Source organism: Vombatus ursinus, unplaced genomic scaffold, assembly GCF_900497805.2.
Source record: "Vombatus ursinus unplaced genomic scaffold, bare-nosed wombat genome assembly UNPS02014832.1, whole genome shotgun sequence".
Lineage (NCBI taxonomy): Eukaryota > Metazoa > Chordata > Mammalia > Diprotodontia > Vombatidae > Vombatus > Vombatus ursinus.
The window spans coordinates 66,272,385-66,331,579 of NW_020954610.1; the positions used below are offsets into that span (position 1 = coordinate 66,272,385).

At 37.0% G+C, this 59,195-nt stretch overlaps 2 protein-coding genes across 12 annotated transcripts; one reads left to right on the forward strand and one right to left on the reverse strand.

The window, feature by feature from the left end:
* Positions 1 to 25,470: 25,470 nt before the first annotated feature.
* Positions 25,471 to 42,024, reverse strand: LOC114025559 (recQ-mediated genome instability protein 1-like). 3 transcript variants are annotated; one of them, XM_027839023.1, is made up of 4 exons: positions 41,693 to 42,024; positions 33,359 to 33,443; positions 28,045 to 28,193; positions 25,471 to 27,900 (listed from the first exon to the last, which is right to left on the reverse strand). In XM_027839023.1, exons 3-4 carry the CDS (start codon positions 28,162 to 28,164, stop codon positions 26,284 to 26,286), a joined length of 1,737 nt encoding a protein of 578 aa, XP_027694824.1. In that variant the 5' UTR covers positions 28,165 to 28,193; positions 33,359 to 33,443; positions 41,693 to 42,024; the 3' UTR covers positions 25,471 to 26,283. The 3 variants fall into 3 exon arrangements, with proteins under 3 accessions (XP_027694824.1, XP_027694822.1, XP_027694823.1); XM_027839021.1 differs by having other exon boundaries at positions 25,475 to 28,193; XM_027839022.1 differs by lacking the exon at positions 41,693 to 42,024 and adding an exon at positions 41,460 to 41,608 and having other exon boundaries at positions 25,475 to 28,193.
* Positions 42,025 to 42,151: 127 nt separating this feature from the next.
* Positions 42,152 to 56,153, forward strand: LOC114025560 (heterogeneous nuclear ribonucleoprotein K). Of its 9 annotated transcripts, XM_027839027.1 has the most exons (17): positions 42,158 to 42,258; positions 44,741 to 44,819; positions 44,926 to 45,009; positions 45,535 to 45,632; positions 46,211 to 46,267; positions 47,749 to 47,792; positions 48,680 to 48,752; positions 49,297 to 49,368; positions 49,875 to 49,988; positions 50,393 to 50,521; positions 51,509 to 51,816; positions 51,940 to 51,994; positions 52,364 to 52,468; positions 52,874 to 52,889; positions 52,969 to 53,051; positions 53,941 to 54,110; positions 54,867 to 56,149. In XM_027839027.1, the coding sequence occupies exons 3-17, from the start codon at positions 44,952 to 44,954 to the stop codon at positions 54,898 to 54,900; spliced, it is 1,416 nt and encodes a 471-aa protein (XP_027694828.1). In that variant the 5' UTR covers positions 42,158 to 42,258; positions 44,741 to 44,819; positions 44,926 to 44,951; the 3' UTR covers positions 54,901 to 56,149. The 9 variants fall into 9 exon arrangements, with proteins under 9 accessions (XP_027694831.1, XP_027694832.1, XP_027694834.1 ...); XM_027839030.1 differs by lacking the exon at positions 44,741 to 44,819 and having other exon boundaries at positions 42,152 to 42,258; positions 52,364 to 52,447; positions 54,927 to 56,149; XM_027839024.1 differs by lacking the exon at positions 44,741 to 44,819 and having other exon boundaries at positions 42,153 to 42,258.
* The last annotated feature ends 3,042 nt before the right edge of the window (positions 56,154 to 59,195 follow it).

The following is a 59,195-nucleotide window of genomic DNA, read 5'->3' on the forward strand; positions in this document are numbered from 1 at the left end:
TTCTCATCTATAAAATAAGGAGGGGGAGGGGTGGACAACATAAACTCTAAGATCTGTCCAGTTCTTAATCTATGTTCCTATAATACCCTTCCCTCAATGGTTCAGCTCCCCAGGATGTACAAATCAAATAACTAAGGCAGATTTTTCCAAACCATGAAGTACACTCCACTGGGGGGACAAAGTCATGGCCGAAATTATTGGGAGTTACAATACTTGGAATGACAACTCCTGTATGCATATATTTGCTTTTTTTCCAGTGAAAACAAAGTTCAAATCACATTCAACAAAAGCAAGAATGAAACAGTAAATTCACTCCAACTGAGTGAATGAAGTATGAATTTAACACAGTATATATAAAAAAGGTCAAATTTGAGTTGTTTGACCCAATCTGTCACCAGCACTGTCAATTGCCAGGTGTAAGCCATGACACAAATGGGTTATATCATCATGCTACTTGTTGCATTTGAAAGTTACATGTAAATTCGGTTAAGCTTCTTTGGGGTAAAACAAAATTAAAAGAATGATAATGTTATATTTCTCAACATAATTTGTTTTGATAAGCACAACAAACTGGTTTCCAAAAATATGCAACTTTTAAAAAAACTAAAGTATAAATAAGTTATAGATTGACTGAAATGTTCAACAATCAAAATTTAAATTTGTGTTTAATTTTTATTGACTAACAAAATTATGTCATTTGGAGTTGGTTAAATGCATAACAGGTTTAAGAGGAAACAAATCCCCTGAAGCAGTTCAAACTAGCAAAAGCAAAAGCAGCAGAAGCAGTTGATCAGAAATACAGAATTATAAAATAAAAAGCTAAAATGCAGAAAATATAGTCCACTCTATTTGTCTTTGTAATTTGCAGTTATTAACAAACTACTCTAGGAATGTTATCACTTCATATGGTATAATAGTTCATAAATTGAAACATCTTAAAAGTGTACATGAAGAATAGTTTGGCACGACAGGAGGATTTTTTCCAGAGAAAATTAGATGATTTTTAATAAGCAAAAGCAAAGTTTTTCAAAAACTACATCTATAGTATTAAAAAAAATTGCTTATATCACATAAGAAAGCTTACCGAATTGAGAGGCATAAAAAAGCCTTCTTTTGATAGAAGCTGGTCCATGATGTAAACCACAGGTGTCAAAACACACAGACTAAAAAGCCATGTTCTACAACACTCCCAAGTACCACCTGAACTAAATTAAAATGTAAGTGAGAAATATTTAACAAAATAAATAAAAACACAATAAAACTTAGATAAGATTACATTTTAAAACTAAGTCTGAGACAGCCCAGATGGAACACTGGGCCTGGAGTCAAGAAAACTTGAGTGCAGATCTGAATTCAGACACTACCAACTGTGTAACCCTGAGACTACTCTACTGCCTCTCTAACCTCATAATAGAATCCTGGTACCTAACATAATATCTGACCCAAGCTAGGCGCTTGATAAATGTTGAATTTAATCTACAAAGGTAGCAGGTAAAGTGCTTTTAGGGAAGCAGTTTGGGGCAGGGGAGAAGGGTTAGGGTTAGGGTTAGGGTTAGGGTTAGAGACAATTAGGGTTAGGGTTAGGGTTAGGGTTAGGGACAACTCTAACCCTAACCCTAACCCTAACCCTAATTGCGCTCTATTATTTATTACCTGTATTACCTTGGTCAAGTCACTTAACCTCTGAAAGTCTCAGTTTTCTCATCTATAAAATAAGGAGGGGGAGGGGTGGACAACATAAACTCATTTAACCTTTGTTGGACTCAGTTTTCTCATCTATAAAATGGAGATAATAATAGCACCTACTTCCCAGGATTCTTGTGAGGATCAAATGATAATTTTTAAGGGCCTCAGCACAGTGCCTAGCACATAATAAGCACTACTTAGTTGAGTAAGTCAAAAGGGACCCACAGGCATTCCAGTTTGAGACTACTGCTCTAAGCGATACTTGGTAAATCATACACAAAACAACTTCAAATGATTTGACTTGCCCCCCCTAAGATACGAAGAGGTGCTCATATCCAAAGACTTTTGTAATCAACTGAGAAACTAAAATCTGACCTTGCATTGCAAGTGAATAAAGCAATACATTATAGATGCTCATTTGATTTCATATGTATGATGGATTGCCAAAATTGATGTTAGCAAAGATTTATTTTGCAAACCTATTGATGTCAATGTTATGCTAGAAAAATTTCAACATAACTGACAGATATTTTTAATAAAAATGACATAACAAGAGAACTGCACAGGACTATATTTTAGAGATCAATCATGTCAAGATGAAATACAGGTCTAAATTCAATTTTAAAATGTGGAATCTCATGCAATTTCGACACCTTGCATATTTCATAGATAATCACTTATACCAAGAACTAGTTCTTACATGAGTAATCACTTTGTAAAAAATGATCCATTATCAGTAAGGCTCTTTGCCAAATTGTATGATGATATGGGGGCAGTGCATAAGACACTTCTCTGTCGTTGCAAAATAAATCGGCTCTCTCATGTCAAAGTACATCAAAGGGTATTTTGAGCTAAAAGAAGAAATTGACATTTTTCTTAGTGATAATAATAAAGATGAACATTTTATTTAAAAAATTTCCTTTTAAAATGCATATTTGGTGAATATTTTTTAAAAAACTGAGTACTCTATCAATGCACGGTCCTCTAAGTCATACTTTGATCCAGAAAATAAGACAGCATTTGTGAAAAGGTAGAGCTATGGATAATAAATTTATAAAATCACATTGTATATATTTCCCAATTTTAAAAATACCTGCCTTGTAAATAAAATAGAAGCATGGACATACTTATTAATCCCTTGACCACTCTATAGAATCAATCCTCATTTTATTTTCAAGACCAAAATATTTCTAGATGTGTCTGGACAATTATGATATGTTTGGTCTTATTCCATTTGAACAAGAACAGTTAACAGATCTGTCTTGTGATAATACATTGAACCTGAAGATCTTATTATGTTTCGGCTGAGCAAATAAAGAGTTCTCTGGTTTATTAAACAAAGCAATACAAATTTTACTATTAGTATTATCTTATTTGTATAAAACAGAGTTTTTAGCTATACCTATCGCAAAGAAAAATATTCATCTCACTTAGTGGTTAAAACATAACTATGAAGAATAGTATCAACGGATGTCACATTTTTAGAAATTCTGCACCAAAAATAGTCCCACTCATCACATTAACACTGTTGTAAATATGAAAATTTAAAGGATTTCATCAATATTTGATATTTTATTTATGTAATATTTGTGTTAAAAACTGTAATTACTTCTTAATTTTATTTTAATATAATATGAGCTAAGATAATTATTTGCATAGATTGTTTCAAGGGCAAAGGGAATAAGCATTTATACAACACCTACTATATACCGGGCACTGTGCTAAGAGCCTTACAAATATCTCATTTGATCCTCATAATAAACTTTGGAGAGAGGTGCTGTTATTATCCCCATTTTACAGTTGAGGAAACAAAGACAAAGAGGTTAAATGACACCCAGAATCACACAACTAGTAACTGTCTGATGCTGAATTTGAACTCAGGTCTTCCTGCTTTAGGCCCAGAACTCTATCTGCTGTAGTTGCCTAAAAAGTATGAGAAAACATAACAGTTTGTTGTTGTTGTTGTTTTAAGGTTTAGACAGTGTTGATGAAGTTTAGAAATTACTGGATTAAAGTGTGAAAGAATAGGAATATCATTATGCCAAGGAGTATCTGCATTTTAACTGAATCTCTGATTGGTAAAATGTGTGTTGTGTGGGTTGAGAAACAACAGATTTTTTTTTTTTTTAAAGAAGAAAGGGAAGTACTTCTCTAGTAATTCTTATTCCTGCTTCCCATTCATCCCTACCAGAACCGAGGTAAAGAGGAGTCACCAACTTGGCAACCGCCTTTTCTGAAAATTTGCTGACCTCAGGGCTAGAATCTGAACTAGTGGTAATTAGACATTTTTTTCCTACCCACTAGCTCCCCACCCTCATCCAAAGTTGGAATTTTAAGAAGTTCCTGGATAAATGTGTTAAGAACACTTAATAATACTTATAATCAAAAGGCAGCATGACATAGTGGATATGGTTAAGTCTTATTTTTAATACATATTGACTATAGGACTGGGTAAGTCTTAATGAAGTACTTAGTGTATTATTATTAATAACAAATATTAATATTAGGGTACAAATATGTTGGGCAAATAGTAATGAAGAGCTAGCTACATTCAGTTTTTCAAGTTCTCACATGAGTAATCAACTTTGTAAGAAATGGCCCACTATGAACAAGGCTCTTTGCCAAACTGTGTGATGATATGGGTGCACAGCACAGGACACTTTTCTATCATTACAAAATAAATTGGCTCTCTCATGTCAAAGTACATCAAAGAGTATTTGAGCTAAAAGAAGAAATTGCCATTTTTTTTACTGATAATAATAAAAATGAACATTTTCTTTTTTAAAAATTCCTCCTAAAACTTGCATATTTGATGTTTTGGGTTGAAGTTTAGAAACAACTTCCCTTTTTCTCCTTGTTTTTTTAGGAACTGGGTATTCTATCAATGAAAGGTTCTCAAATTCATATTTTGATCCAGAAAAATTTTAAAAACTGCATTTGTGAAAAGGTAGAGCTATGGATGATAACTTTATAAAATCACATGTTTCCCAATTTAAAAAATACCTGCCCTGCAAATGATATTAGTAATGTTAGTACTTAGAGAAGTACTTAAGGTACCTCTTAGTACCCCACTCTCATCTCTTAAGATTATAAATTGCAGAGAAAGTACTGACAGTATTGGCAGACCTTCTCATCTGAGAAATCTATTAAATCTCGCTTTCTAGAAATAGACTTACAGCAACCTCAATACCCCTTTAAAAATGTGTGTAAAAACAAAAAACAAAACAAAACAAAAAATGATTAATCTTGGATCTGTACCTGTAGTTCTGCTTAATTTAATTATTATTAGGATATCATCAAATTGACATAAACATTCAGGCCTTAGAATCTTAGTGAACCTCTCAGAGCAAGTTTGCTTAGTAGAAGTCTACTAAGTAGAAGTCCTAGTCTACCAAAGTTGTAAACTCAATATATGATGGATGTCCTCAGGGAACCTTAAATTCAACATGTCTAAAACTAAACTCACATTCTTTCCCACCCCCATATCCCCTCAAGACCTGTCTCCACTGCAACTTTGTATTTGCGTTGATGGCACCTCCCAGTCATCCAAACTTGAAACCTCTACTTTGATTCTTCCCTCTCATTCACCCCTCTCATCCATTCAATTTATGGGACTGAAGGAAGGAAGGGATCTTAGGAAACATCTAATTCAAGCATATTTTACAAATGAAGAAATGCCCAGAGGGGTGATTTGCCTAAGATGATATAGGAAAGAATGTCAGTCAATAAACATCTACTAAGTGTCTACTATGTGCCAAGCACTGTATTAAGAACTAGGGATGTTGTTGCTGTTTGTCCTTCATTCTTGAAGAGGACCATGACATCAGGAAGGTGATGCCATGACTTGCAAGTAAATTGGATTTCTTTTCTTTTCTTTTCTTTTCTTTTTTTTTTTTGGCAATTGGGGTTAAGTGACTTGCCCAGGGTCACACAGCTAGTAAGTGTCAAGTGTTTGGTCTGAGGTTGGATTTGAACTCAGGTCCTCCTGAATCCAGGGCCAGTGCTCTATCCACTGCACCACCTAGCTGCCCCTCAAGTGAATTGGATTTAAGTGAGGCAGGGCTATGCTAGCTATCACCAGCTTCACTCTCTCCTCCGAAGCCATTTGAGTCCAGTGGCAAGATATAGATCAGAAGGATTAGAGATAGCCCCAAGGACTGGGGATACAAATTTTAAAAAGACAGTCCCTGCCCTCAAGGAGCTTACGATCAAATGGGGGAAAAAACAACATACAAAAGGAAACTGAAAAGTGGGTAGAGTTGGAGGGGGATGGGTAGTTTGAGAAGGTACCCAGTACAGGGGCATGATAGAGAAGTCCAAAGAAGTGTGGCCAGGTGAGAAATAAAAAGATGCTTGACCTAGGAAAGGTGCTAGGATTTTAACCTAAGTGCTTTTACTTCAGGTCCAGCATCCTTGCCCACTATACCACATTGTTAGTCCTATCTGTTGGTACTGCCTCCCTTATCTCTCACCATCTAGCCCTTCCTCTTCACCAGAATGAGGGTAATAGTCTCCTAACTGGTATCCCTGCCTCCAGTCTTATCCTTCCCATCAATGCCAAAGTAAAGCATTCCTGTAGAGGTCATGGGTTATGGAGGAGAGAAATAGAAAAACATTCACACTCCTCTACTACACTGGAAGCAAAGGACTAATTAGGGAATTAGAGTGGGAAGGGAAAAGGGAAATGACTTGAGCAAGAAAGTGGAAGGGTATCTGGGCAGAGCAGGGTCCTGAGAGTCATGGCACCTGATTTAGGATGTCGCAATGTCAACTTTCCTTCCTATTGTTCTTTCCCATGGTTATATCCTTTCCCTAATAATCATATTTGACTAAAGCACAGTAAAATTCCAGGCAGCTAGGTGGTAAAATGGATACAGTGCTGGGCCTACAGTCAGAAAGACACATCTTCCTGACTTCAAATCTGGCTTCAGACACTTACTAGCTGTGTGACCCTGGGCAAGTCACTTAACCCTGTTTGCTTCAGTTTCCTCATCTGTCAAATGAGATTGGGAAGGAAACAACAAACCACTCCAGTAACTTTGCTAAGAAAACCCCAAATGGGGTCATGAACAATCAGGTACAACTGAACAACAACAACAGTAAAATTCCAGAGTATGATGCAATCGCTACAATGTTATCTGCAAAAAAAGACTGCCTAGAATCTGCCAGGATTTTATAAGGACTCTTTCATAAGAGCACAGTGTTAGAGCCAGAAGAGACCTTGGAGGTCATCTAATACAACCTCTTCATTTTACAGATGAGGAAAGGCCACCCAGATAGGATGAGTGACTCGCCCAAGGTCACACAGGCAATAAGCATCTGAGACAGGATTCAAACCCTAGCACTTGACTCCAAATCTAGAGCTTTTTCCACACCATATTTACTATCCTATTACATTTGGATACTATAGAGAATAGTATTCTATTGACAATGGTGAGTATGTATTTTCCTGTATGAAGGATCACTTCACGTTAATAATTAGGTCTTTGAAAAGACAGATCTCAGTGGTTACATTCATAGGATCATAAGATCATAAATTTAGAGCTGACAGGGACATCAGAAATCATCTAGTCCAATGCCCTTATTTTATAGATGAGGAAACTGAAGCCTAGAGAAGTGACTTATCCAAGGTCACAAAAACAGAAAGTGGCAGAGCTGAGACACTTATCTGACCATAACATACATATGGGAGACAACCTATTAAAGAAGAGCCTTTGGGGCAGCTAGGTGGCACAGTGGGTAGAGTACTGGCCTTGGAGTCAGGAGGACCTGAGTTCAAATCCAACCTCAGACACATAACACTTACTAGCTGTGTGACCCTGGGCAGGTAGCTTAACCCCAATTGCCTCACCAAAAAAAAAAAAAAAAAAGAGCCTTTAAGCCTACATTTTGTTATACCAAAATAAGAGTTTTTCATAATCAACCAATAATAAACACAGTGAGATTTTGTACTATACCCACTTTCACTCAATTGTGTAACTATAAAGATGTGGTCTATTATAGTCTATCATTTGTGAAAACCCTGGCTCCTCTCTTCTCATACCTTAATCAACAATGCTTTCAATACTTCAGTAGCATATTTTCATAGATTTTGTAAAGATGAGAAAGCAGGCATATGGATCAGTAGTTACTGTTGTTTTCTCAATTGTCTTTCTTTTTTTAATGTAATAATATCCATGATTGTTTTTCAATATTTCAGTATTTTTCATTTTTTCCCCAGATATCTTAAGAATTAATGCCCCACATTTTTAACATGGCAGAGAATTCTTTTATATTTGGTCCATTTCTACACCTTCTTACAACACATTGGGGACCATGATGTTAAGAGTTCACCCTCCCTTATTTTTAGGCTTATTAAAGCCAAAAAAAAATTAGCCACAGGAAAAACCCTGGAACATCTGAACCAGCAGAAAGATGGGGTGCAGCAGTCTTGTAGCCCAGGAAGCCTGGGGGACTAATGGGAAAGGCCCCTCTTGCTCTGGGGGAGGGGGAGCACTACAGAACAGGAGTCATCCCAACAAGCTAGCAGAAAGCCCCATCTCAGCATACCAAGGGGAGATCCTGAGCCCCAGGTTGGTGGAGCAGGCAAGTGCCTCAGTACTGGCAGGGGAACTGGTGGACATCAGCTCAGAAAACCACCACATGCCACAGCATTCTCCAGCAGCCAAGTCTCCTGGTGCCTCAGCAAAACTCTGGGAAGCACAACTCCAAGAGGTAAAGCTCCAGGCTGAGAGACATCCTCCAGCAGTGAAATATCCCTATGCAAGGCCTGGGTGAGCAGGAGCCAAAGAAAGAAGAGCAAAGCCCAGGTGAGCAGGCATCCTCCAGGGGCCAGACTCCCCACCTATGCCCCTAGAACTCCAGTGTTGTTGATTCCAGTCCAACACCAGGTAAGCTGCCAGAACCCTACAGCCTCCAACTGCCAGCACCTGAGGCCCCAGCACACAAAGCCAGTGACCAGGCCTCAGATTCCCAGCACAAGAAGCTTGGGTCAGTGCCCCCTGCTCTCCAGCAGGAGAGCTCAACTTTTTTAAAAACTCAGGAAATACGCAAATACCATGACCAAAAAGAAACGTACAATGACCACAGATTCTTTTTTTGAGGGGGGGGGGGGCGGTGAGGCAATCAGGGTTAAGTGACTTGCCCAGAGTCACACAGCTAGTAACTATCAAGCGTCTGAGGCCGCATTTAAACTCAGGTCCTCCTGACTCTAAAGCCAGTGCTCTACCTACTGCACCACCTACCTGCCCCAACCCATCTGAAACATCCCTCAAAAGGGAATATGAACTGGTCTGAAGCCCAAAAAACCTTCTTGGAAGAGCCCAAGAAGGATTTTAAAAGTCAAATAAGAGAGGTAGAAGAAAAATTAGGAAAAGAAATGATAGGTTTGCAAGACAGAGTCAATAGCCTGGAAAAAGAAGGACAACAATTAACTGTAAAAAACAAGTCCTTAAAAAAATACAATTGGGGGGCAGCTAGATGGTACAGTGGATAGAGCATCGGCCCTGGATTCAGGAAGACCTGAGTTCAAATCTGACCTCAGACACTTGACACTTACTAGTGTGTGACCCTGGGCAAGTCACTTCACCCCACAGCCACATTAAAAAAAGAAGATAAGAATCAAGTATAAATAAGTATAAATCAAGTATAAATAAAGTATAAATAAAACAATAATTTGAGGTAGCTAGGTGGCGCCGTGGATAGAGCACTGGCCCTGAAGTCAGGAGGACCTGAGTTCAAATCTGGCCTCAGACCAAACACTTGACACTTACTAGCTGTGTGACCCTGGGCAAGTCACTTAACCCCAACTGCCTAAAAAACAAACAAAAAAAAAAAACCTCACTTGGTGGGACAGCTAGGAGGTGCAGTGGATAGAGCTCTAGTCTTGGAGTCAGGAGGAACTGAGCTCAAATCCAGCCTCAGACATGTGACATTTACCAGCTGTGTGACCCTGGGCAAATCACTTAACCCTGATTGCCTAAGCCAAAAAAGAAAAAAAATACAATTGGCCAACTGGAAAAAAGTACAATGAACAAAACAACTCCTTAAAAAGCAGAATTGGACAAATGGAAAAGGAGGCACAAAAACTCACTGAGGAGAAGAACTCCTTAAAGAGTAAAAAGGGCCAAATGGAGGAGGTAAAAAATCTAATAGAAGAAAACAATTTGTTAAAATTTATTAGTTGGGCAAGTGGAAGTTAATAACTCTATGAGAGAATGAGAATCAGTCAGACAGAAACAAAAGAATGAAAAAATTGATGAAAATGTAAAATACCTCATTGGTAAAACAAGTGACCTGGAAAATAGATCCAGGAGAGACAATTTAAAAATTCTTGGTCTACCTGAAAACCATGATGAAAAAAAGAGCCTGGACAGCATCTTTCAGGAAATCATCAAGGAAAACTGCCCTGAGGTCCTAGACCAGAGGGTAAAATAGTCATCAAAAGAATCCACTGATCACCTCCTGAAAGAGATCCCAAATTGAAAATGCCAAGGAATATAGTAACCAAATTCCAAAATTACCAGGCCAAAGAGAAAATACTGCAAAGCAGCCAGAAAGAAACAATTTAAATATCATGGAACCACAGTCAGGATTACGCAAGATTGGAGAGTGTGGAATACAATATTCCCATAAACCAAAGGACCTTGGATTACAACCAAGGATCAACTACCTAGCAAAACTGAGCATAATCTTTCAGGGGAGGAGATGGTCATTCAACACAATAAGGCACTTCCAAACCTTCCTGATGAAAAGACCAGAGCTCAACAAAAAATTTGATCTTCAAATACAAGACTCAAAAGAGGCATAAAAAGGTAAACAGGACAAAATATAACAACATGTTATTAATAAGGGCAAACTGTTTACATACCTACAAGGGAAGATGACACTTGTAACTCTTTGAGAACTAAATTGTTATTACACCATTTAAAAGACATAGACAGAGAGGGTAGGTATAAGTTGACTTTGATGTAATGATAAAAAATCTAATTAAGTGAGTAAAGTGGATCTAAGTAAGTGGATTAAATGGATCTAATTAAGGGATTATACTGGGAGAAAAGGAAAGGAGGAGGTAGACAAGGGTAAATTACATTACATGAAAAAGAACAAAAATCTACTACAAGTAAAGGGAAAGAAAGGTGGGAGATGAGTATTGTTTGAATCTTACTCTCATCAGATTTGGTTCAAAGAGGGAATAACATAATCAGTTAGAAATCTAACTTGCCCAATAGGAAGTAGGAGGGGAAAGGGAAAAGAAAAGAGAGGGGATAAATAGAAGGGAGGGAAGAAGTAGTAAGGGTAAAAGGGAAGAAAAGGAAAGAGGCTAATAGAAGGGAGGGTTGACGGAGGGAGGCAGGACTGAGGGAGGAGGTAGTCAAAAGCAAAACACTAGTGAGGAGGGAAAGGGAGAAAGGAGAAAGAAAAGCATAAACAGGGGTGGGGAGAGAGAATAGGATGGAGAGAAAGACACAGATAGTAATCACAACTGTGAATGTGAATGGGATGAATTCTCCCACAATGGATAACAGAATGGATTTAAAACCATAATTCTACAATATGTTACTTACAAGAAACACATTTGAAAAAGAGGGATACACACAGAGTAAAGGTAAAAGGCTGGAGTAGAATATATTATGCTTCAGCTAAAGTAAAACAAAGCAGGGGTAGTAATCCTGATCTCAGACAAAGCAAAAGCAAAAATAGATCTTATTAAAAGAGATAAGGAAGGATACTACATCCTGTTAAAAGGCACCAGAGATAATGAAATAATATCATTACTAAACATATATGCACCAAGTGGTATAGCATCCAGATTCTTAGAGGAGAAGTTCAAGGAGTTACAAGAAGAAATAGAAAGCAAAACTATACTAGTGGGGGACCTCAACCTCCCCCTCTCTGAACTAGATAAATCTAACCACAAAATAAACAAGAAGGAAGTTAAGGAGATCAATAACTTAGAAAAGTTATATATGATTCACCTCGGGAGAAAACTGAATGAGGATAGAAAGGCATATACTTTTTTCTCAGCAGTATGTGGCACTTACACAAATATTGACCACGTACTAGGGCATAAAAACCTCACAATCCAATACAGAAAGGCAGAAATATTAAATGCATCCTTTTCAGATCATGATGCAATAAAAATTATATGTAATAAAGGGTCATAGAAAGAAAGACTAAAAATTAATTGGAAATTAAATAATCTAATCCTAAAGAATGAATGGGTCAAACAACAAATCATAGAAACAATTAATAACTTCATCCAAGAGACAATAATGAGACAACATACCAAAACTTAGGGGATGCAGCAAAAGTAGTTCTTAGGGGAAGTTTTATATCTCTAAATGCTTATATGAGTAAAACAGAGAAAGAGGAGATCAACAAACTGGGCATGCAACTAAAAAAACTAGAAAAAGAACAAATTAAAAATCCCCAATTAAAAAACAAATTAGAAATACTAAAAACCAGGGCAGCTAGGTGGCGCAGTGGATAGAGCACTGGCTCTTGATTCAGGAGGATCTGAGTTCAAATCCAGCCCCAGACATGTAACACTTACTAGCTGTGTGACCTTGGGCAAGTCACTTAACCCCACTGCCTAGCCAAAAAAAAAAAAAAAATTCTAAAAACCAAAGGAGAGATTAATAAAACTGAAATTAAGAAAACTATTGAACTAATAAATAAAACCAAGAGCTGGTTTTATGAAAAACCAATAAAATAGATAAACCTTTGGTTAATTTAATTTAAAAAAAGAAAGAAGAAAACCAAATTACCAGTATCAAAAATGAAAAGAGTGAATTTACCACCAATGAAAAGGAAATTAAAACAACAATTAGGAACTATTTTGCCCAACTGTATGCCAATAAATTTGACAGTCTTAGTGAAATGGATGAATATTTACAAAAATATAAATTGCCCAGATTAACAGAAGAGGAAGTAAAATATTTAAATAACCCCATCTCAGAAAAAGAAATTGAACAAGCCATTGATGAACTCCCCAGGAAAAAATTTCCAGGGCCAGATGAATTTACATGCGAATTCTATCAAACATTTAAAGAACAATTAATTTCAATACTACATAGACTATTTGGGAAAATAGGTGAAGAAGGAGTCTTACCAAATTCTTTTTATGATACAAATACAGTACTGATAACTAAATCGGGAAGAGTCAAAACAGAGAAAGAAAATTATTGACCAACTTCCCTAATGAATATAGAGGCAAAATTTTAAATAAAATATTAGCAAATAGATTATAGAAACTTATCACAATGAGAATAACATAATATGACCAGGTAGGATTTATACCAGGAATACAGGGTTGGTTCAATATTAGGAAAACTATCAGCATAATTGATCATATTAACGACAAAACTAACAGAAACCACATGATTATCTCAATAGATGCAGAAAAAGCTTTTGACAAAATACAACACCCATTCCTATTAAAAACACTAGAGCGCATAGGAATGGAGTCTTCCTTAAAATAATAAGTACCATCTACCTAAAACCTTCAGCAAGCATCATATGTAATGGGGATAAACTAGAAGCATTCCAATAATATCACGGGTGAAACAGAGATGTCCATTATCACCACTGTTGTTCAATATGATACTAGAAACATTAGCTTTAGCAATAAGAGAAGAAAAAGAAATTGAAGGTATTATAACAGGCAAAGAAGAAACAAAGCTATCACTCTTTGCAGATGGTATGATGATATACTTAGAGAATAAAGTAAAAAACTACTTGGAATAATAAACAACCTTAGGCAAGTTGCAGGTTATAAAACAAACCCACGTAAATCATCAGCATTTCTATATATTACCAACAAAGCCCAACAGCAAGAGACAGAAAGAGAAATTCCATTTAAAGTTCCTGTAGACATTATAAAATATTTAGGAGTCTACCTGCCGAAATAAACCCAGGAACTATATGAACACAATTATAAAACACTTCACACAAATAAAGTCAGATCTAAATAAGTGGAAAAACATCACTTGTTCACAGGTAGGCCAAGCTAATATAATAAACATGACAATTCTACCTAAACTAATTTACTTATTCAGTGCCATACCAATCAAACTACCAAAAAATTGTTGTATAGAGCTAGAAAAAATAACAAAGTTCACTTGGAAGAACAAAAGGTCCAGAATATCCAGGGAACTAAAGAAAAGAAATGCTAGGGAAGGTGGTCTAGCCATACCAGATCTTAAATTGTATTATAAAGCAGCAATCATCAAAACTACCTGGTACTGGCTAAGAAATAGAGTGGTGGATCAGTGGAATAGGTTAGGTACACAAGACACAATAGTCAATGACTATAGTAAACTACTGTTTCATAAACCCAAAGATTCCAGCTTCTGGGATAAGAACTCACTATTTGACCAAAATTGCTGGGAAAACTGGAAAAGAGTATGGCAGAAACTAGGCATAGACCAAAATCTCACACCATATACCAAAATAAAGTCAGAATGGGTACACAATTTAGATATAAAGGCTGACACTATAAGTAAACTGGGAGAGCAAGGAATAGTTTACTTGTCAGATTTATGGAGAACAGAAGAATTTATGACCAAACAAGAAATAGAGAACATTATGAAATGCAAAATGGATAATTTTGATTACATTAAATTGAAAAGTTTTTGCACAAAGTCAATGCAACCAAGATTAGGAGGGAAGCAGAATATTGGGAAAGAATTTTTACAACCAGTATCTCTGATAAGGGCCTCATTTCCAAAATATGTAGAGAACTAAGTCAAATTTATAAGCATACAAGTCATTCTCAATTGATAAATGGTCACAGGACATGAACGGGCAGTTTTTAGATGAAGAAATTAAAGTCATCTACAGTCATATGAAAAAATGCTGTAAATCACTATTGATTAGAGAAATGCAAATCAAAATAATTCTGAGGTACCACATCACACCTATCCGATTGGCTAATATGACAAAACAGGAAAATGATAAATGTTGGAGAAGATGTGGGAAAACTGGAACACCAATGCATTTTTGGTGGAGTTGTGAACTGATCCAACCATTTCAGAGAGCAATTTGAAACCATGCCCAAGGGCTATAAAAATGTGCATACCCTTTAGCCCAGCAATACCTCTTCTAGGGCTGTATCCCAAAGAGATCACACAAATAGGAAAAGGACCCACATGTAGAAAAATATATATATAGCAGCTCTTTCTGTGGTGGCAAAGAATTGGAAATTGAGGGGATGCCTATCAATTGGGGAATGGCTGAACAAGTTGTGGTATATGGATATAATGGAATACTAGTATGCTATAAGAAATGATGAGCAAACGGACTTCAGAAAAACCTGAAAAGACTTGTATGGACTGATGCTGAGTGAAGTGAGCAGAACCAGGAGAACATTGTACAAATAACAGCCACATTGTGAGATGACTAACTTTGATAGACTTAGCTTTTCTCAGCAATGCAAGGATCTAAGACATCTCTAAAAGTCTCATGATGGAAAATGCTATCCACATCCACAGAAAGAACTATGGAGTTGGAATGCAGATAGAAACATACTATTTGCTCCCTTTTTTTTCTGTTTTGTTTTGTTTCTTCTTTCCTGTGATTCCTCCTATTGGTTCTAATTCTTCTTTACAACATGACTAATGTGAAAATATATTTAATAGGAATGTATATGTAGAGCCTATAGCAGATTACAAGCCATCTTGGAGAGGGAAGTGGGGAAGGAGGGGGAGAAAATTTAAAACCCAAAAGCTTATGGAAAGGATTGTTGAAAACTAAAAATAAATTTATTAAAAAAAATAAAATAAGAAAAGAGTTCAAATGTAATGGCTCTACTGCCAGTGACAAGTTTGTCATAAAAATGTTGGTAGATCATTGTTTTTCTTCTTTTTGTTGACCCCTTTCTTGTTTAATTTTTAAATGATATTGGAATGATTTAACAACTGGTTCTCCTACCAAGCTTTCTGAAAACTTACTTTTCCCTCACTAATTTTTGAGGACCAATTCTACTTATAATCTTCTATCATACTCTTCTATAAAGTTTTGCATGGGACTTCATATTAAAAAAATTGGTTTTTCTCTTGGCTGCCATGTCTGTCAGTCTGCCTGTCAAAAAGATCAAGTTTGCCAGATGAGGCAGTTTTTACCTGTTTTGACCTCCTCATTGTAGCAACTGCTTTACAATAATATGTTAACTTGTTGGTCACTGGACAAGGATCTCACATTTATAAAGCTAATGGTGTAGAAACTGGGTCATTCAATATCTTCTGCCTTCTTTTCTTACATTTTACCAGACACTACAGAAGTCATAGGGGGCTGCATGGGAAAGTCATTTTGTTTTTATTTCATAAAGTTGTCATGGCCAAGCTACTAGTGATGAGCCTCTTTGTCCTTACCTAGGCTAGTCCCCAGATGGCAGGCTATTGATTGGGACTATTTTGTTTTTACTGGACTTGTCATTGGCTTAGGGAACTCCCTCCACCTATAAGCTCTGTACCTGCTCTGCAATGTATAGTCTTTTGAGTGTTGCCTGGGAAGCCAGTATTCATTAGAGGAAAGATTGAACCTAAATCTTCTTAACTCTGAGATAGGCTCTATATCAACTATTCCATGCTGCCTCCCACTGGAACCATACTCAAAGCTTTTCCAGGATGGTAGAATTTGCCATCACCTATACTCCATTGGAATGGCTTCGGATCATCTCCATACCTTGATGAGGCAACAGGGTAAGACTTTTGTAAAAGACATAAGGGATATCATCCTGGAAATGTATAATGGGAAAAGGAAGTAGGACAACAATGTAGAAAGAACAAAGGATCACATATGATCAGCCCTAATGTTACACTGGTACTCACGAACTATTGAAAGACCTAGTAGAAAGCTTCCAGCTTATCTGAATGCAGATGATCCATTTTAAATATTTTAAGTACAGAACTACTTTCTTTTCACTACCTAGGATACTTCCAAACTTGCTCAGAGATTTCAAAATAATTTTAATGTTGGCCTAAGGAAAACATGATCAGGAAGACACATGTTTCCAAAATCATTATATAATCCACCCAATCTTTATTACCCACATTGCAACTCAGTATTGGTGTTGATTTATTAAGAATTGACCACTGAACAACTCCAAAAGATAACCAAATTACTTTGTTATGTAGAAACCTTATTTAAAAATGTATACATTTTGGGGCAGCTAGGTGGCGCAGTGGACAGAGCATCTGCCCGAGTCAGGAGGACCTGAGTTCAAACACTGCCTCAGACACTTGACACTTAATAGCTGTGTGACCTTTGGCAAGTCACTTAACCCCAATTGCCTCACCAAAAAGCAAAACAAAACAAATATATACATTGCTAGAAATGCCATTTACACAGTGAGAGGCTACAACTCCATTGAAGTGAACAAATGAAAAGAAGTTCTTTGAAACTAAAGGAAAAGAGGAAACGTTATCCAGACACCCTGTCCATTCTCTTCCTTCATCTTGCCACTGACAAGGTTTTGTTTCAGTAAATAGTTGGTAGGATCACAGATGCAGAGCCAGAAAGGAATTTAGAAGACACTGAATTCAAACCACTCATTTTATAGATAAGGCATCTGAAACCCAGAGAGATCTAGTGATTAGCCTAAGGTCACACAGGTAGTGACTGGAAGAGTAGGAATTCAATCCAGCTCCAGCTCCAAATCCGGTATTCCTTCCACTCTAACATGATGCCTTTTTGGAATCATAGATTTAGATTTTGAAGGGAATTTAAAGGGCTGTCCCAATTGTTAAATTTCCAGCGTAAGAATCTACAACTCAGAAATGACAAAAGTACAATTTGTGGCTTGATTTCTTTTGTTGATTGTCCAAGTCCAGATTTAAGAAAATGATGGAGAAAATGTAGATTAAATGTAAAAGTATGTTGTGGGTACATTTTTGGAGAGCCAGTTGTTAAACATTTATCAGCACACCCTTGATTTAACCAAAACTCTCATTTTATGGATGAAGAAACTGAAGCCCAAAGAGATTTAATGCCCTGGTCATACTAATGGTAAATAGCAGAGGTAGGATCCAAACTCAGGTCTTCTATTGCCAGATCCAGAACACCACAAATTTTGGAGAATTTTTCTAGTGGTGATATTTGAGAACAACACATCAATCACAGATAACATAGAATAAAGTGAAGGAGAATTTAAGGGTAATTTCTACTTTTCATAAAGATAAAAGACTTGCAAATAATTCAAATCCACCTTAGTTCTCCATTAAAATACAAAAATTTATAAATATTATTTTTTAAAACCATTTAGGTATTCTTATCAGAGAAAGGAATTGTTATCTAGTCTAGATTGAGGTCAAAAAAAATTTTGCTAAAATACCAAAGCAGCAAAATGTAATGAATAAACTACTGTATCACATGCTTTAGGATACTACATGTGCATTTGACCTGAAATTAACTCCTGGCCCCTAAATTTTTCTACCTTTTTCTTTTTTTTAACAGTTTTTGCATATGCAATCTCTTGTTTAGTATTTATGAAAAAATGTTAGATAATACTAACAGAATGTGTAAAGTCAACCTGGATTCTTATATAAGAACAACAGCATAAACATTCCTAATATAACATTAATTTCATGTAAGCTTGTTCTACAAAACTAATCACTAGTTAACTTACGTTTTTCTATGCTAACAGATGGTAATGTTATGTGTAATCCAAAACTAATTTGGATTTGGCTCCAAAATAAGTACTTATACTTACATTTGACTAGAACACTTCAAATGTTCTGGAAATGCACAACTTCGAAAACAAATTGAGGAAGTTACACTGTGAATACTTAACTTAGGAATACCTGAAAAATTGTCTCCAAATTTCTGATTGGGTATAGAGAACAGTACTCTTGATATTAATGTAAGAAAACAATCCAATCCAGTCAAGGCTTTTGTCCTTCCCTTCATTCCTCTAACCAAACTTTATTTCTCCTTCTCCATAATCTAGCTCAGGGAAGCTAGGAGGTGCAGTGGATAGAATGCCAGGGCTGCAGTCATGAAAACTGATCTTCCCGAGTTCAAATTGGGCCTCAGACACTTACTAGCTGAGTGACCTTGGGCAAGTCACTCAATCCTATTTATGTCTTAGTTTCCTGATCCGTAAAATGAGCTGGAGAAGGAAACAGCAAATCACTCCAGTGTCTTTGCCAAGAAAACCCCAAATGGGGTCAGAAAGGACACACTGAAAAAGACTGAACTACAATAATCTAGTTCACACCTTCCCTAGGGACAAGGTAACTAGAGTTGGTCAACTGGGCTTTGCCCCAAGGTGTTGAATGTGGAGCTTGGGTGAATGAGTTATTTTCTTGTCCTGCTCCCATCCCACAAGTGCCTCATATCAGCGTCATGGAGTCTCTTTCCTTCACATCATAAGGGGAAGTACAGGGGTCTTCCTGTCACTTGCCTCAAGCATGATCTATGGAGTTTGTCACTGATGCAAACGCTCTTACGGATCTGAGGATATTATACATTGTATTGGAGGAGGAAATCTCCTCAATCCTCTGCTCTTTCAATTCCAGTTTGGTTGCAGAATAAATAAGAGGATGATAATTTTAAGTCAGGTTATCACAGATGATGTTGGAACATAATTCTTTGCTGCTCAAAATCATTACTGATTAGAGAAATGCAAATTAAAACAACTCTAATTAATGTACAATCTCATACCTATCAGACTGGCTATCATGACAGAAAAGGAAAATGCCAAATGTTGGAGATGTGGAAAAATAGGAGCACTATTGCTGGAGGTGTGAACTAGTCTAACCATTCTGGAAAGCAATTTGGAACTATGTCCAAAGTGCTATAAAACTTTGACCCAGTAATACTACTACTGGGTCAGTATACCAAAGAGATCAAAGAAAAGGGAAACAGACCTACATATAAAAAATATATATAGCAGCTTTTTGTGGTGGCAAAGAATTGGGAATTGAAGGGATGCCCATCAATTGAGGAATCGCTGAACAAGTTGTGGTATGTGATTGTGATGGAATATTATTGTGTTATAAGAAATGATGAGCAGGAACGTTTCAGAAAAACCAGGGAAGACTTAAATGATTGTAACAATGGTCTACTGTGAAAGACGTAACCACTCTGATCAACACAATGATCCAAGACAAATCCAAAGGATCCATGAAAATTATCTACCTCCAGAGAGAGAATTGATGGACTTTGAGTGCAGACTGAAGCATACTTTTTTCACTTAATTTTTCTTGCTTTTTTTTTCCAACATGGTTAATATGGAAATTATTTTGTTTTGTTTTGTTTTTGGTTTTTTGGGGTTTTTTGGTGAGGCAATGGGGTGAAGTGACTTGCCCAGGGTCACACAGCTAGTAAGAGTCAAGTGTTTACGGTCACATTTGAACTCAGGTCTTCCTGAATCCAGGGGCAGTGCTCAATCCACTGCGCCATCTAGCTGCCCCAATATGGAAATGTTTTGCATGACTTCACATGTATAAATGATATATTGCTTGCTTTGTCAATGAATGAGGGAGGAAGAGGAGGAGAATTTGAAACTCAAAATTTTTAAAAATTGATGTTAGGAATAAATTTTAAAACAGAAAATGATTCTTTGCTTATTGATATATCACAGTATGTATAATCAGAAATTTAGCAGAATTGTGGGGTTTCCCCATGAGGTCTACAAATCAGGCAGGTCCAACACTTTATTCTAAGTTTATTTTCTTAGGATCCAAGGAAGACTGAAAAATAGGCTATCTTTGTGGTTTATAACTTAGTAAGTTTTCCAAATTAACCCCATTCCTGTAATTTTCCATGGCAAGGAGGCAACCTGGGGTCTCCAAGGCTATGTGAACTTGGATATGAACTCTGAGGCCAACTCTCCAGCCACTTCCCCAAGCTACTTTTCATCAATTAATCATAGTTTAAAATACTTGTAAAGAGAGTGTGGTTGATACCTGCAGTTAAATGCTGCTTGTTTTGCTCATTAGGACAGTTCAACTCCATTAAATGTTGGTTCTCATTTAACAAATTCTTTATTATGGCTTCTCCTTCTGCAATAAACTATCAATTATCTTCAAAGATTATTCACTTTGGGAATTATCAAGACAGGTCCCAGAACTGTTTTCATTCCTGTTCCCTAGACCAAGAGTACTTGTAGGTCACTTGGGCCCTAGCTAATCCTCTAGGGCTAGTTTTCCCCTAATAGTTGGCCCATTTGTAGGTCTATTTTTCTGCCCACTTGCATTAATTAAGAGAATGATGTTCATTAGTGCAAATAATCCAGTTGACTCTAAAAAATAATTAAAATAAGTAACTTTCATATAAACAAAAAAATTAGGTATCTTTCATGTAAACAAAAGCTCTTTATGGGCATTATTAATTCAAGCTGAAGTATAAAAACTTTTATAGAAGGGGTAGAACATTTAAAATACTTACCCAAGACACACAAACTAAACAGGTATAGAATTCAAATATCCCAGTGACTTCTAAAAATTTTCCACGACTCATAAAAATGCTTTAGTTTCAAAGACCATCTTCTATGTCATATACTACAATCTTTTCCAGTCAGTGTAACCAGAGCACTCCTACTGTATTTCTGAAGTATTAGTGATGATATAGGTCCCTTTCTACCTTTCCAGTCTTCATACACTTTACTCCCTTCTACATATTCTTTTTTTTTTTAAGGCAATTGGGGTTAAGTGACTTGCCCAGGGTCACACAGCTAGTAAGTGCCAAGTGTTTAGTCTGAGGCCGGATTTGAACTCAAGTCCTCCTGACTTCAGGGCCAGTGCTCTATCCACTGTGCCCCCTAACTGCCCCTTCTTCTACACATTCTACTATCCAGTGACACAAACCTTGTTGATCTTCCCACAAGGTACTCCATCTCCCATATCCAGGATCTCTGTCCCCTACACCTGAAGCATTCCTTCCTCATCTCTAGCTCTTGGCTTCCCTAACTTCCTTCAAGTCTCAGAAAAAGTCCCATCTTCTGTAAGCCTTTCACAGTCCTCCTTAGTATTACCTGTCCTCTGAGATTATCTCCAATTTATCCTGTACATATCTCATTTGTAGATAGTTGTTTGCATGTTGTCTCTTCAGCTATACTTCAAGGCTATTGTCTGTCTTTGTATCCCCAGCACTTAGCATGGTGCCTGGAATACATCAGGAAATATCAGGTGCTTAATAAATGCTTGCTGACTTAGACATAGGATAAGGAATGGACCTATGACTTCAACAATACAGAAACTCCACAATGAGGAAACTCCTTTTACCAAAGCAATTCAGCACTTTCTCTGGGCAGCATATTTTCACACAGTTCCCAGGGTCTCACAGTCAGTATGAGTATGTGGGTGGGACTCCACTGTCTTTCTACAGAAATTGCTTAATACTTCAAGTATCATGTGAACTGAAGTAATATATTATGGTAAGAGAAAAAAAGTTAGAACGAATCAGAATTATACAATGACCAAATTACATTAGTCAACCTTCCACGGCCACTTCTTTTCCCTGACTTTTGCTCATTTCACTGCCCACTGCCCATATTCAAAGGGTGAACAGCTCATTAAAAAAAAAAAAAGACATGCCCTCCTATTTGGCTTTTTTTTAGGACCTTTGGTAAAAAGCCTGGTGAGGCAGAAAACATAGAACACAAAAAAACTATGCCAATGTGCTGAGTATAAATAATTAACATCTTTTGACACTATTATTCTTTTATCTCTGGTACTTGAACTTAATGTTGTACTAAAGAACTTATTTAAACACATATTTCAATCAGCATTCAAGTACCTATTATGTGCCAGGCACTGGACATATAAAGAGCAAAAGTAAACAGGTCCTCCCTCAAAAAGCTTGTATTATTAGGGAAGACAATCCTAAGATATGCAAGGGCAGCTAGGGATGGAACTGATAACGCACTGGTCTCTGAATCAGGAAAACTAGTTCAAACACTGCCTCAGATACTTACTAGCTGAGTGACCCGGGCAAGTCACTTAACTTTGGACTGCCTCGGTTTCTAATAGCATCTACTTTTCAGGGTTGTTGTGAGGATCAAATAACGTAAAATTTACAAGGCACACTGTACTAAACACTAAAGATACAAACATAAAATCAAGCTAGCCTGTTTTCAGTCTAATAGGCAAAGATTAGACATAAGGCCAAATGACACATATTATCCAAAGCAGGGGTGGGGAACCTGCGGTCTCGAGGCAGACGTGGCTTTCTAGCTCCTTGGGTGCAGCCTTTTGACTGAGTCCAAGTTTGACAGAACAAATCCTTTATGAAGAGGAGTTGTGTTGTGAAATTTGGATTCAGTCAAAGGGCCGCACTTGGAGACGTAGAGGGCCACATATGGCTTTGAGGCTGCAGGTTCCCCACCTCTCAAAAGAGATGGTCAAGGAAGAATGTTTTGGTCTAAGTAGTCAAAGGATGGTGAATGGAGTCAAAAGACAGTTGAATGATATGCCCTCTTCCAATGCCTGGTCCACAATAAGTGTTTACTACACAGTAACTGACTGACAGAAGCAACATGGCACTGATTTGATTATTGTTCCCAGAGCAAGAGACGGAAGTGGGTGGGAGAACACAGCATACAAGCCTATCTGGGACTGGCTCGATACATCAAGCCTTGTGGCCTTGCACTCACTTACCCATCAGAATTGCTAAACCCCACAAACAGGAGTTCTAAAACTGAGTAGATCAAATCCCTCAGGACCTGGTGTCAGCACCAAGAGAGTCAATAATAGAGTGGGTAGCAATAAGACGGACAAAATTGCTATCAGAATGGGATATGTATGGGTCTCAGGTAAGGTCTCATCTAAGAAGTGGCATTTGAGCTTTGCTTTGAAGGAAACTGAGGCACAGGTGAGCAGAGTACATTACAGACATGGGGAACAGCCTGTGCAAAAACTTACAGGGAAGATGAAATGTTCTATGGGGAATAAAATTGCCAGTTTGGCTGGGACACAGAGGTCTGAAAAGGGAATGATACATAAGGCTGGAAGGGCAGGGTGGCTCCAATTTGTAAAGAGTTTGGATACCAGAGGAGCTGTATTTGACCCAAGAGGCAGAAGGAAGCCAATGGAGTTATATATTGAGTAAAGAAATGACATCAACCAGTTTGGAAGCTATTTAGAGGACAGACAAGAGAGGGTAACAGCATGCAGAAGGGAGATCAAATAAGTGGCCACAGTAATAGTTCAGGAGAGATGTGGATTCCAAGAGAATTTAAATATATAGGATATGCTAAATAACTGACAATTTGAAGTGGAGGTACACACTAGTCATGGATCTTTTCACTGCAGATAAAATTTGCCTAACAACTATGCAGCTGTATTTCAGTTAAGTTTCATATTTTGTATTCTTCTATATACAAAAAGCATTTTCCAGACAGCAACAGTTGTATTTTTAAAAACTCATTATTCTCCTCTGTATCCTTTCCCTTAGTTATCTCCTCTGGCTTTTCTACTTCAAGATCTCCTTTAGAGATCTGAAAGGGAAGAGTACTGACATCTAGGACTAGAAATTATGGTGACAGATTAGGTCACATCAGTTAAAAAGCTGAAACTTAGTTTTTATAGGAGTATACTGTTCTTCAGGTCACTGGTCTATATTTTTTATATATCATACTGTATTGTACCTTAGTCACTTGAAGGCCAAGGCATTGCAAATAGAGAACAATGTATTCCTTTTTCCAGGTCTGTGAATATTAAAAGGCTCTAATGTTTAAGAATGGCACAAACATGAATATACCAGGTTATACAACCCCAATATATATAAATTCCAATTTACAAAACATCCACTGAGGGAGAAGAGAGGTGATGATCCATTTTATAATGGGCTTCTTTGCTTTATAAAATATTTGCCATCAGATTCCTTGAAGTAACAACCTCTCTTGATATATTTAATATTTTTTTTTTACTTATAAAAAGCTTTATATACAGGTTCCAGGAATACACTATACATAAACTGTGACACAGCTATTTTTTATTATGTATCTAGAATACTGTAAGGCAGGCAAAATTGAAAAGGGGTTCCCAAAACATACTTGAATGCAAAAACAATTGTTGGAATTTGTTAAAAGGCAGATTTTGAGGGCAGAAACCATTTTACTAAGTTTATTTGGTAAATTAACTATTGGTCACATGATAAATTGACAGACACTATGTATTTATCACCTCCACTTGGTTATAAACTCCTTTAAAGAGGTGAGATAGTGTGATCCAGAGTGGTCTGTATTCAAAGGACTTGAGTTTCCATCCCAGCTCTGTCACTTACTACCTACATGACCCTGGGCAATTCACCTAATTTCTCTGGGCCTCAGCTTCCTCAATCTGAAAATGAGAATGTAAGATTAGATAATCTCTGAGGTTCCAATCTCATTTTATCTTCCTCTCTCTTCTAACATCTAGCACAGTACACTACTCATAGGAGATACAATGTTTATTTAATTGGTCAGAGGTTATGTTAAATCATTGTATGCCCAAACTTAACTAACCTGGCACAAAATTCAGCACCAGAAAGTGGACTTTTCCTGAGGCACTCTCTTTTACTTTCAATGGCTGACTCCATAAGCCCCCACTAAAGTAACCACTACAAAGTTAGGAACCAACAGAATTCTATTGTATATCAACATTATTAATGATGATATATTAGTTAACACAAATCTAACCAAATCAGTAAGTAAAAATGACCTGTTTTAAGAGTTCATTGTTAAAATTTTACTCCCATTAAAAAAATAAAAAGAAATTAGGTTTATTTTTTATTTCTTATACATAGTCAATGTTTTAAAATTTAAGGCATATTTATAATTTTTGAAAAGATTATTTTCTCTTTTAAAAACAAAGGTTATGATAGCAAAACTGAAAAGATGAAAAAAACTCAGCAAAATCATGTATACCTTTATAATTTTTAGTTTAAATAGTCAGCACCACCTATAAACAAAGATGAAAAGCTTATTTTTATCCAACATGCTAGCAGTCCCTGAATTTGAATATTAACTTTTCAATACCATTTGAAAATAGAACATCTTTCAAAATAAGGTTTTTTTGTAATAATTTACTCTTTTTCATATATAACATTGCAAAGTTTACCTTTCATATCACAAAAACAAGAACCAGAAAACTAAAAATGAAGAGAGTAACTTCAATCTGAAGTTACAATCTGAAGTACCAACACTTGGTACCCTGGGATTACATCAATTTTTTGTAAGAAAAGACAAGTAATTTCTGTTTAAAACATTAAATACTTTAAGATGAACCTATTTTACTTATGATTTTCAATTTTTATTAATACAACCCAGCACTAACATTCATATAACACTAAAAATCATTTCGGTTGACAAAGCACAAATGCTTATCAGAAGTGATGGATAACAAAAATCAGCTTCTTGTTTAAACTTTTTCTTTCAGATAAGTGTCTTTTTTTTACCCTTAAAATTAAAACAGGTTGGGTTTTTTTTATTACACCAAAATTAGTTTTGGATCTTTACTCTTTTTATTCCCAAAAATGAAATAAAAGAGAACACTAAAGATGTCAACATTTGCCTTTTAGATAAAATCCTAGAAACTTGTGTTTTCAATTATTTTTTATTATTGTTCTGGTAGGTTATCTATTCAAAAGTTATGGATTTATTAAAAATTGATGTTACTTATTCAAGCGTCTCTTTAAGCTTTCTAAGTCTTCCATATTTACATCCTGCAGAACTGATACTATGCCTTTAGACAAGGAAGGATTAAATGTGATGGTCATCAGACAGCACAAGTCTATTAGAGCTCTCTGACATTTCTGTAAACCTTCCTGGAATTTTTTACGCTGAATAGCATCTTTTTTTAACTGTTTCATTTCTGATACTGAAAACCCAATCATATTTGTTAGTATTTCATCTGCAAAAGTCACATCTAGATAAGCAGTACCATCAGAAATTTTTGCAGTTATACTCCAAAAGCCACCATCACATGAGAGATTTCCAGTTAAGGTTACAATAAATGCTTTGACTTTCACAGTTGTTACTTCATTGAGATTTCTGGCTAATAGGACAGAAATGTAAGTAAAAGGTGGAGAATCCAAATCGACAGTAACAGAAATTCGATCCATGTTGTTCTCTAATGATATTAAAGAACAGGGATATCTATAACTGCTTTCATTATTGATTTCTGAAACTAGCTTTGGTACATTAACCAGTTCTGTTTTCAATGTTTTATCATTTACTATATAGTTTTCTAAATTGCTAATAGGGGGTTTAATTTTCTCATATATTCCTGAGTTCTTATGTTTAACTATGAAATCCTGAGGCAGGTGTGCATTATTTTCAAATGACAAAATACTGCTGGGATTTTGATCTCTACCAGATAGATAACTAAAAGATTTGTCTTTACTGATTATTTGTTCAAACAAAATCTTTTCATTCTGAACATTTTTTTCATTTGTATTAACCAAAGAAAAATCCTCTGTAATATTACGTTTCTGTGAATGTCTCTCTATATTTTTATCACTGCCTCTGTTCAATGTCAATGAATTCCTTTCTTCTGTTTCCTGAAGTTCCTTCTGGACAGTTTCCTCTAAAAACAAGACATCCTCTAGTGAAAAATCATCTAAATCTCCTTCAGCGAAATTTACAGATGGATTTGGTAGGTCTTCATCTCTTCCTGGTGAAATGATAGAAAGTCCTGAGCTAGTAGTTACACTGCTGATAGTGTTTGAAATACAGCTTCTGCTAAAATACCCACTTTCTGAAGGAGTGTCATTATTGACCACTACTGACTCATCATTTTCATCAAGGCTTGCTAGGAGTTCTGCATCTGAAGGTTCTAATGCTGGCTCTAGTCCATCTTCAAGTGCAGGAATGCATTGGCCGTGATTTGGTCTGGTTGGAGTTAAAGAATCAGGCTCTCCAATTAGTCTTGCAAGTACTCTTTCTTGGGCATGTTCTTCAACAAGAGCATCCACTTCACCTCCTAGAATCTTCACATTTTCCGGTTTTAGCAAAAGAACACCAAGACGGTAAGAAATATTTCCATGAATGAGGATTTTTGTACCTGGAGGAATAGTATGATGAAGAGCTGGAATGGGTTGATATTCCATGCCTTGTATTTGCCTAACTCCATCAGTTATCTGCAACATTAGCATTCGTGTAGGATTTGCTTCCCAAGGCTTTAAGGATATTTGTGTTTCAGCTGTTACTTGATCATTTGACCTGTTCAATCCTCTCAACTTTTGTAACTGGGAATACACAGGCTGACTAACATCAACCAATGAATTAATCTGTAAAGAATAAAAACCACTTAGCTCTCCTTTTGGAACTTCCAAAATCTTATCAGGTAAAATGGGATACTCCAAATCTCTTAGATCAGTAAGAAGCCATTGGTCAAACACTTGTTTATTAATTTGAGCCTGAGTCAAACTTACATCATTATTTTCTTCTTGAATCCAATTAATACAAGCTTCTAGCCATGTCATGGGTACTTTAATATGCCATGCAGAGGAAAGCCAAGTTTCCACTCTTATTGCAACACTAGATATATTCATTTTTAAAATTAGTGTCCTGCATCAATGTCCTGAAAAGAAGCAAAAAAAAACAAAAACATTTCAATCATAATAGTGAATAATATTCTTCCATTCTCTAGGTTGCACATTTCAATCAGATTCCAAAACCAAGTATTTTTAAGACATCCTTTTTTTTTAGCATATTAAATTTTCTTGATTTTCCACATATTTATAATTCAAAACAAAAAAGTAATCAGACTTCAATCATCGAAAATGTAAGTCTCCAATACCAGAGAACAGATGCTGAAATGCACTTTCCTCTTCTCATTAGAGCAAAGGGTTCTGCCAGTGTGGAATGCTGCAGACATTGTCAGATGCAGTCATTTTGTCAAATGATTTTTGTTATAAGAAAAGGTTTGATTTTGGGAAGAAGTTGGATATGGCAGGTATGAAGAAATTAGTGTGACATAAAAAGGTTATCAATAAAACAAATAAGAAAAATACATATAAAATAAAATGCAGCTCTCTTGAAACAATGCTAAAGCTAAAAACAGGATCACTAAATTTGTAATATTTAACACCAAAACAATGGCATAAAGATCTTCAAGATGAACTCTACTGAGCTCAAGAAGCGCCACTGATTTAAAAGGATTTTTCAAATTTACAACCATCCTACAGAATAGGGGTATCAGTCTCCCACTGTTGACAGAATATGGAGTCCTAGTCTTCTGCTATAAAAACTTACCTCCTTCCTCATGAGTAACAAGGCTTTCAGCTATGGTTTATATATTTTTAATATACCCATTGGGAATTTATTTATCCAAGTTATTTCTCATCCTTTGCTGTTCAGAAATGGCTATGGGGATAAGATATGCTGTTACAGAAATAGCTATTCACCTAAACTGCTGGGTGTGGTGGATGTTAGCAAATTGGCAGCAGGGTGGGGCAAAAAAGGAGGTCTATAAGGAGCCTACCCATAAGCGAAAGCCAGGGCTATCCTTCACGTAAAGAGATCCATACTTTATGCTAGCTCTAAGGCAAGAACAATATATATTTTTGCTGTTCTCGAACTGTTCAGCTTGAAATTAGTACGATTCTGCACAACAGTAGTATATCCTGATCTTGCTAGTGACATAAAAGCATCTACTTTAATATTTGTTGAATTGCTTTCCAAAAAGCAGCTGAGGAAAACACTATATACTTCAATGAGAATCCCCCTTGACCAGTCGTCAAGTTTTTGTTATTCTATATCTGTAACATCTCTTGAATTTGTCCTCTTCTCTCTACTCTCATAGTTGATGTTAGTTGTTTCAGTTGTGTCTGACTCTTAAAACTCTATTTGGGCTTTTCTTGGCAAAGGTACTAGAGTGGTTTGCCATTTCCTTCTCCAGTTCATTTTACAGATGAGGAACCTGAGGCAAACAAGGTTAAATGACTTGCCCAGGGTCACACAACCAATAAGTGTATAAGGCCAGATTTGAAATCAGGAAAATAAGTCTTCCTGACTTTCAGGTCCAGTACCCTATACTGTGCCACCTAGCATCCCCTACTCTTATAGACACCACCCTAATTATAACAGCCTCCTAATTAGTCTCCCTGCCTTAAAAAATGTCTATGGAAATCAGTTTTATTCAATTAAACATTTATTGGGGCTCACTATGAAAAAGGCACAAAGCTAGGAGCTAAGATACAACCACAGGCTTGATCCAGGACCTCCAAATACAGCTTTCATCATAGCTCACAAGCCAACCAAGGTACTTCCCACTACCCATCTTAGCAACAAAAAACCCAATACAATTCCTAGGAATGAGAACAAAAGAAGTATCTCCCACTAATTAAAGAGAAATGAAATAAAACTACAAAGATTTCCTAGGCATGTCACTCTGTCTGCTTTAGCTTCCTCCACTATAAAATGGGAATAATAATAGCACCCTCCTCCCAGGGTTGTTGCAAGAGTAAAATGAGATCTTTATGAAGTACTTTACAAACCTTAAAATGCTACATAAATGCTAGCTATCATTGTTATTATTATTAAAATAACAACAACAAAGTAACTTAAGGTTGTGGAGTGGAGGAAAGGAAGGGAAATGGTGATTATCATAAAATAAACATTTCAAGTAAAGGGGAAAAAGAATCTCAAGGATGATGTATGGTTGGAGGTATATTTTTACTAATGGGTATGAAACCAATGGATTTCATCTTTTTCTTGTAATTCCTTCAAAATAAGATACTGTACTAACATAGGTGAACTAGAATTCCCTATAAACATTGCTACATAAATGTATTTCCATTAAAAGTAACTAGTCAAATTGCTTAGATGTAAATTTAAGTTTTCAAATTTGAAAACTGATAAAGAAATGGCTGTCAGAAAACCTCCAAATTATGGTCATGATTAAGGAAAACACAATTTCTTGAGGGGAAAAATTAAGATCTTTATATTTATATAATGATGTGCCTATCAGCACTGAATTCAGGAGATAGGAAGGACTCCTATTCAATGTGAATGTAGTAAATTTTGTAGAGTCAAACAAGCAGGCCTCCCTAAGAGAAATTCACATTGTCTTGAGATGGTGACAAATAGTTCCTTAAATAAATTAATCAAATAAATGAGCAAAACATCTTTCATAAAAGACCAACAAAACCAAAAACTTTTCATACTTCTACTTCTTCATCTGCAAAATGGGAGTACCATCTGCCCTTATTTAACTAATGAGGATTAAAAGATGCCTTTAAAGCTTTCACTCCTCTGAGTTGAATGCTATATGCTATTTTATATTTGTGGTACATGTTTTAGAATTGTTCTATCACATCGTTTTATACCCAAATGTTTAAGCTAGAAATGTTTCATTTGCCATCCAACTTTACTTAGTTACTTAAAATTATAAAGAAAAATTGAGGAAGAAGCTAAATTGCATCCTAAGCCTTGATTGAGAGCTTTAATTCAATCACTTAGTATAGTGTTCTTGAAGGGTACACCCCAGAATTTCATTAGGTGTGCCCTGAAGCTATGGAACATACACCTGAAATGGGTCATGCATATGCACAAGCCTCTCACCCAATTCAATGGAATTTAACACTTGTAATCACATTCCCCACTTTCCCACAGCCCTCCAGATACTTAATGACAAAGAATACTATGCCATGAGCAAAAACCGTTTGAGAACTATTGACTTAAGATCTACTTTAACATTGCTTTTATTCCTAATATTTTACTACAAAGGGTTTTATAATCTTAAGAAGGCAAATCATAGCTTCTACAAGAATAGTATAATAAGCTTAGACTTGCCTTAACACAATTTTTAAAAAAAATTATGAAAGCAGTTTAAATCTTTCCATAAAGTTTTTAAAATTTTATGTAATAAGCTATATTTAAGAGATACATGATCTACTGAGATAGTTTCTAAAAGTTGCTGATTGCTACATGCTCCTAAGGCAACTCAACTGAGAACACTCTCCTTCTTCATCTCCACTCCTGGCTTCCTTAAAGTCCACCAGCTAAAACCTCACCTTCTACAGGAAGCCTTTCCAAATCACCTTTAATGCTAATGCCTTCCCTCTGTTGATTATCTCCAATTATCCTGTATATATCTTATTTCTACAAAGTTGTTTGCATGCTGTCTCCCCTATTAGACAATGAACCCCGAGAACAGAAACTGTTTTCTTTGTATCACAGTGCTGCTTAGCACGGGCCTGGCACATACTGCTTAATAAATAACTGATGACTTGACTTAATTAGGTAATGAACCAAATTCATCTTACCAGCTCCCAATTTAAAAAATAAGAGAAAAATAAACAACAACTTAGTGGAGGAAAGGGGAAATGAGGTCGAGTTGCGAACTCTGTAGTACCTTCATTCTCCTCTTCCCAAGTGATCACAAAGAAAAGCAAAGAACCATCAGACATCTAGTCTCTTTCCACTGAAGTTGTTCTCCTGAGAACTGACAAGCCTCATAGCAGAACTGCTGAGGCATTTAAAGTTGATAGTACGTAGGCGGCAGTCTTTGAAGCCAAACTAGCCCACCTGAGAGAGTTGGTACAAAGGTTTTTGACTAAATCAAGATAATCTGCCCAAAAGTACTTTGAGTTTGGGTCAGAACAACATATAACTAGAAACTACATTTGAAAACTAAAAATCAAGGTGAAGTGAAAGGAAATTAGTTAGAAAGATACAAAATTGTACCTTGCCATCTTATTTCCTTAAAAAGTTTGTTTTAATTTTAGAATCTAAAAGAATTACCCATCTCAGTAGTCAAAGCTACTTAAGAGACATATTAACAAAGAGGCATATTTTAATAATAAAATGTTAGTACTAGAACATTGACTATAAATCCTTTTGATCTTCTATCAAAGTATGAGCCTTACAGGTTTGTGCCTAGGATACCATCAACACTAGCTAATGTAACATTGTGCCCAAACTGCAGTTCAAACCTAACTTGAAAAAATAAGAGAAAATAATGTTAAAGCTATAAGTCTTTAGAGAACATTAGCCCAATTGCAACTTCTTTCCAAGAAGAAATGGAGGCCCACAGAGTTAAATCACCTTGCCCAAGGTCACAGAGCTAGTTAATTGGTAGAGCCAGAGTTCAAACATCACATGTCTACAAAAATATTTTTCTTATCCTTAGATACATCAGTGACCAACTATGAATAAGCAATTCAATTCAAAAAATATTTACTGAATGTTTACTAAGTGTAAGGCACTATGTGCTGGATGCAGAGGACACAAAGAGAAAAAGCCCCTGCCCTCAATGAAATTACCTCATATAGTAAGTGCTGCAGGTGACTTTTTCAATATCTGTCAACACTTTTACTTCTCTATGGCCTGGTATCTTTTAGGCTTAGTATAATCTTTGAAACTAGAATCAAGCCTTGCCTAAGAACTGTGAAGTACATAATCTAATCTGCCAAGAGTATACTTTCATTAGCAATGGCAAAGAGGCAAATTGTTCATCTCACATGTCACAACCATAATCAAGCCCTTTATATCATTTTTATTATGCTACAGATCACCAAGAAATACTTTAGTGGCTCTCAGCTATAGGCTATTTTCTACCCAATCCTGTTCTCTACTTGATAGATACTGCTATTGAGAAAGAAGGGAGGAGGGGGTGAGAGGAGGATTGGTCAGATTAAGGTCTGAAATAAAAACAAGCATAACTCTTTGAGTGAAGATCATCTAGAAGGAAGGAAAGTTATCTAAAGTATGATAGAGAAATGTAAAATAGTAGCATCTTACCTTTGGAAAACTTTTGACTTTCAAAGTAAATTCCTATTTATCATCTCATTTGTTTATTGAACTGAAGCAGATCCTTAGAACAAATCTGTAAAGGGAGGAAGGGCTGGTATTATAATTCTTATTTGACAGCATCAAAAAACTACCTCACAGAGATTTCGACTTCCTTAAATCCACAGAGCCAGTGAGTGATTAGAAGCAGCCTGCATATTCGAAATCCTGTACAGCTAGATGGCTCAAGTGCACGGAGCCTGGAGTCATGAAGATCTGAGTTCAAATATGACCTGACACACTTATTATAGCTGTGTGACCATGGGCAAGTATCTTTGCCAAGAACCCTCCCCCCAACCCCCCAAAAAGGAGATGAGGAGTTGGACTAGAATGAACAACAGCTTTCACTTGACCCTATGGGGGGGAGGGGGAGGAGGAGAGTATATGGTTGTTACTTAACAACATCCAACTTTTTAAACAACTAGCACATATGAGAAGCTACTTCCAACCCCCCCCCCCAACATTCGAATTCTCTTCTCCTTCACTCCTTTAAGGTCACAACCACTAATCTCTTCCCAACCTAAGCCTTCACCCTAAGACTAAGGCTTTATTAGGAACAACATCCCCAAGTCCTCATCTCCCTGAAGCCAGGTCAATATGGAAAAGGGGGAGTAAGAGTTGAGGGTGGCAGAACACCTATCTAGTAGAATTTAAAATGTACTTTTTCATGGAAATAATGCTTATAAATTAGGGTTTTTAACTTGGTGTCAATGGACCCCTCTGGCAGCCTGGTGAAGTCCATGGAGCCTTTCTTAGAATAATATCTTTAACTGCATAAAACAAAATATAGAATTACAAAGAAAACCAATTATACTGAAATTTAGTTAACAAAATATTTTAAGAAACATATTCATGGGACCCCAAGTTAAGAATCCCTACTACAAATGGTGATTTGTTTCCACAGAGATATTAGTACTATCATGTTCAGCTATATTATGGTTTAAATAGACTTTTAGCGATGTGCCTGCTAACTTCCTCTTTATTTCTACAGAAAAATAAGTTTCAGGTTACAAACAAACTTAAAAACTTTAATAATGCAACCTCTGATCTCATCTGCTTCTTACTTATTTCAAAGATATGATTTCACTGGCAGAGAAAAAATTCTATAATATTATTAAAGGGATGATTTGTGAACCTTTAGAAATAAAAGCAATGATCACTAAAAGCTAATACACCTTCATTAAAAATAGGTCATGAAAGCCTAACCTCACATCCTTTTTTTTTTAATATGTTATTGGACCTATTAAAATACTGCTGTAAATGTAACACACTTAGACTTTCACAAAGCTTTCTATGGACAAAACTAATAGGAACTATCATGTGCCAGGCCAAAAAAAACCCCAAAAAAACCAACAATCCTCACTTTCAAGTAGATAAAGAGTTAATTCAGCATTAATTAAATGACCAGGCACAAAGAAGAGTCATTAATAAGTCTAGTTCAACTTCAAAAGAAGTCTCTAGCAAAGTATTTAGAGTCTTTGGTGAGTGGCTATAATTTTATCAGTGATTTAGATGAGGGATATAATTCCATGCTTCATCCAATTTACACATTACAAAGGCTAGGGAAAGGTAACTAAGGCTGGATTTCAGGTTCCCCCCCCAAAATCTGGAGTTCTTGATGTCCAAGAGGATGGGCATAATTGAGCCTAGCTCCCCAGCTCCACTCCCAAAAAAGGCACCAAATAAAGAATGAAGAACAATGGATGGAACTTGCAGAGAGACAGATTTAAGTTTGATATAAAGGGTAAAAACTTCCTAACCATTAGAGCTGCACAAAATTGGAACTGGCTGTTTCAGGAGGTAACAGATTCCTCTTTACTGTTTTAGAAAGGATTCTTGTTCAGGCACAGACTTGAACTATTAAGTTCAATATATAAAAATCCTTCCATAAAAAAAATTTACATTTCAAAATAATTATCTGCTTTACAAAAGAATTTATTCCAGGGATCTTTAAATAGAAAACTCTTCTAGTATATTTAAATTATTTCATTTACACAACTTTTCAGAAACATTATTGCATAATGCAAGACATATACTGCTGTTTGTCATAAATGTACCACTGAGACAATTTTTTTTTATAAACAAGGTTAGCTATAACAATATTTGTGTATATATAAAATCTCATATTAACATAGGCTTGAGTGGATCCTGCAATTTAATCAAAATCCCATTCAAATACGTCTATTATACTATAAAGTAGTGTAGGAATACAGTGTATTTATAAACGTTATCAGTGATGTTTTGCTGGTTTCAAAGCAAAGATGGCCATACAAGTCGATGCTGTTTTGTCCAGAAACTATATCTGAATGCTAAGTAAGATATCCTTAATAAAATGAAACATATTTTTCAAAGTGTCATGTTGGCTCTGAAGTTTCACAAATTGGTTTCTTTTAGACAAAGAGTGCTAGCTCATACAATCATGGTGCCGTAAGAAGAGTATCGCTCTGGCAGAGTTCATTGGATGCTTCCCATTAGCACCTTAACTAGGTAATGAGAGCCTGAGGGGCTTAAGTTTGTACACACTTTTAGTCCCCTATATTCAGGGATCACACTCTTCCTCATTATGTGCCTGCATTAAGTAGCACTTCTACAGCAACAGCTAAAGATCTATGGAAAGAAGCCTACAGCCCAGGGGCCAAGAGACCTATCACTGAATAATCCCTAGTAGATTTAGCACCAAAAGTCTAGAAAACCACTAACAGAAAAGATTCAAATGATTTAAACCTAATCACATTTTTTAAAAATCATCATTATTTTAAGACAAAAGGAGTTTTCATTTTATCTACTGAGATATTATAATGGTATTCAAAAAGACAGGATTTGATTTGTAGATCAAAAGAAAAATGTTATCTAATAATTTAAGTGAAAGTGATATAATTTATTATTAATTACCATGTTACTATAGAATTTATTATTATGAAATAATTTTAAAATTATAGTGTAGTAAACAAGATACATTCTAAAAATGAGGGTTGGGGTAAGAAAATCAAGCAGTATTGTCTAATTTAGGACAAAGAAAAGTAAATAGGTAAATTCTTTCATTAATTGCTTTCTTACATCACTAGTCTTCTATAAAATTTCCTAGACTCTTTCCTCTCACTCCCTCTTTCTGCAATAGCAGTAGAAGCAATGGGTTGAAAAAACCTAGTTACTAGTCTGGTGATTCAAATGAGAGATAGAGTTAGTCACCTACTCTTAACCAAAAAGAAAAAAATTAAGAGTTAACACATATGAATAGTTTGGGATTTTTTTTTAAACAGATAAACAGTTAGTTATAAATACTAAAAAGGCAATATTGCAATCCATATAAGTAATCATCTTCACTCTACACTGGATGCAAGGTTTCCTGCAAAAGTAATAAAGAAACAGAAAATGATCTGGATACACAAAGGAAACCAGGAAAATCCTCTCAGCCATGAACCGTTTTAGTCATACTGAATTTAAAGGAGAGTTGGATATTTTTAAGTTAGCTTTACATAACCCAATTCTTGTTCGAAATTTTAAAAAAGCACGTCATTTTAGCTGTACTACATAACCCTTTGCAGTGTTGTTACATAAAAATACTACTCAACGTTAAAGGCACAACTTCTCCATACATAATCCGTCTGCTTACCAAAAAAAAAATCAAAGTTAATATTTACTTTCTATCTATCTACTTCAGCGATGTTGAGAACAAGTGAAGGTACAGTAGGTACCACCATACTTCATTTATTCAGCTTCAGAAGCTAAGAAGCAATTCCACATAAGATGCTTATTTTCCAAATTAACTGAAGCTTACAGCTTTACCCCAAGACAATTTTGTTAATAATTTGGACAGAAATGCTTCTAACTAAACTAAAACTAAAAATCCCTGCCTTCTTAAACAATATGAAGAAAATAACCTTTTGATTAACTCAGGAGTTAGTCTTTAAGCCTTTGCTGACCCCCCAGCATCTTGCATTTGTCACATATATACACTGACACATGCACGCACGAGTACACACACACACATATACATATAGAAACACACATATACACATATACATAAACATAGATGTATATATTACATAAATATGTTTTGCACCAATAAAATTTAAACTCTTTGAGAGCTGAGACTCATTTTTTTTTTGTATTCCCAGCACCTAGTACAATGCCTGGCACATAACAGAAACTTAATAAATGCTTGTCGATTACAATGAATATCAATTAACATACTATGCTGTCATACCTGGACTAGGTCATGAGCACCTGAGATAAATGTCTATCTGTCATATAAAAAATGGCCCAGATAGGCATTTTTGGTTCTTTTGTATTCTCTCATCAGTGGTCACTCTTATTAGGTGACTGCATCACGGTATGCACAATATGACTGAATCAAGCAGCACTTCTAATCTGCTATGTATATGGACTGAGTCAAATAAACACATTGTTAGAACTTCTGTAATATGAGTGAATATATAAATGAGAATCTCTCATATAAGTACATAAACTTTAAAGCAATTATTTTAGCTTCTTGTAGATATTCTTCATTTCAGATTCTCAGCTATGTTCCAAGTAGCTAAAGCTGCTGGACAGTGACAATGTAGTTTCAGTGGTCACCTAGGAGCTGCTTATCATAAAAACCAGGAAGCTAAATCCTTATGCATAAATTTTTTTTAGCCTAGTATCACTGACACAATGGGTCAATGATTCCAAATTATCAAGTTATAAAAACATCTCAGTATTACCTAAAAAATATTTTTCCTATCTCTTCTTTGTTTTCTTCCAATCACAGTTCCCAGAATTCCCGCCCAAACCAAACACTTGGATCTGTTTCTGTTCTATCACAGAAAAATACCACAACCATGTAAAATTATTTGTCAGTCATCATCAATTCATTCAAGTTCCAAAGCAACGAAGTGATCATAACAGAGTTCACTTCATTATTAACGAAGTCCTTGAGTGAGCAATGATGCACAGCTTTGGGAATAAATGCTTGAACATAAAAGATGAGGAATGAGGAAGAAAGGCAAAAGTTTCTTGATGCAAAGAATAAACCAAAGGATGAAAAGAATCCTAGAAAAGAAGAAGGAACACAGGAGAAAAATTAGTTCCTATTTACACAGCTAGTAACTAACCTTTTCCATATTCTTATTACTTCCTTTTCCCTGCTTTACAGATCTAGGTAGTGCAGTAAGTAGAATCATGTTTTAAAAAATACAGTGGAAGTTATGTTTTTCCACAAAATAAAGTCACAGCATTTCAGAATTGGAAAGTACCTTCCTGATCACCTAAGCCCCTCAGTCCTTTTGCACCAAAGGAACTGAGGTGTCAAAGAACTGAAGTGATTTGCCCACAGGTCAGAGGGCAAATTTTTGGCAAGAAATGGAACAGAACCTCCTACTATATCTTTTTGGTTATAGGGATGGGTAAAGGAGAAAAGGAATTAAGGGCAGAAAAATATATACCTTGAAAATTAATATTTAATTTCTTCCTTTTTAAAATGTACCAAATTATATTCAGCATTTATTTTTATTAAAAGACCTTGGTCAAATCATTTCACTTCTCTGGGTCTCAGTTTTCTCATCTGTAAAATGAAGCAACTGGACTAATTCTATAGCTAAATCATGTAGGCAAATCAATGTTCTTCTCTTTCCAATCTATAAAATGGGGTCAATAATATGTTAGAGTCAGAATTCAAACTCAGGTCTCTCTTGTCTTTTTCTACTATACCTGTCTACCTCCCACCTATTTCCAATATTCTGAGGAATAACTCATCAATTTTTTTAAAATGCCATAGAATTTTTGAACTGAAAGGGAACTTTGAACCCAATTAGTACAACCCATTATCAAACAAATGAAAAAACTGAGGCCTAGAAAAGGGAAGTGAGTTGCTCAAGGTTACCAAGGGAACTCCTGGCAGCAATATCCACCTTTATCAAGCATCTACTCTGTCCATTCCACCAGAAGTAACAAGCCTAAAGGACTAATGTCCTGAGTAATAATCTCTATCTTAAAAATCTGTACCAAACATTCAGCAAGTAATCAGATTACCTTCTTTAATTCCACATTTAAATTTTACCTTGCTAAAAAGACCTTGTACTCAAGGAGAGAGACAGAATCTTAAGCCTCACAGCCTCTCCATAATATCTGGAATTACTTTTAATCTATAGCAAATGCTAAATATTTAGTCATACAATTTTCCACCACTTCCTTATAGCATTGGTGCTTCACAAAATTCTTAGTATGCCATGGTTTCCTTTATTTCTCTTTTGTCACATTTTTTTACCAGCTAGGTAAAAGATGCAGGTAAATGGAGGTAACAAGGACAATATGCATTTCCAAATAAATCACACACACCAAAAAAAAAACTCAATTGCAGAGTACAAATGAAATCTCCAAAAATCCTGCACCACTCTTGGAATAACATCTATATCTACATAGTGACTGAGGCCTTACAAAGGATTTGATCCATTAAGATCCTGTAACGTATATTTTATTTCTCCCACTTTACAAATTAGGAAATTTAGGTTCTAAGGAACTAAGAGACTTGCCTGTGGTAACACAGATGACCAGTATCATAGTAGAGATTCAAACTAAGATCTCCAAGTCCAGGATTCACTACAAAAGATGTTCTACTTCTGGTAAAACAGGATAATCAGCTTCATTATTTTTTAACACACATTGATGCAAACAGTAGAATCACAGATTGTAAGAACTGGAAGGGACCCAGGAGGTCATTGTGCCTTAAAGTTTACCAAATGCTTTCCTCACAACAGTCCTGCAAGTCAAGAAATGCAAATATTCTCACTTTACAATGAGGAGATGGGGACTGAGAGAATTTAAGAGACTTGCCAAATACCAATCGTTCATAATCACACTGTTAAGTCCAAGATCCAAATATTCCAATTCTGGGTCCAAGGCTCTCCCTACTAGACCACTTATGTAAAGGATGGAATTAAGTCTGTACACATATTTCTATCTGGAGGTCATGGAGACAACCAGTTAGAAGTCTAGAAGTGAGACTAGGCAGGGAAGAAAATGGGGGGAAAAAGCAACACTATGGATTGGAAAATTTCAGATTTATTACATTAAGTTTAAAACCTTGTTTACAAGACAAATACAGAACTGAACCTCCATCAATTTAGGTGCACATAAGATGTTTTTGCCCAGAGCTCCAAGCAAAGCTTCCCATTTAAAGCTTGGGAACACTTTGTTCAACTGGTTTAAGAAAAATAGAAATTAACTTAAACTGTGAATTCCTGACAGCTGCCATTTTTTTTAAGTTGTAAGGTTTAATCATTGTGTGCTTTTATGTACTAGTGCAGGACTAACATTTACAAGGCTAAACTGTCACTGGGGGTTCTCCAGCACATTACCGTGACTAGAAACATAAATGACATTTGGTTAGCATGTTTTTATAAAATTCTGAGCTGTCCAATTACATTTGAAGTGATTGTAGTTGAGAAAAATATTTGCCAAGCACACACAAGACTCGATAGAATTTGGGCTCTACAACAACATAACCGGAGTCCAAAAATTTTTGTTAAAATTAATAATTATTAAGTCCAGGTAGAAACCTCAGTAAAAACCATTCTCCCAAGGTGGCCCAGTGCCTCGGGAAATGAGAACAAAGGTGTATAATTGCATCTTAAATGCAAATGTTTTAAAATGTAATAGAAAGACTGAAAAAGCACAACACTAACACACTGGAATTCCCTACAAGGAATGCTGAGAAACAAAAATCCAAAATGTAGAGGCCAGATTTCCCAGGGCCTTCTGTGGCTTTAGCTAAGGTACTAGGGCTCATCTCATTCTATCAGGCAGGGGTTGCGAACTGGGGGTCCGCGAACGTGGATGGGAAAAAATGACGTTTATTTTCACTACCCTTTGATTTCCTTTGTGCTCGCACGTATTTTACTTTATGTATTTATTTAAAACGCCATGCAGAGAATGAGCCCAGGCAAGCCTTAAACAAGGCTCAGCGCCCGAGCTGCGGAAGGAAGGCTTCCTCCGACTTCCAGCCTTAACGACTACCCCACGCCCCGAGGCCCGCCCGGCCCGGGGGCGCACGCCCCGAGGGAGGCGCCCGCACTTTCTGGGTCATTCTGAGCTCGGATCAGCAGCTTTTTCAAAGCCTCCGGCGGCTTCCTCTCCAACCGGGACGAAAAGAGTGCAGAGCTGGGCACACCCCGCGGCCTCTCCCCAAAACCGGCCCCGAACTCCGCGCGCCTGGAACCTGGCCACCCCCTCCCCCCAGCCCCAGGCCGGCCCGAGACCGAGGAGGCAGGGTGGGCGGCAGCGCGGGCCCGCCGCGCGCACACTTACCCTCCGCCACTGCGCAGCTCGAGGCCCCGCTGGGCAGGGGAGGGGGGAAGCGGAGCCTCGGCCCTGCCGTCACGCCCACCCGTCGCGCTGCCCGAGACCCCGGGCGGCAGCTCGGCTTACGTCTCCCCGCTGCACCGAAGCACAGCACAAGCCGCCACCCTGCGCGCCCTAACCCTTTTTTTCCTCTCTTTCTCTCCCCGTTTCGCGCCCTATTCGTCTCGCGGCCCGCCGCAATCGGGAGCGAGCAAACGAACGAGCACGCCCAAGCTCATCCACCCTGTTCCTCCTCCCCCCCCCCCCCGGCTGTAACTCCCCCAAATTGCAAGCTCACGCGGCAGGGGCGCCCCTCCCCCCACGCCCTGTTCCTTTGCCACCCCCGCGCGCGAGCTAGCGAGCGAGAGATTCTTTAGATCTCGCGAGATGCCGGCCCGTTAGGGCTAGTGTGCGAGAGCTAGAGAAGGAGGAGGGCGCTCGAGGCGACAGCACTGCAGACGCCATTATCCTCTGTGTTTCTCTACGGCATCGACCTCTGTCGTCTGGCGTTTCTCTTACTCTTAAACCTACAGGTAATGGGAGTTACTGGGGCCTCTGCACTGCGGGTTCGGGTAAGGGACTGATGCCCCTGAAGCGCTTCGGCGGGCTTTCTAGGCGGGTATTTTTAGGGCCTGAGAGGCCTCTCTGCCCGAAGGGAGGCGCCGGCGGAAGGCGGGGCTGCCGCCTCCTCTTGCGTTGCGATTGACACCGCCTTGGGCCAATCACATCGCCCTCGCGCCACCGCTGAAGGCTGAGTAGCCAATGAGGGATGGCGGTGGAGGGAAGGGAGGTAGAAGAAGGGAGAGCGGAGGCAGTGGGGGAGGGGAGTGAGGGGCCTGCGCTAGCTCTCTGTTTAGCTCGGACTGACTGGGGCAGCGGCGGCGTAGAAGAGAAGGCGGCCTCGTGCGGTAAGGACCTGGGCTGGGGAAAGCGTCGCGAGGAGGCTAGAACCTGGGTCGGAGACCATTTCTTCCTGCTTCTGGCAGAGGTCCCCTTCAGGGTGTCTCCGCATGGCCGGGGGTTGGCAAACCTCTTTGGAGAGAACGTTGCCGTTCCCCTCCCCCAACCTCCGCCATTTCCTTGATCCCGCTCTCATAGGATCCTAATACTCATTTTTTTTCCCGCGAAGTTATGGGATAGCCCCCGAAACGATAAGATGGAGCCCTCCACTGTTATTGGGGCCTTGTCGGCGGGGGTTGCAGGAGGGTGGCGAAGAGGGGGCGGGATCTTGCGAGGGTTGGAAGGAGACCCAGAATCCTTGGTATCTTGGCGAGATTAGCGCCTTTGTGTGGGTGCTTAACCGCGTTTTTGCTTCACCGGAGCTGGCGGTACGGGTGGGGGGCGTAAGATTATAATGACTTACATGGTGGCTCCGCTGCTTTGTCTCTCCCGCTGTGGCGGGAGGGGGGGCTGTGGGGGGAGGGGAGGGCGGGGGATGAAGTCCTCCTGACCGCGTGGTGGGGGGGAGGGGCCTCCGCCTAGTAGCACGTAGGCGCCATTACAGGGGCCGCCATTTCCTGTCGGATTCTGGTGAGGAAAGAGGCGCTGCGTTTCTGTTACGCCCTTTCGCCCTTTTTTCAATTATTGATTCTTGGGTATTGGCGCCACCGTCGTACCGGTCGGCTTTCGGAGAAGAACAGAAATCTTTGATAGGGGACTGGCGAACCACTTAAGCCAAAATTTCGAGGTTAGCTCGGCAAAGTGAAGGCAAAGAGAAAGGCCTTAAGATGGGCAGCGGCCGCTTTACATATATATATGAACCTCGCCAAATGAGGTTTTTCTCCACTCAATCTTAGGCCTGTTTCTTAGATGCAGGGAAGGGAGGGAACGTTTTGTAGACAGAATTGCCACAAGAAAATGAATTACTAACGTTGGCAGATTTTTAACCCTATCCTATACCAGACAAATGGGTTGCCACTCGGCTCAACTGGCCACGTGTCCGCTTTTCTGCCAGTCAGAATAGAGGGCGTCTCCTGCTGTGTCTTTCTGTGGTCTCCTCTCTTTGTAGGAATTAGACTAGCAGAAAATCTCGATCTAAACCGCGGCACGAGATGCTGTTAAAGAAGCTTCTCTCGTGGAATTAAAGTTTAAATGCTTGCGTTAATTTTAGGTTATAGTTAGATTATACTGTAACCCAGAGGAAACTAGCCAGGATGCCCACGATGAATTCTTTGGCATCGTGTTGTCTTGGATCATTTTGCCTGATTCAAGTTGTTAGTGTTTTTAAAAAAAAAAAAAAGACAACATCTTTGCCTTGTTTCTGCTTTAGGCTTAGTGATGATGTTACTGTGGGGGCAGGGAGAGCAACACTGACTATAATACAATAGAAACACGTTTTCTTAGGAGATCCTGCACCAGGTTAGCATATCCACCAGAAATTTGACCTGGTTATTGTCTTCTGAGAAAATTGGAATCAAGATAAAAGTACTAGTATTATAGTTCCTGCTTTAAAATTTTTCTTTAACGTTTTAAGTTCTCAAATTTTTTCGTATGATTAAGAAAGAGGGTGTAGTATTAAAAACAGTTTCAAAAGCGGTAGGGTCTGGATGGGGTTTGTTTTATCAAGACACTTCATTCGAAGCAAAAGCAGGTCCTTTATATTATAAAGTAACCAAGATGGAAGAATTGGCATCAATGTTCCGCACTGCATATAGCATACCCAAAAGGTTCTTGTAGAAATATCTAGTTGTAACTTAGAATTTTTTAGTTTTGTATCTGTATCAAGAGAAGTGATCTGAAATACCATCCCCATTTAACTTTAAAAAGAAAGCTATTTTCCTTGAAGAAGAATGTATCATCAATGTATTTAGATGATGGAATAAAATTGAAATATCCATCAATTTAGAATTAACATGGTTTTTTTGTTTTTTAAGAATGTGTTTAGGGTCCTAGCTGTGCCCTGGGCATAAAAAAATAATTATAGAAATAGGAAGATTGAGGGTCAATTTAAATTTGACGTCAGAATTAGTATTCAGTAATAGAAAAATCAAAACTGATTTATGTTGGTTTTTATAGGCTACTGCAGCACTAGGGTGTCAGTTGTTGATCCCGCCCAGAACACTTCAGTTCTGCCCTGCAAGGATATATAATACTGGTATGTTCTAGAAGCAGAGTCATTTCTTTGCTTGCTCTGTTTAGCTAGATATACACGGCTTACTTTGCAATGAACCAGATGTACTAGCTTGTTTACTCTTTGACAGATTATCTACCCATTTAATCTGAGAAAATGGAGACTGAGCAGCCAGAAGAAACCTTCCCCAATACTGAAACCAATGGTGAATTTGGTGAGTAAATTTTTATACTTGTTTCTCAGTTACATGAATAGTACAAATATGATGTGGATTTTTAAATTGAAGTGGCAATGTATTAAGCATTATAGAAACTTTAATATGATTTTCATTCTATGTTCATTAAATATCCAGTGTCTTTATTGGAAGCACTTAGCCATGTACATGTTACTTATAGTTAAATTTAGTGTTTCTTTTGGTGCTTTTTTAAAAGATCTAGCTCAGGATATTTTGTCACAGGGCATACTGTGCCTGATATTAGACTTTATGGTGGGGGGGACTTTTGATCTGAACCAGTCTTGGAAAAGAATGTAACAGTATTTGTAGCCTTTTGGTAACACTTAGCAACAAATATTTCATCCAAATAGGAGTTACCTTCTACATTTTAGAAACTTCGGTTTCAAGATTATTCTAACTTGTAAAATTGTCTGTAATTCTCCAAATGGAGCAGAGTTCAGGAAAGGATGACAGTGTTAATTAAGAACATAATTAGTTTTTTCATTCAAAACACCTAATTTTTAGGTAAGCGCCCTGCTGAAGATATGGAGGAAGAACAGGCCTTTAAAAGATCTAGAAACACTGACGAGATGGTTGAACTTCGAATTTTGCTTCAAAGCAAGGTATGAGTTGAATTAAAAATTGGCTAAAATAATGATCAACACAGATGTCAAAAATGGAGCATCTTAAATTTTTATTTAGCGGTATTTCATGAAAGTCACCTTTTTTTTTTTCCCCACTTACCTAATGAAGATTAGAGGTTGGGTTCAGAGGTAATGAGAATTTTTTTATTTTTGGCAATTACAAGTTTTGAGTATTTCCCTGAGATTGGGGGCAGGGGGGAATAGTAGGAGCAGAAATTGCCATCTTAAATTCTGTATAACCATATACAGGTATTAATTACTGAGATTATTCTCAAAGTTACATTGACATCTTTACAAAAATAATAATAATTTTGTTCTGCATTTATTGGGAAAAGGGTGTCATTTGAAAAGTAAGCATAAATTATGAGACTTGAAAAATTGGCTTTTGTGTGTGCTTTCATTTCTACAGTGTGCTTGGATAAGTGATTTTGAGGCCAATGAAAATTTTGTCCACTTAATTTTTTTTAATGGACCTTAAAGAGCTTCATATTTGAGTGTTTTTGAACTGCAAGTCTACACTAATATCTTTTGATTTGTATTTTTTTTTTTTTTCCTAGAATGCTGGAGCAGTGATTGGGAAAGGAGGCAAAAATATTAAAGCACTTCGTACAGACGTAAGTATTCAAGACTTCAAACTACTATTCCGGTCAGCTTCTGTTTACGTGTTGCTAGAAAATTTAAAATTTCAATCAGACTTCATATAATAGTCTAGGTACAAGCCATTTGTAATGATTTTTTATACAAAAGACTTCCAGTTTTGCCATTCCTGTTACAATTAAAACCCAGATTGAGGTGTGTGGGAGGAGGTTTATATTAAACCTCTTTGCTTTCTAACAGGATTCCACTAAATTATACACTTCAAGCAAGATAACATCTTAATTAGAAGTATTGACAAAGCTTAAAAACCCTTAATTGCATCATTTCCCATATGTGTGAATCTATTACAGTATTACTGAAAACCATTGCAGGTGGCTGATTTAACCCAATGATTTTTTTTAATTCCTTTGATAAAACTGTCCATCTGTTCTTTAACAGCTTGCACATGAAGCACAAAAACATTAATGTTAAGGCGATTGCATGATTTAAATATTGGGTATAGGTTAGTGTAGGAACTTTATTCTATAATTGGGAAGCAATTTGTCAATGCCTGTGACTTGCGTGTTCAAATTTTATAGTGGGTTGACTCTTGTGATTAGACACATTTGATATGGCATCTCCCAGAAGTGTGTATTTATAGGACTTGAGTACACCAAAGCGCCTAAATTATTTCTCATAGTCTACGCCCTTATATTTAACATCTTGCTAAAATTAAAGCAATTATGACTTTGTGTTGAACACTTATCTGACAGTATTTCGTTTCTCTTTCGGTCGCAGATCTTTGTATGTTCCTCTTGATTACTGTAAACTGAACTTGAAAAATTGTTTTAAAGTTTTCAAACTTACCTATTAGGACCCAGAAATAAGTTTCAAATATCCAAAAACCAAACTTTTTAATAGCCAGGATTTTTGGTGGTGTGGAGTTTTTGTTTTACTTTTTTTCCTTAAATAAACATCTCTCCTCTTAATCCAGATGTTGTAGATCATTATCTGGGTTATTAATTTCCCCATTTCCTCAAGACTTCAATAAAACAAGTCATGACAGGTTTTGTGTCTACCCTCATGAGCCAGCCTGCTACTGAAACAACGTTTGTAAAAAGTAATTAGTTAGAACCATCATTTTAAGGTCCTTAAATGTTAAGGCACAGTCAGATATAGAGCAGTCCATTATTGTGTTAGTCTTCAGAACAACTTAAGCTTGTTTCATTAATTGAGAGTAATGAGTATAGTTTGTATTAAATTAAAATTTATTGCTTTTCCCCCTTTTCCCTCTCCTTGTTTTTTTGGCCATATATCTCCGTTGCCCATGTACTGGATCGACTTACCCCTGCGTTGCCCACCATGACGTTGGCCCATCCGCCCCTGAACGCCCATGTGAAAACCCTGGTTGGCTATGCCCAAAAATGTGCTCGTTGCCAAACGGGTACCATACTTGACAACTTCTGATTGAATGCCCATGCCCAATGCCAACATCCACGAACGCCAATGACCAATGCAGTACAATGCCAGTGTTTCAGTCCCAGACAGCAGTGGCCCCGAGCGGTATGTCCCAACAGTTTATGCCTCACTGCCTGATTAGAAAGAGAGAAATGTATTTTATTACCTGCCTATTTATATAATTAAATAGTATCCCCTTTAGACGGTGTATTGTTTTTCAAGTTTCTGTCTTATTTTCCCCATTAAGTCTTTTTGTCACTGAACTTTTACCGTGAGTTGCCCACCCAAACGATCCACTAATTTTATTTCGATGGAAGGAGCACAGCTTCAAGTGTTGCATATTTGCTGCATTGTAAATCAAATTGTTTCAAAATAGTCTTTCGCTCTCTGTCTTTGTGGCCCACCTTGCTTCCCAACATTGCCTGTTCATAATTTTTTCTGATGAAACGCTAACTCTGGTTCACTTTACTTCACTTCTCATTTGTGTTGTCTTTGTTTTGTCTTGCATTTGTATTTGTTTTCTTGCAGAGCCCATTAGTAATCTAATTTCTAACTGGTCTCATAACTTTATTCCAAATATAATGTTCACCACTTGCATATAGTCCCTCTCCCCCACTTCTATGAGAAGGTGTGCCAATTTTTCCAATGTAATAGTTGAGGGTATCCTTAAATTAGTGGTGGCGGGGAACATATTCACTTCAGCTTCAGTTCTGGTCAATTTGTTGCCCACTTAATCTGAGCCCTTCCAAAGTCCATACTCTTCTCTAGTCTGTTTCTCTTCTCTCTATTTCTCTCTCTGCAAGACCTTATCGTGTCTGTTTTGGGCGTAAAACAATGCATGTGAAAAGTCTGTAAATAAACTGCTTTAAAATGGGGAATATTAAATAATCATGTGTTACTTTTCTGTGAAGTTTGCCTTTCTATGATGAACACAAAACTCATTTTTCTTTTCCACCTTTTTTGTACTCTCTGGTATTTGTGATGTTTGACAGCATATTGAGTATCAGTGCAGATATTGAAACAATTGGAGAAATTCTGAAGAAAATCATCCCTACCTTGGAAGAGGTAGGCTCATTTTTATTCATTTGTATATTTGGAATGAAAGGGGGAATTGTTAGTTTAAACAGGAATCCCTGAGCCAGTGGGGTGAGGTAACAGAATAGTATATTAGTACTTTGGGTACAGTTGTTGATACGATCATTGCCCAGACTGCTGCATAATGTGTAACACTACTGTGATTATTGTTAGGAAATGAAGATTGATGATTTCTGGAATGTCATTATGGATATTCTTACTGTCAGTGTCCCCTTTTATTATTACCGTTAAATAATATGTACAGACTTCTTAGAAATCAGTTTTAGTTATGGAAATTTGGACTTCATTTAGCTAGAATTCGGGGGTGGTTGGGAGGGTCATGTTACAAGCTCTTCAATTTTCTGACTGTCTAGAAGTGTGAGAAAGTTTTGTTAAAATAGTTTAGTTAGAAAAGGAGAAGTTTGTCTAGATAATATATTTAAGTTAAAATGTTGTAGTAGCTTTACCAATATATGCGACAATAGCCTGATCACATTAGACACTTAACCTATTACTCTTATTTTTCTACTTTCAGGGCCTGCAGTTGCCATCACCCACTGCAACCAGCCAGCTCCCGCTCGAATCTGATGCTGTGGAATGCTTAAATGTATGTCATAGTGCCATTGAACCCCCACTGAAGTATGGAGCCTGGCCCATAGGATCAATTTCTTTTTAACATAGTGTACTTTTCCCTTCACTAGAGAAAATGCTTGAAAATAAGATATATGAATGGTCTTACAACTCACTGTTGACCCTGCTCCATGCTGCAGTGGGAATTAACTACATTTGCAAAGTGCTTTGCAGTCATTTATATTAATGGTGTTATTTGAATGTTGTTAATAATTTCTGTGGTAACAGCGACATGCTAAATGGCTGCAGTGTGGGTATGGTGTTGCAGGACCTGAAAAAAAAAATAGTTTTTTAAGGTGGTGCAGAATGTCCTTTTTGGGCCTGGCTATTGAGGATAATAAGCACATAACTGGTAAAGTTATTGAAATATAACTTCAGGTTGTTCACTGCAACAGTATATTGTGATTACGCTTATAAAAGATGGATGTGTTTGGGGGATTTTTTTTGGTTTTGCACTAAAGTTTTATAAATCTCCATCTGCAGTACCAACACTATAAAGGAAGCGACTTTGACTGCGAGTTAAGACTGTTGATTCACCAGAGCCTGGCAGGAGGAATTATTGGGGTCAAAGGTGCTAAAATCAAAGAACTTCGAGAGGTAAAGGCACCTTTTTTTCCTCCTACCTTACTCCCTAAGAAAGAGAAAAGGTTTTAGTACTATTTAGGAGATCTTTTTGTGTGTAATTGCACATGTCATGGAAGTGGGATTTTTCTTTTCTTTCTCTAGTTCCTATTCTATCTGATTTAATATTTGGGCAAAAATGACCAACTATTTTAAAATAAAGGTTGCTTGTGTGTCCAGGCTTTCACACTGCTATACCATACATAGCACTAAGTCCTTAGGTGTATTAGTCCTATATACAAGCCCTCAATGTTAGACATATTTACCATCTTGCACAAAGCAAATGTAAATTTATCAGGAACTAGTAATCTGTTAAGTTTAAGTTAATTGACTTAAGCCATCTTAATAAAAGTGTTTTACTTTTTTAACTTACCTTACAGAATACTCAGACAACTATCAAGCTTTTCCAGGAGTGCTGTCCTCATTCCACGGATAGAGTTGTTCTTATTGGTGGAAAGCCTGATAGGGTTGTGGAGTGCATAAAGATCATACTGGATCTTATATCTGAGGTGAAAACACTGTCTTTAAGTTTTAATTTTGAGAGGGCAGGGCTGGCTGATTCATCAGTATCTGTAGCCTATATTGGAGAAAATGGTTAACCTTTTGTAATAGTTCACTTTGTGTCTTCACTGGTAACTTCCTAATCAAGCCACTTTATTTACCTAGAAGTTATTTAAGATTTCCATTGTTTAATTTGAGCCACCAAGTTAGGCTGTCTATTAGAGAAGAAAAAGTAGTGTCATAATGTTGCCATTTTTTGTTGTTACCCACAACACGATGTAAACGAATGATAATTGTTCAGCTGTCTATTCTGCACTAAGTTGTGGCTAGATTTATTTACCTCACTCTTTAGCATGTTTTAAAAATTGGCTTAGGAAGAGTATATTTAATTGGATAACAGTTAAATAATGCAGAGGAAAAGTGGAAATTGTTCACATTAAAGGAAGTAGGGCAAAATCAGGACAGTCAAATACTAGGCAGCATAAGGTGTTGAGCATTAATGCAAAAATGAAATAGTGCTGGGTTTCATTCTTTGTATTTTTATACCTAGCATATTGTAGCTATTACTTGTTGATTAATATTTAGTTGGTCCTTTACTAAAATCACAAACAATCCATGCAATTCTGCTTGGCTTTATTTATCAAGAATATTCAAAGAAATGAATAAGTTGCTGATATTCTAAAGGTTAACCAAATTTCCATGTGGGGATTTATCTCTGGCACACTTTTTTAGTATTAAAATTTAGCAGACAATGGGAGTTAGGTATTATACATTTTAAGTTTAGATTTGATTCTTAGGGGAAATGACAGTGAAGTATTAAACTATGAAAATAGCTACTAGAAATTTTTTAAAGTAGAATCACATCAAAAAAAATGAATATGTGCAAAATAGCTCAGGAAGTAAGCATTCTGCCTTTAAAGGGACATTAAATGATACGTGATTCTTGTTTTCAGTTATGTGTGATATTGCATAATCTTTTTTTTTCCTCCATTTAGTCTCCCATCAAAGGACGTGCACAACCCTATGATCCCAATTTCTATGATGAAACCTATGACTATGGTGGTTTCACAATGATGTTTGATGATCGACGGGGTCGCCCTGTAGGATTTCCCATGCGGGGAAGAGGAGGCTTTGATAGAATGCCCCCAGGTCGTGGTGGGCGTCCTATGCCCCCATCTAGAAGAGATTATGATGACATGAGCCCTCGCAGAGGACCCCCACCACCTCCTCCTGGACGTGGTGGCAGGGGCGGTAGCAGAGCTCGAAATCTTCCTCTTCCTCCACCACCACCACCTAGAGGAGGGTAGGTTGTGTTTTGAGATCAGATGTTGTCTGTGGTACTTCAGGGATTGAGTGCCAAAATACTTTTCTGACTTGTTATTTTTCTACGAAACTAACTTGAACACAATCTACGTTTTGCTTTCAGAGATCTTATGGCTTATGACAGAAGAGGGAGACCCGGTGATCGTTACGATGGCATGGTAGGAATTTTCACTTACTACATAAAGTTATCTTGCATTATGTTTGTTTGGTAACCTTGTAGCAATTTAAGCGAATTAGCAATTTCATGTCCTAAGAAATAAACTTTGAAATTAATTTGGGGAAGACACAAGATGGCACTTTGCTGTTAGGGATTTGAGGTGCTATTGGAAATGTTATACGTATAATATTTATTCAGCCAAGATTGGAGAAACTAATTTTGTCATCCTAGTGGCAAAATGCACTACCAGAGCTCCTTCTCCACAAAGTCACCGTATTATATAATGGAAAACAATTAATAAATCACAAAATCATTAATCAGTATAGTGTATTTATAGTAACTGAGACTGTCTGTTAACTGTGTAATACAGGTTGGTTTTAGTGCTGATGAGACTTGGGACTCTGCAATAGATACATGGAGTCCTTCCGAATGGCAGATGGCTTATGAACCACAGGTTGAGTACCATGAGTTTACGGTATTACATTTTTTTTTAAGTCTTAAAACTTTATTTGAATCATAGATTGGTGTGGGTGCTTAGTGGTCTCTGATTTGAATTTACTTAATTAGTAAGGGGTGGGGTTTCTTTTTTTATATAGAAATAAACATAGTTGGGACTTTTGTTATTTTAGTAAATGGGGATTAAATGAAGCTCTAGAGACTTACATGTTCTGAAGGTATAGAAATCCTTCTGAAATTAACTAGAAGTAACCTAACATAATGCCTTATGGGGGAGGGGATATTTGTTTTTATAGAATAAAGACTTTGATTTCCTGGGTTGTTCAAAAAAATTGCATGAACATTTAATTGTTTTTAAAACTGATATTCATATAAATACATTTTATGGAATAAATTTTCACATTTCTCTTTCCACAATCTTTAGGGTGGTTCTGGATATGGTAAGTGTTTTTATCCTTCTTGAGTTAAAAAAAAAGTTTCCTCTTTCATAAAGAACTTGATGCTTATGATTTAAATTAGATTATTCCTATGCAGGGGGCCGTGGCTCATATGGTGATCTTGGTGGACCCATTATTACAACACAAGTAACTATTCCCAAAGATGTAAGTAATTCCAGTATTACTCTTTTTACATATTCCAAAATTTAGAGTAACTTAGCAAAACTGGTTGAATTTACTGACTTCAGCTTCAGGCATGAACATCTTCTTTTAGGAGGAAGGGGAAAAGATTATAAACAATTCATTAACATTCCTTCATTTGAGTCCTCAGTTTCTCTTTAAAATGGTGCATCATCATGAGTGTTAGTATCCCAGGTGTTATGGTAACATATGAAGCTAAAATTTAAAAACCCTAATTATTATGAGACCAATGTAAAAGAATGTTACATACTCCAAATTGTTTGTAACCTCACAGGGATTGTGTTGACACCTTCCCTCATTTTATCCTTTTCAATGTGCAGTTCCCTAAAGGAATTCTTTGATCTTTAATTTGAAATTGGTAACTTACTTCTTACTGGCATTATTCATTAACTGTAGACCAGTTCTTTAAAATGTACTTGACTGATTGATAATTTTAAATGGGAAAGTGAGTTTTTCTGCCCAGAAAGTTGGGTGTAATTTTCACTGTCCTAATGAAACACAAATGAAATGTAGATTTATCTATAGAAGTGCTTAACCATTTTTTGTGTCATGGTTCCATTTAGCAATCTGGTGAAGCCTGGACTCCTCAGAATGTTTTTAAATGCTGAAAGTGGGATTACCAAGGAAATCAGTTATACTGAAATTGTTAACAATGTTAACAAGTTGATGGACCCAGAATCCCTTTTCTAAGACTTAACTAATTGAATTGCTGATTAATAATTGAGCTGTTTGTACTCCTGGGTAATAAAGTTGTATAGTTAAAATTTTAAGTTACTAAAATAGAGCATAGGACTCTGTCTAAAATGTGAATTGTGGACTTTTTTTTGATTATCAAAGTTTTTATACTTTTCAGTTGGCTGGATCTATTATTGGAAAAGGCGGTCAGCGAATCAAACAAATACGTCATGAATCTGGAGCATCAATCAAAATTGATGAGCCTTTGGAAGGATCTGAGGATCGAATTATTACCATTACAGGAACACAGGACCAGATACAGAATGCACAGTATTTACTGCAAAACAGGTAGGTTGAAGTTAATCTTTAAATTATTTTAATTCACTTTAACATACTAGAACTTGAAGCTTTTTTTTCCCCTCAATTGATATTTCTTTTAGAAGCCATGGTATCTCAAAATCTATTTTGGGGGACCTAACTTCTAAACATTCTGGTAGTTTGCTTTCATTTTCTTCTGCTTTCTTACTAAAATGAAGACACCCTCAATACTAATCTTGCTGGAAGAAGCCTTAACCAAGCAGTCCTCTCATTTCTCTGGTGAAAACTGCTGCAAAAACTACTTGTAATAAATTATATAGAGCCTGTAGAAAATATGGAAGATTTCATTGGATATTGGCCTAGTTCTGTGTGGAAGACTAGTGATTTTGTTGTTTTTAGATAACTAAAACGACAACAAATCACAGTCTGCCATATGGCACAGGCCATGCCTCTACAGGACAAGTTGAAACATTGGTGCTGTTAATGCAGCATTTCACACCTGGCATTTCTTTGTCTTTCCTGCCAAATATTAACAGCTTTTTAAAATTTTCATTTTCTTAATTCTGCTATGCTGTCTGTTATTGTTAAGAAGCATTTTTCTGCTGTTGGACTTTTAAGTCTTTAATTTTAATTGCTTATGTTTTCAAATTTAAATTACATTTAAACTTTAATTGACAAGTTTGTCATTTTAATTTAGCATTAAATTTATTGTCTTTTTTTTAATGTTGATGCAAGATGTTCTGTACAAAAATTCTAATTCGCATTTTTTTTTCTTTTCTTTTATAGTGTGAAGCAGTATGCAGATGTTGAAGGATTCTAATGCAAGATATTTTTTCTTTTTTATAGTGTGAAGCAGTATTCTGGAAAGTTTTTCTAAGACTAGTGAAGAACTGAAGGAGTCCTGCATCTTTTTTTTTTTATCTGCTTCTGTTTAAAAAGCCAACATTCCTCTGCTTCATAGGTGTTCTGCATTTGAGGTGTAGTGAAATCTTTGCTGTTCACCAGATGTAATGTTTTAGTTCCTTACAAACAGGGTGGGAGGGGAAGGGCGCGCAAAACTAACATTGAAATTTTGAAACAGCAGCAGAGAGAGTGAATTTTATTTTTGTTCATTGTTGGTGGTAAAAAAAAAAGATAATAATAATAATAATTTTTTTCCCCTCCTGTAACTATTGTGAACACCTTGCTTTGTGGTCACTGTAATTTTTTTGGGGGGGTGGGACAGGGGAGAAAGAGTATCAATAGTCCACGTGTCCCTGGCATCCATTCAGAGCAGTGTGCAGAATGTAATGCTCTTTTGTAAGAAACGTTTTATGATTTTTAAAATAAATTTAGTGAACCTATTTTTGGTGGTCATTTTTTTTTTTAAGACATTAAATCTCAAATGGATAAATCTTTCCCCCTAGACAAAAGCAGCACTAATTAAACACTAAGTTTGATTTTCAGCTCCTCTGTGGACATAGGCGTATCTTCTTGGACACATAATAAGCAAATAGGCCTGGTGACAACTTGATGACTTGAAAGTCCATTGCTTGGGAAGGAATTGCATCACATTTCATTCATGCAACAAGCTGGTTTTTTGCAAATGCTTGCCCCTACTTGCAGCACAATTTTCTATATTAGTAATTGTGAAGAACAACCAAGCTGGGAGCAGTACCACAAATTGGTATAGGTACACATCTGAAGCCTGATTAGCAGCAAGTTTTACTAATCAGAATAACACTTGGTTATGAAAATGACTGAAGCTGAATAAATTCTGATTATTTTTAGATAATTCCTCACTTGTAGACTATAAAAAAAAAAACTGTCAACTTGCCTGGTGTCTACTAGTTAAACTTTGTAAAAATATATATATATATACTTGTTTTTCCATTGTATGCAGATTTGAAAGAAAGATGTACCATTTCTCTGTTGTATGTTGGATTATGTAGGAAATGTTTGTGAACAATTCAAAAAGTGATAAAAAAAAAATACCTGTGGATGTTTTGTGTAGTATCTTGGCATTTGTATTAATAGTTAAAAGTTCTAATTTCACTTCCAAATAAAAATAAACTCACACAACGCTGGAATTGATGTGCCCAGTTTGGAGAATGAGTGATGTTAAGTTTGTTTGAATCTTTATTTCTCTTTTACGGAAATAACAATCTCACATTTAAATTACACCTTTTTTGTATGGAATTTAGATATTTGTTTTTGAACCCTGGTATTACAGTTTTACATACAGCAATTTTTTTGTTTTGAACATGGTTTACAATGCTTTATGACAACTTTGCTTATACCTTGCCCCAAATAGTTGATTATATCATTATGATAATAAGTTGAATTCTGAGTGATGTCATGTACATTCTCACTGTCTACATAGTAAAGGGGCCTAAAATGAGTGAAATGTTCAGTGATAGGATGTTGGGGGAAAATTAGCCGTATACCACTTGGCTCCACGCTCGACTAGTTTTCCGAATGTTGCACCCCTGTACCAGTCTGGTTAAAATGGAGTTACTTAGGGTATAATTAGCTTGACATGAGTTTGCCATTAGGTAGTACCCAACCACATGAAATAAACAATTTAGCCTAGTTTTCCCTATGAATAATTTGAGGGGAAAAAATGTTGATAGAATTGAGGGTAGTGTTTGCTGCAACTGGGTTTTTTGTTTTTTTTTTTAATTTCAGTTTGTAAGGGGTTTGGAATGATTAGTTTTTCATTAGTCTTCCCCTTTCGTAGGACTAGAATGGTAGTTTGATCTCCTGCTCACTTTACAAATGCATTTGGAGCTAAGTCAGAAACAACTGATCCATTTAAGATAAAAAGGAAGCAAACATTTGTTCGTTGGTATCTGACTGACCTGGTGGACTGTATGTCCTGCCAGTGCTGTCTGTGGGGTTTCCTTGGCTAAGATAATGTTTTCATTTTTCATTCTCCAGTGGATTAAGAGAAATAAGTTTAGTGATTGTCCGGGGTCACAGCCAATAAGCTGGACTTGGGTCTTTTCTGACTCCGGTGTTCTGTTTAATGAGCCTCCTTTCTGCCTCTGGCAACAGGCACTACTTCGAAGTCAAAAAGATTGCTTAAGCAGTAGAGCCCCACTATGGGGCAGCTAGGTGATTAAAGTGGATAGTGCATGGGGCCTGGAATCAGGAGGACCTGATTTCAAATCTGGCTTTAGATAACTGTGTGACCCCAGGCAAGTCACAAGCCTATTTGCCTCAGTTTTCTCATCTGTCAAATGAGCTGGAGAAGGAAATGGCAAACCACTGCAATATCTTTGCCAGGAAAAATGAAGTCACAAATGAAATGACAATACCAACAGGGCACTAGTAGGACTGGGGAAGAATTCTAAGAAAACTTTCCACTTTTTACCCTTAGGGATCTTACAATCTAGGAGGAGAGATGAAATATGACATTTTGATAATTTAGAAGAATATGGCACTAGAAGACAGTAATGCTGAAGTGGGATTTTGTTAAGTAGAGTTTAAAGGAAAGGACCTTCCATGGAGGGAACAGCTTCAGCAAAGGTCTATATAGAAACAGGAAGTAGTATTTAAAGATCAATTAGTAGTTCCATGTATTCGGGGGTGGGAACCTTTGGCCTGGGGATCACGTGTGCCCTTTTAGGTCCTTAGGTGTGGCCTTTTGAGTCCCAAGTTTTACAGAACAAATCCTTTTATTAAGGGGATTTGTTTGTGAAGTTTGGATGCAAAGGGCCTCACTTGAGGATCTAGAGGGACACATGTGGCCTCCAGGTCAAAGGTTCACTACCGGTTAGGTGAAGGAGAACATGTTAAGTTGCTCAGTCATGTCCAACTCTAATTGACCCTGTAGATCATACTGTCCATTGGGTTTTCTTAGCAATATACTGGAGTGGTTTGCTATTTCCTTCTCCAGTGGATTAAGGCAAACATTAAGTGACTTGTCCTGGGTCACACAGCTGGTAAGTGTCTGAAGACATTTTAATTCAGGTTTTTCTGACTCTGGACCCAGCATTCTATCCCCTGAGTCACCTAGCTGCTTCTGAAGGGAAGTATAGTGCAAAGTAAGAGGAGAAAGGTAGGTAGGGGCCAGATCATGAAGGGCCTAAATGCCATACAAAAGAATTTGTACTCCATTTTGTAAGCAATGCGCTGATGTTAGCAAAGTGACATTAGAATTGTACTTTAGGGAAATTATGCTGGTAAAGAACAATACGGTAAAGGAGTTTGGGAGGCTATTTATTAATATTACAAGACAGGGTAATAAGTTATATATAGGGTATAGTAGAAATGGAAAGACAGTTGCTAGAGCTATTTGGAAGGTAGAATCAGTACTTGCCAACTGACGGAATGTGCGAAGGGGAAGGTGTCAAAGATAACTGAGGGTCATCTATCCTGTGATCTTCAGGCTATGGTAAGAAGGGTTGGAGGCCTGAAAGGATCATTAGCTTGACATCTAGCTTGCACTGTCACATTCAAGTTTCATTAGACTCTCCTCTGGAGAACAAAGTAACACCATTCGTTTCTCCCTTCAGCCTGGGTGATCTTAGAACCCATCCAGTTTGACTTCACGAGAAATGGGTAAGAAATGTCACCAACTCTATTCTGGTGACATGGAGGTCTTCCAGTCTCTTTATTCCTTACAGACTCTTGGCACTGTCATCTGATCTACTGATGTAATCTAAAGACCCTTAATCCTGTCATATCCTTACTAACTGCATCAATGTTGCATGCTTACATTTTCCAGGCTTTTTTTCCATCTACCCTGCAACTGAACTTTCTTCTCTCTTGTATCCCCAGCACTTAACACATAGTATGCTCTTAATAAATACTTCATTCATTCCTTCTCATTCAACGGATAAAGTGCCTAGTTCAATCACCCCTTCTGGCTCAGATTAAGGCAAGGGGTTTCATAGTGAGAAAAAGGGGAATCTCACCAAGACACAAGTGTGATTGTTATCCATCTCTAATGTCATTAGCAAGGAGGCAACAGGGGTTGAGCATGGGAACCTGGTTGAGAATAGCATAGGCTGGAAGTTTCTAGTGAATGGGACAGTTCCAGAAAAGGGGAAGGGTAGTACCAAGCAGGAGGAGTAAGCATAACGTGTGTGTGTGTGTGTGTGTGTGTGTGTGTGTGTGTGTGTGTGTGTG

What these genes read in the sequence shown, in the direction of transcription:
- LOC114025559 (XM_027839021.1), bottom strand. Translation starts at nt 28,164, where the DNA reads ATGAATATATCTAGTGTTGCAATAAGAGTGGAAACTTGGCTTTCCTCT.
- LOC114025560 (XM_027839024.1), top strand. Translation starts at nt 44,952, where the DNA reads ATGGAGACTGAGCAGCCAGAAGAAACCTTCCCCAATACTGAAACCAAT. An exon ending in ATGCTGTGGAATGCTTAAAT is followed by an intron (nt 49,369 to 49,874) that starts GTATGTCATAGT and finishes CTCCATCTGCAG; the next exon opens with TACCAACACTATAAAGGAAG. An exon ending in GTGATCGTTACGATGGCATG is followed by an intron (nt 51,995 to 52,363) that starts GTAGGAATTTTC and finishes TGTGTAATACAG; the next exon opens with GTTGGTTTTAGTGCTGATGA.